The sequence below is a fragment of the Tasmannia lanceolata genome, unplaced genomic scaffold, assembly GCF_043159265.1.
Source record: "Tasmannia lanceolata isolate RefF3 unplaced genomic scaffold, GAP_Taslan_0.1 ptg000020l, whole genome shotgun sequence".
NCBI lineage: Eukaryota > Viridiplantae > Streptophyta > Magnoliopsida > Canellales > Winteraceae > Tasmannia > Tasmannia lanceolata.
The window spans coordinates 29,960,905-30,032,993 of record NW_027518697.1 but is presented as its reverse complement, the minus strand read 5'-3'; the positions used below and the strand labels follow the sequence as shown (position 1 = coordinate 30,032,993).

Genomic DNA, 72,089 nt, shown 5'->3' with positions numbered 1-72,089 from the left:
CAAATTAACACAAATATGAAAGCTAAGGTTTAGATCTTACTTTAACATGCATTTACTAACCCTTGTTCAATTTAAAACATAAATGTAATTTTTCTTAGAGATTACCAATCACCACAATGTGCAAGGAGAAAGAGGAGAGAAAGCATCCACAAGGCACAAGATTTATAGTGGTTCGGTCTATCACAAGACCTACTCTACTCTTGGTTCGGTCTATCACAAGACCTACTCTACTCTTCCAAGTTTACCTCCTTGGGGCGCTCTACTAAAACAATGAGATTCTTCAAAGGGCGAATCTCGAAGCCGTACACCCGACTCCTCCAACTCCAAAGGGAACAAACCCTTGTTGCACGAAGCCTTGACAAGGGCACACTCCTTACAACGTCTTCTCCTTTCTTAACAGACTGAACAGTAGACCCTCACAATGTCTTCACCTTCGTTACTGGGCCGAAGAGGAGACCCTCAAATACAATGAAGAAAATAAATAAAAAACTCTCTTGCCTCTTAGATAGGCGGATTACAAACTTTGATAGCTCACAAACACTTCAAGAAAGATAAAATGTAAAGCCTATGGAGTTCCTCTTGATAGAATGTAAAAATCAAGTTAAAAGAGGTTTAGCTTTTGACAAGAAAGTTTTTGCAAAAGGAAGGTGGGATTTGATCTTTGTAAAAAATGTTCAAAAGCTTCTAGAGATAGGTTTTAATCATGTATATATAGTGTATTTGAAAATATGACCGTGTGAGGTAAAACTGTAAATAACTGGCTTGAAAAAGTCAAGCAGAAAATGCTCCAACGGCTAGTTTGCTCGACCGCGGCGGTCAACCGAGCCATCGCAATCGCCCGCCCCTATCGGGCGCCCTTTTATATTTTTAAAATTCTTACCGTCGCGGTCAACCGACCCTATGGCGGTCGTCCTGCGAGGGCTACCTGTTGGCTCAAAAACCTATATGCGGTCGACCAACCCATGGCGGTCGCTCGCCCAAACCCATGACGGATTGTTCAGTTTGAAACAGACACATATCCGTGGTCCCCCGGCTTGACCCGGTCGACCGACTCGATAATTTTCGGGATGTCTTGGAATTTCAGGTATCATCCCGCGGTCGCCTGGAATAGCCCGGTCGACTGGCCCTGTGTAAAATTCAACTTTTAACTTTAAAATTCAGGAGCTTTGGGCTTAAGTCCTAGGTTTTCAATGCACATTTTTTGGTGTGTTGATGGTTTTCAAAAATATAAAATGTTAAGTATGAAAACCATTTGAAAGTGTATTTAAACATAAAATCAAGAGGACTCTAAACACATTCTAAAAATGAATACCATTGAGTCTTCTTGGAATGTGTCGGCTTCTTTGCACTTCCTTGGACTTCTTCTGCTTGCGTGAACATCTTGACCTTGTCTTGGCTCTTTTGACTTGTCCTCCAATCTTCAATGCATGATGAGGTATATGAGGTGTCACCATAGAAAGTTCAACTCCAAGCTCCTTCTTGACACTAGCTAGGAACTTGTGGAATCTTCATGATGAGCTATGGACCCCGATCCTGGAGGACAGAGTGCCGAGGGACGCGAGATCCCCCTGCAATCCTCAAAGATCTCCACATGTGAAGGAGAGCTATACCAAGGAACTTTCAAAATAGGTGACACCCTCACAGCATAGCATGAGTGGCGATACAAAATGAATGAGATACATCCTGATCCGGAGCAAGGGCTCAAAACCGAGATGTACCTAGAAATAACTCAGAGTCGCCATCCATGGATACGCCATGGAACCGAAACAAATGTTCTGTCTGCAACGGATAACCAGAGATACAAAAGGTCCCTGCCTGATTACGAATGGGGAAGGTCCGAAGAGCACCCCAAATTCATCCGAGTGCAAGCACTTGGTCTCTTATGCCATTTATTATTAACTTCGAAGAGTTTTGGACAAAAATCATGTGAAATGGGAACAAATATCCCCGAGTGGACGTCTAACTAATCATGCATGACTCGGGGATGAAATAATAAGCATACATAATCATAAATGAAAGAAGATGTGTCACCTAAGCATCGCTAGGTTATGAGTGACATACCTAACTGGTGTCTAAGTTCTGGTGGACAAACTCATGCATGCTACAGCTAAAGGTATAAAGTATGTGCATGAAAGTAAAAGAACACAACAAAATACAAATCACGACAACACAACAAATCCTAAACTCTAAACGATTTAGCCCGAGTCCTTAGATGGTCTGATGTTCATCCAAGGAAGCCTATGTATCCCCGCGTCCACGAGAATCAGAGCAACGTAGTTCTTCGCGCCTATTCTAAGCTATGATGCCTAAGACACCTAGACCTCTATCCTAGACTCGTTCTAAAAGACCGGACTAGTTATTAAAGCTTCTTGAGTGATCATTTAGATTCCAGTGAATTGTGGATTTTAGGACACCCTATATGCCCTAACTAAATGCAGGTTAGCCCTAAGCAAATGCAGGTGGTTCCTACAACCTATGTGTAACTAGGCTGTGTTTCCTAAGAAAAATAAAGGGCTGACTAACACATCCTATTCTAGTCATCAGTCGGCGACGTGGATCGCCAACTAACAGGACAGAGGCATTCCTATAACTCTAGGACAAACCCCTAACTCTAAAACAAGCAGACAACAAACAAACAATATATCAAGGACAAACCCCTAACTCTAAAAAACTCTCTATCTAGGACAAACTCCTAACTCTAGAGGAAGATCTTTTTGAAAAATCAAGGTTTTAAAGTCGTTTGAATGATTTTTGAAAGATTTACAAAGTTTGCCTGGACTTGGGATGAAGATCCCAAGCTGCACTACGTACCTCGTGAAAGATGATCAAACTAACGTAGTTCGGAACGAACTTTCCTAATACGCTCTTAAAAAACTTAACACTTTAGATTTTTTTAAGGCTTTTGATGTTTTTTAAATTTCTAATGTTTTTAGAGTTTAAAGCTTTTCAATGCTTTAGGACCTTTAAATGTTTTCATCCTTAAAGTGAACACACAAGCATAACCACAAACTAGGGCAAAGCTCTAAATCTAAAGGGGAAACCCCGAACAAACAAGTAGCGTCTCAAAGAAACGATCCACAACAAATAAACAAATGTCCTCAGAACAGATAAAATGATCTAAGATCCTAAGCAAGCAATGCCTCAATAAGACTATGTGAGTCTAAAAGAGAAGAAGAAGGATAACGACTCTAAAGGACCAACTCCTAAGCCATAGGACAAACTAATAGTCTATGAGATAGATTCCTAAACAAAACAATACTAAAGAAAGGGTGTAAACAAGTCAATAACTCTTCAATAACGCTACCAAAATGTGAGGGCAAATAAGTCAAAGACCGTTAATAACGCTATCAAGAATGGGTAAAAATGAGTCAAAGACTCGCTAGAAGAAGGGGTTGTTCTAATATGAGGCTAAGTAAACCTCCTAAAGGGAAAACTCTCTAAATGAGACAAGACTTGTCTCCAAATAGGGGCTCTACAAATGAAGCAAGGTATGCCTCCTAGAGTAAACTCTCTGCAAAACCAAGGTAACCTTCTTAAGGATAGGCTCTAATCAACTAGGCAAGTCTTCAAAGAAGGACTACCTTAATGAGACAGAGTATGTCTCTTAGTGAGGGCTCTAGATGAAGAATTTGATATGACATGGTGAACTTCTAGCAAAAATGAAAAAAACCACTTCAATGAGACTAAATCTCCAAAAGATATAAAAGGAATGAAATAGAATCAAAAGATATGACACATCTACATAAATTTTCTTAAAATTTACTAACAATATGATAAAATTAAAAGCAATTCAAACACTCAAAACTGATGAAATTAACATGTGTTTTATTCCCTTGCCTATTCACAAGAAAGATGTTAATATGGGTATAATTTCTCTTGAAAATTATATTAAACTTGCATTGTTTCTTACTGTTAAGAGCTCTAATAATTCTAAATAACAGTCAAAGGAGAAGCTTATCATAATAATGGTGATTTGACCTTATTCAATTACTAGAGGAAATGATTCGATACTAAAAGACACAAGATCCTAAAAATGAAGAAAGAGATTATGCCAATATAGATTATTATATCATGTCAAAACCGCCATCAGCAAATGGAAATCACCATAAGCATCCTTTACACTTCATGAGGTGTTTAGAACAACCATCCAAACTGCTATAAGTATCTAACAATTGATGACAAAAAAAAATGATTAGAGCAAAGTAACCAAGTACACCATATAGCATCATTGAAACTAATAATTAAAACATTAAAAGGTACCCTAATTTGCACCTTACTATAAAGATGTAGTAATAATTAGACATGATTTAGCAAAAGGAAAAGAGATGACTGAACCAAAACAGTCAATTTAAAAAAAATGGAATCAATGAAACTACTAACATTATTTATCCACAGATTACATATATCATATTTAAGATTTCCATTAAGATACTTCACTTCCTAGTGATGATGGAACTTTATAGAATGCTATCACAGTTCACAATCCGATTAAAACAATAACTCCAAACAAGCACAAAGAGAACTGAATTGAAGCTATTATGATACATGTACCCATAATCTTTTTGCCCTAAGTTGAAGGAATTGTTCAAATAAAATGCAGACATTTTTAGAACAAAGGAACAACACCATATTAAAGCCCCACAACAATTATATTCTTTTAAAAAAAATCAAAAACCCCAAAAGAGTAAAACTGTACAGAACTTGAGATGGTGCTAGGGATGAGAACCTATATGGCTATACATATCTACTATAAAATAAAGAGTAAGAAAGAATGACCTATGACAAAAGAATAATGAATAATAAACTCAAGGGCCATCAAAGAAATGTTCATAATTAATGTCAGCACACATAGGTCCATAAAAAGGCTGGATTATAATTATGGTAACATATTCTTGCATTAATTTGTACTCATAGAACTGATATAACTGATGTAAACACAATTCAGGGAACAAGTATTGTAACAACCCTTAAAAAAAAAAAAAAAAAAAAAAAAAAAAAAAAAACTAAAACTCGGAATTCCGAGAATAATTCTCGGAACTCCGAGAACTACTGGAGAGATCTCGGAACTCCGAGAAATAACCTCGGAATTCCGAGAAATCGGACAGTAGTTTTGGAATCCGGTTCTCGGAACTCCGAGAATGTCGCGGATTGAGAATCCGAGAGTTTCCAAACTCTCTATGAAGTGCCGATTTCCGTCCTTTTTGGGTGAGTTAACACCAAAACAAACCCTAAAAAGATTCATGACCATATATATACACTATCATAACCTAATGTTCTTCATAAATCAAAACCCTAAAACCTAAGGAGAATAAGAAAAGGAGAATTCAAGGAAAGGGAGAAGAAGGAAGGGCTTTCAACTCCAAGATCCATCAAGCTTCATTCAATTCTCTCAATTCAAGTAATCAATCACATCAATCAAACCAATCCATTCAAAGGCAAAGGCAAGATTTCGGATTATGTTTTGTAATCTACACTATAACTAGAGTTCTTGAAAATTTAGATAAAACCTCTTATGTTTTTGTTTCTTGATTCTTGAATCCAATTCATGGCTTTCATTGAAAACCCACAACCCTATGATGGAGATGATTTAAAGGCCATAGTTTCATATACCCTTGATACTATTTCCCTCGTACCCAAAAAGGGGCGAGAAGGTCAAAAGAACTACGTGAACTCCTCGTACAAAAACAGTGCGAAAGGTATCCTCGTACAAAAACAGTTCGAAGGTTATAATTCTACATGGGTATCATTGTGTATAGAAATTAATGGGGAAGGAAAGGGAAGAGCATAGTCTCTAAACGATTTTAGAACCTTAGATTCTAATGACTAGAGCAATAGTCTCTAATGAACAATCATATTGAACAAAGAGTCCTATTTTGCAAATTCAAAGGTGCTATCAGAAAAACCTCTATATTATTGCTTATTGTTGCACCAAATACCATGTCTTTCTTGATATGCTAAATTTCTTTGATATGCCTCTAATATGAGATGATTATATCTTTACATCTTCAATTGCCTAAGTTAAGTTTTATTACTCTGCATAACCGTTATTCTTGCATCCTGACCTTTAAAACTTTTCAACAGACTTTAATGGCGAAAATCCAGAAAACCAGCAAATCGATCAAAACGAAGGAGCATTTGCTGATGAGATGACCTAGGCAATGGGATGGGGAGAGATGGCATAGTTTAGGCAGTTATTTATTTCTTTTAGTTTTCTTTCCAAAGTCCTTTGGGGCATGGATATTTAATTTGGCAAATTTGTGGAGTTATTATTGAAAGTATTGGAATAAAATTCTCTTCCCTTATTTTTGTCTCTATTTCATTAAATAAATGATTTGTTTTTAACTAAGACTTCCGCTGTATGAAAGAATGAATGTGTTTTGTGCCTCTTTTATTTTTTTGAGAGGCGTAGCAATCCGGATTTTCGGGGCTCGTTTGCTCTGTTTTATAAAGAGCTAGGCTCAGAATTGCCTCAAAATTTAGCCTGAGAATCCGGGTCGTTACAAGTATTCAGGAATTCTCTTACTCAAGTACTGTATAAATATAAGCTTATACGAAGAAGCATATTCACAACTATGAACCTGTCCTTGAAACTTGTTACATCGATACAAGTACTCAAACAAAGAATCTAAAGGAATTACATTAAATTGTGAAATTTTTTTTTCCTTTTAAAAAAAAAATAGAAATAAAAAAATAACTGTCAACCAAGAAAACGAAATGTGCAGAACACAATAAAAGAGACACCCATTTACAAACCAAATGTGAACATGATTGGAAGAAAATACTCTCTCAATAATATTTATGGACTTGGTTCAAAGGCATTAAAAAAATAAAAAAATTCATATATTTAATTTGCTATGAATTATACCATAAGAAAATTATTTTACAATCATAAATGTACTGCTCTACCACAATTAGAAGACCTACCAACTTATAGAACAAATCATAACAGATGGGGTTAACTCAAGTATAGCATCATCAAATTTGGATAATAACCCATATTCAACTTATTTTTCTTTTGTCTAAGAGCTTAAATTACGAAAATGGGCTGTAATAAGGTGCCATTACTAGGAACAGACAATGCTATTAACAAAAGTTCCCCTATACGAAGTCACTACAATTATAGAGGGAAATAGATTAGAGAACTAATCATAACTAAACTGATATCATTTCTTATAAACAACAAAGAATGGAAAGGTTTGTACAACAGAATAGGGGCTGAAAATTTACATTTATTCAAATCATATTCAAATTGTCAACATTACTCATGGCTTATGGTTCAATGGCTCTAGTCCCTCAATCAAACAGGGAGTTCAAATTGAGCATCAGTTTGCACTAGTAGCATTTCCCTTGCCTTAGATAATTCATGATAGACTAATATCATTACAAGAACATGTCAGTGCTAATATGACACATGAAAGCTCAATTTTAATTACTAAAGTAAAATTGCCAATCCCCTGCCACGTATACAATATGGGCATAATTCTGGACAATCATAACATGTTATAATTTTCTAACTCATCTTATCCAATTCACACACTTGATTGAGAATAAGCAAAGATTATGATATGCATAGACCTATAGTCCATATATAAACATCCTTAATATTATACTTTATCCGTTACATTAAAGGTACCTCATATCATATTATGCAAATAATAAAGAGATGAATATATACAGTGCTATATGCTCTTTTCTTTTTTAGACCAACTAATAGTGATTAAGGGACAAACTAAACCGAAATAACTACTAAAAAGGGATGGCATCCATATCAGCAACTGACTGGGTATCCACAAGCATCACTATACTTTACAATAATTCCACACTAACCAATCAAAATTACTATCTGTTCACAACAAATATGCAACAAATCTTTCTAAAAAAAAATGAGAACTAGCAGACCTATTTCAAGTTGTTGCTTGAGTTAATTAATGTCAGAATCTGGAATACGAAGAAAAACAATGATGTAACAGCTATTGTATTTTAAAACATGCATTGTTCACTTCATTCCATTCATTCAAGATGACCATCAAAGGTTACAATCTCTAAAAGTACGAAGGAAATAGCGAATGGAATCCGTATAATTACTAAAGATTAGTAGTCCAAATATACAAAAGTATCAAGTGTATAGTGATTCCAACCTATGCTTTCACAACCCTAAGCTGAACACAATAGCATACCATAACTACAGAGCATTAAGATTTATAAGAATTTCAACTATAGGTGATAGAAATGTGTAGAAAAACACAACTAATTTGTTTCTTTCTTCACAAAACAAACATGATTGGCTCCAATGAATGCAGCTCATTAAGCTTGGAATCCCTAGACACCATACAGTGTGACTAAAATATGAACAGCCAATCACCGGAACGAATTCATTGAAATTTTTAGACCAAAATTTTCATGATATCTATCTTGATAACTAAAGACAAACTAGGGAAATAAACTATTTTTGCAAATCCAATTCATATTAGAGAATAACTCTGCATCAGAGATCAAATCTCTATTTTAACCAAAGCCCTACAAATCTTCCCAAACCCCTTCAAATCGTACGAACAAGAGATCCTCTTCTTCAGTTATAATTTTATAACCCTCACTCACTGATTCTTCCATTGTCTCCTCAAAACTTCATCACTTTTCTAATTTTATTTTCCACAGGCCAATTAGTAAAAAAAAATCGAATAAAAGTGACTAGGTCTTAGTTGAACTAAGCAAATTCACTCAGGAATTATAAAATTTCTCAATCAGAACAGTAGAGAACAATAAATTCATTCAAAATTTAATCAAAACAAGCAATTAAAGCTCAGATCTAATACAAACTGATCCTAATCATGTGTAAAAAGACAATACAATCAATATAATACCTCATTTTCTCAGAAAAATCATTTAAAAATAACAATAATAATAATAATATAAATCCGAAATAAAAATGATCATCTTAAATCGTCGACATTAAGCAAAAGATTTTGAGCATTCTTATAAACACTAATCAATACAAATTATAGAGCAATCAAATCGATAATCAGAGCCAAATCTGTAAATTAACTATTCTACCTACACTTCACAAGATATATATATATATTAAAAAAAAAATAGTAGTATCTAAATTTCTCATGCCTTTACACTTTTTTCCTAAAATAAAGCTTGAATTTGTTCACAAAATTTCGGAGCTCCGATCTACTGACTTGAGTAAATGATATGCCAAAGAAAATACGTTTACAAAGAGAGGAACACTGCTAAGGTTTAATCAAACATAAATTGATCAGATCTGACTTTTAGAAGGAAGTTAGGGTTTCAAATGAGGGAAGAGTAATAGATCTTAGGGTTTTGAGGAGGCAACACACGGTTTCCTTAAAGAAAACAGGTTAAGAGGACAATCTTAGCAATGACACAAGGTACAAAAATAGATGAAATTTGATCGGAATCCGGCAAGGTTTGCCGGAGAAGATGATCGGAAAATAGAAAGTGAAAGTTAGGATTTTAATTTAGGGCTTTCTCTTTCTCTCTCTCTCTCTCTCTCTCTCTCTCTCTCTCTCTCTCTGATTTTTGACGAAAAATGAATCTCGCCCTCTTTTCTTTTCATCGTTGGTTTTATACCCATATGGAGGTTACGGATATCGGCACACCCCAAATTTGATGGGTGCACCAAAAATGATGGGCACGCCAATTGGGATGGGACCGGGACAGGATAAATCACCCCCCTTTCAATCAACATATACATGAAATGCTATGCTTAATCCTCCCCCAAAACCTCACCTGGACAACCCCCTATGTTGTATTTTAACTCGGTTTGTAATGAGAAAGGGGGTGGTTCACAAGAAAATTTTCAATAAAACTTAAGTGCTAAATTCGTACCACCTTTAAGTTACCCAGGAACACCTATCTACTGCAAAATACGCTGACCGGATCACCCTCTGAACCGGATAAAGCACTCCCCTTCTGCTACACTATGCACACACTATCTCACAAACTTCACTCGTTCGCTAAATGAACCTCAACGGGTTTTTACAAAATTTTAAAAAGACCTATTAGGGATCCTAACCTACCCTATGGCATAATTTGGGATACTAATTCTATTATTTGAAAGTTTTTTTTAATCAAACCAAGCTATTAGGGTTCGGTCAAAATGGGATGTCTACATGAGCTTCTTGATTTGAACATCTTCGAATGAGGATGTCTTCATTGTAGGTGCAAGGCTCTTGGTTCCTTTGCTTCTTGGTCCACAAGCCATGTGTTGTGAAGAGTTGTGTAATGGCGATTATGACATGCAATTCCTGTATACAACACAACACCTCAAAGCAACACATCAGTCCATAAATGCTAACCAATTTGGTTTGCTACCATCAAAACAAGAAGGTAAGGTGAATGATTAAACCCATGGGAACCCTCGGGCTTACAAAAATGTTAAGTATAAAAATCATTTGAAAATCTTTTGAAAGTGCATTTAAACATAAAATCAAGAGGACTCCAGATACAATCTAAAAGATGTAAACCTTGAGTCTTCTTGGAATGTATAGGCTTCTTTGCACTTTCTTGGACTTCTTCAGCTTGTGAGTGAACTTCTTGACCTTGCTTGGCTCTTGTGACTTCTCCGCCAATCTTCAATACATGTTGAATGGTACATGAGGTGTCACCAATGGTTGGTTCAACTCCAAGCTCCTTCTTGACACTTGTTGGAAACTAGTGAAATCTTAATGATGAGCTTCTTGATTTGAGCATCTTCAAATGAGGATGTCTTCACTGTAGGTGCAAGCTCTTTGTTCCTTTGCGCCTTGATCCACAAGCCATGTGTTGTGAAGAGTTGTGTAATGACGATTATGACGTAAAATTCCTGTATACAATACAACACCTCAAAGCAACATATTAGTCCATAAATGCTAATCAATATTAGTTTGCTAGCATCAAACCAAGAAGGTAAGGTGAATGATTAACCCATGAGAACCCTTGGGCTTACACACCTTATCTATGTGAGGGCCAATCAAATGAATGGTTTGGATCACCCAAACAATGTGGGCCTCCACTGTATTTTAAGCTAGTTTGTAGATAACTTATCTACACTTGTGTGTAGAAAATGTTTCCTCATATATATATATATATATATATATATATATATATATATATATATATATATATACTTTGTTGTTAGTTGGCATGGGATTGGGCAACTTGCTTGGCTATAAGCTCATTATCAGCTTACAATTTTCAGATGCAGTGGATCAATAGGAAGATTGTCATTGGATCCCTGGAGCGAGAGGATCTCTGGAGTGGGACTAATTTTTAGTTTTAGGCATATTATTTCAGTTTTAAGCAGACATTTTACTTGAGGTAATTGTAATTAACACTACCTATAGAGTTGCAGTTGTTTGTGAACTCTCCGTATCATATTTGGATTTAATGATGTAATTAGATTTTACTTCCGCAAATTTTATTAGTGCCTTTGTATGTTGTGTATGGAAAAGTTAGATGCCTTGCATGCTTGTGGGGGCACCCTATGAGTGTGTGGCGGCGGTCACGCATGCCTGCTGTGGATCTCGGGTCTAGGCGTGACAATTGGGTTTTTCTAGTTTTCTTTTTCTATCACACACTAAGAGAGGGACATAATATACAGTTTGTGCATCACGCCTCTTCAGAAGAGCCAATGTACGATTTAAGTCCATCCAGAAGGTAACTTAAGCTATTAGAATAAGCCTTAGGGCAATATCTGAAATAAACAAGTGGGGGGGGTGAATTAATTTTAACACTAAATTATGCCTTTTGAAAATTAATTATGAACCCTAATTTGAATTTTCTTCTCTTGATTAAATTTTTGGTAGTGCAAATAAGATTAAAACAAAATGAAATGCCAAACCAAAAAAGAATGAAAGTGCAAGAATAAGAAAGAACACACCGATATATAGTGGTTCGGGCAAAGCCCTACTCCACTCTTCTTAAGATCGTCCTTAAGGTTTTCCACTATGTGAGACCTCCACGATGCCCGGTTCCGAGGCGATTACACTTCCAAGGGATATTAAATAAGGATGCCCTTACACCTTTACACCGACTCTCCTTCTTCACCGAGTTCTAAGCGATGCTCCCTACGGTATTAAGGTAGGATGCCCTAGCCACCTTTACAAGAAATAGAAGTTGAATAACTTGGCTTCTCTTGAAAGCTTGATGCACTTTGTAGTCCCTTGATTGCTCTTCAATAATAGTTGCAAATGAAAGCTCTAAATCCCAACTCAATAGATTTGCAAGTGCAAGGCAAGTTTGGGAAAAACAAAATCTTAAGTTTGAAAGGGTTGCAAGTTTACTTGAATGCTTAAGGGGGTTTTTCAAATGTTCAAGAGAGAGGAAATGATCCTCTTGATGTTGTATATATAGCCTCTGGTCAAAATATGACCGTTTGGGGGTGTTGTTATCAAAAACCAAGTTTTAATTTAAATCCCAACGGCTATATTCTCAGCTGTAGCGAGGTTCTCGGAGTTCCGAGAGAACGGCCAGAAGATGAAAATTTCTACTGGACCATTTCTCGGAGTTCCGAGAAAATGGCCAGAAGCTACTGGACCATTTCTCGGAGTTCCGAGGGAACTTCTCGGAGTTCTAAGCTCGGAGCTCCGAGAAAAATCTCGGAGTTCCGAGAAGCCTAAAATTCAGCAGACTTTTTATTTTTATTGCTTGTTTGATTTTTGGCTTTTGGAACTCAATTCCTATGATAATTTTGGAATGTTTATGAGGGTCGCAACATGTTGGTCCACCACATAACCATTCACTAAACCATTTAAATTCTTAAGTGTTTTTGAAAACTCTTTTAAAAACCTTGCCTTGAACTAATAAATCTAAAGAGAATGGATGTACAATGATACCTATGTAACTTTCAACTTCTCTTTAGACTTGGTCTTCAATTGATCTTCCATCTTGTGTATGCTTGCTTAAGAGATGATGTGAGCTTCACTTAGCTCCTTTGACTCTTATTTGGGACATCTTCAAGCATGACCATGTAGTGTGTTGGTTTCTTCAATGATCAATCCTATCTTAAACACAACACTTCAAGGCAAATTGATTAGTATTCAATAACATAATCAATTATGTTTAGAATCATCAAAACAAGATAGGAGAGTACACCCTTGGGCTTACAATCTCCCCCTTTTTTATGATGATAAACAAAATTGATTATGAGGAGTGTGCGGAGTGACATAGTAGGCAAGTGAATGCTGGAACTCCCCCTCAATATATGCACACAGATAAATTATAACAATTAAAAGCATATGGTGCATATAGTCAATTGAATAGATAATCAATTTCAAACTTCTCCCCCTTTTGTCATCGACAGAAAGGGTAAACTGAATTGTACAGCAATTTAGGAGTAAATGAAGATTGAGTTAGGTACTCCCCCTAAATCAATGCTTATGGTATTAAAATATTTAGCCAAGTAATGCACATATACCTGTTCATGATCGAGATGTTGACAAAAGTCAAATTGTTAGGTATTTTTTAATTAAAGTGAAGGTAGCTCTCCATCTTAGAAAACTAAGAAGGCTAAGAGTACCAATTGAGTGATTTTTAAGATTAATATTTGACATCTCATTCATGCAGATACTACCAAACAAGGATGATATATATAAATACTATATAGATAAGCTGTTTGAAGGGCAAAAAGTACTTATTTGGCAATTTCTTTAACTTGATCCGCACTCCAAATGTTTAAGGCACTTCTGATATAACATATTCTATCATCACTAAGGGGTTTTGTAAAGATATCCGCCAATTGTTCTTCAGTGTTGATATATTTTAAGCAAATATCTCCTTTTTGTGAGTGATCTCTAATGAAGTGGTGCCTAATCTCAATATGTTTTGTTCTAGAGTGTTGTATGGGGTTCTTTGTTAAGCTTATAGCACTAGTATTGCCACATTGGATGAGAATATTTTTCATTTTAATTCCATAGTCCATCAATGTGCTTTTCATCCATAGGACTTGTGCACAGCAAGCTCCAGTTGCCACATATTCAGCTTCTGTTGTGGACAGAGCTACTGAATTTTGTTTCTTGCTAAACTATGAAACAAGTGATTTTCCCAAGAATTGACAAGTCCCACTGGTGCTTTTCCTATCCAATCTACGTCCAGCAAAGTCTGCATCTGAATATCCAATGAGAGTGAAGGCAGATGATCTTTCATACCATAGTCCTAGACTTTGGGTTCCTCTTAAGTACTTGAAGATCTTCTTGACTGCCGATAGGTGAGACTCCTTTGGATCCGATTGAAATCGAGCACAGAGATAGACAGTAAACATAATGTCTGGTCTGCTGGCTGTCAAATAGAGTAAGCTACCTATCATACCCCTATACATCTTCTGGTCCACAGATTTGCCAAATTCATCCTTTTCTAGCTTAGCAGTTGTACTCATGGGAATTCTTGATGTCTTACTACTATCCATGCCATACTTCTTTAATAACTCCTTCGTATATTTTTCTTGATTTAAAAATATCCCATTTTGGTATTGTTTAATTTGGAGTCCTAAGAAGTAGGTTAACTCAACCATCATGCTTATTTCAAATTCATTTTTCATTAGAGTTGCAAATTCATCACACATTTTTTGATTAGTTGAGCCACAGATGGTTTCATCCACATAAATCTGGACAAAGAGGATATCTTGATTTTCTCTTTTGATAAATAATATTTTATCCACCTTTCCCATCTCAAATCCTTTTTCCACTAGAAAAGTGCAAAGCCTCTCATACCAAGCTCTAGGAGCTTCCTTTAATCCATATAAAACTTTATCAAGCCTGAAGACATGATTTCGATGTTTGTAGTCTTCAAAACGTGGATGTTGCTCAACATACACTTCCTCTTGGATATAGCCATTTAGGAAGCCACTTTTGACATCCATTTGATATAGTTTAAATCCTTTATGAGATGCATATGCCAAGAGTATCCTAATAGCTTCCATACGGGCAACAAGAGCAAATGTCTCATCATAGTCTATTATTTCCTCTTGATTGTACCCTTGGGCTACAAGCCTAGCTTTATTTCTAGTGATAATTCTATTTTCATCCAATTTGTTTCTATATACCCATCTCGTGCCAATGACTGGATGATCACTAGGTCTAGGTACTAGCCTCCACACCTTGTTCCTTTCGAATTGACTCAACTCTTCTTGCATAGCCATCAACCAATATTCATCATTTTCGGCTTCCTTGATGGACTTAAGCTCTAATTCGGATAGGAACGTCAAGTTATTGCTCACACTACAATAGTATGATCTAGTTCTTACCGGCGATGTCGCATCGCCTAAGATTTGGGATTCAGGATGACCTATCAATATTCTCCTATCCCTAGGCAATGAGTCATCATCTACATTCTCAACTTCCTCACTAGGTAATGTATTACTTGTAGATGCATGAGGAGGAGCATTTGTCTTAGGTAAGAGATGTTCAATAGGTTCATCCTCATCATGTGGCATTTCTTGAGGAGTTGGCTCTCTCTCATCAAATGTCACATGCATGGATTCTTCAACAACTAGAGTTCTTCTATTAAATACTCTATATGCCTTGCTATGTGAAGAATACCCTAAGAATATGCCATCATCCGACTTCTTATCAACTTTGTGTAAATTATCTTTAATGTTCAAGATGTAGCATTTACAACCAAACACTCTAAAATAGCTTATATTTGGTTTTAAGTTTTTCCAAAGCTCAGAAGGTGTTTTCTTAGAAATTGGCCTTATATATACCCTATTTATGATATAGCAAGCGGTGCTAACCACTTCCCCCCAAAAATATCTAGGGAGATCATTTCATGTAACATAGTTCTAGCCATTTCTTGGAGGGTTCGGTTCTTTCTTTCTACAACCCCATTTTGTTGAGGTGTCCTAGGTGCCGAAAAATTGTGTTTGATGCCATGTTCACTACAGTAAGTGTCAAAATGTATATTTTTAAATTATATTCCATGGTCACTTCTAATGTAAGATATGGCAATACCTTTTTCATTTTGTATTTGATTACATAATTTAAGAAAATTTTCATAGGTTTCATCTTTATGTGCTAAAAATATGACCAATGTAAATCGTGAGTAGTCATCCACAACTACAAACACGTACCTCTTTCCACCTAGGCTAGTAGTTTTCATTGGTCCAAAAAGGTCCATATGAAGTAGTTGCAAGGGGTAGGTAGTTGAAATCATATTTTTTTGGGGCAAATGATCTTTTTAATTGTTTGCCTAATTGACAAGTTCTACAAATGTGATCTTTGATGTATTTGAACTTAGGCAATCCTCTAACAATGTCTTTTGAGGAGAGGGTCGAAATGAGATCCATTCCGGCATGACCCAACCTCCTATGCCACAACCAAGAATCTTCACTAATGGCATTAAGACAAGTCACATTTTGGAGTCTAAGATCATCTAGTCCAATAGTGTAAATGTTATTGTCTATAGAACCTATGAATTTCACTTTTCCATCTATCTTATTTTTAACAATGCATTTGTCAGGGTTGAAGATTACTTCAAAACCATTGTCACAAAATTGACTAATGTGATAAGATTATGGGACAAGCCATCAACATAAAGTACATCATGTATGGGAGAGGTAGAGTTACCTATGGTGCCTTCTCCTTTGACCTTTCCTTTTTTATCATCTCCAAAGATAACGTCTCCACCATCCTTGAGTGATAGGGATGCGAATTGAGTGAGGTCTCCTGTCATGTGTCTAGAGCATCCACTATCAAGGTACCATGTGTTCTTCTTGTTATGGCTTTTAAGGCATACCTACATATGAATAGGCAAGTGAGATCCCTTAGGTACCCAAATCTTCCTAATCTTGCGATGTTCATTTATTTTCACTTTAGAGTGCAATTTGATTTTATCCTGTTTAGCATGCATGAAAGCAATTTTATAATGACCTTCTAAACCACAATAAAAGTAAGTTTTTGTACTACTAGAAGAAGCCTTTATAAATTTATTTTTATAGTTTGATATGGTAGTATTCCATTTATGTCCAAGTCCACTTTTATCATGTGACATTCTTTGAATATTGACAAGCCTATCCAATTTTAGTGAACTATGTTCAAATTTTTCAAAGAGTTTCTTTAGTTCATCATGTTCATGAGATAGTTTGCTATTTTCATGCTTTAGCTTGTTGTTTTCAATAGAAAGTTCTTGTCGATTTTCATTTAAGATTTTGATGGTAGCATTTAAATCATGAATTTCAATTTTATATTTTTCATTTTCATCATCTAAAAATTTATGGTCTTTCTTTAACGAACCAAATTCTTTTGTCATGTTAGCAAGAGAATTTTCAAGTGAAGCATTTTTATCAAATTCAATCTCAAGTTCATCATGTGCATTTTGCAAGGAATCTAGCACTTCTTTTAAAACAATGACGTCATTTAAAGTATTTACCTCTTTATTGTCGTTTGTTGAGGCCATGAAGTAAACGTTTTTTGCTAACAAGCAATCTTCTCCATCATTTTATTCGCCTTCACTTTCAATTTCCTCATCCCATGTGGCGGTCATTTCTTTCTTGCCTTCTCTTCTCTTGAAGCGATTATTTGAGGTAGGCTCATTGTTGAGTGGACAATCCGGGCAAATGTGTCCAAGCTTCTTACAACCGTAGCATCGGGGTTGAGAAGATCCGTCACCGAGCTCTTCTTTCTTCTTGAATGGAGGATTGGTTCTTCTATTTTTCATGCCTCCCATGTTCCTTTGCAAGAATTTGATCCTTCTTGTTAGGAGGGCAACTTCATCTTCCATGTCTTCCTTTGCATCTTCATTATCACCTATATTACAAGCAAAAGCAACTCCTTTTCCTTTTTCAATTTTAGTTTCAATTTCGGGTGCTTTTGTTTTGAAAATCATCTCATGGGTTATCAAGGACCTTATTAGTTCATCTAGGTTTAATGTATTCACGTCCTTGGCTTCGGTGCTTGCGGAGGTTTTGGATTCCCATGATAAAGGTAGGGATCTAAGGATTTTGGTCACTAAATCTCTATTTGAAAATTGCTTTCCAAGTCCCCTTAATCCATTTACAAGGTTAGTGAATCTAGTGTACATGTCGGCAATAGTTTCATCGGGTGTCATTTGAAAGAGTTCATATTGCCTCAAAAGATGATTCATTTTAGATTCTTTAACTTGGTTGGTTCCCTCATAGGTGACTTCTAAGGTGTCCCAAATTTCCTTAGCCGATTTTAAATTTGACACTCTATTGAATTCTCTAGGTGATAAAGCACAAATTACGGAATTCATGGCTCTGGCATTGTAGTTTGAGGCTTGTTGTTCGGCTTCGGTCCAATCGTTTAGATTTCTAGTGGGTAATATATATTCATTATTAATGGCTCTCCACATTTGGTAATCTTGGGTTAAAAAGATTTTCATTTTGGTTTTCCAAAATCCATAATTTGTTCCATCAAAGTAGGGTGGCCTAGTGTTTGAGTAACCTTCATGGTGTTGATGGTAGTTTGCCATTTTTAGAATCTTTACTCTAGACCGGTTAGGGTTTTTTGTTTTTTTTTTAAAAAAAAAATAAATTAAAGACGAGGCTCTGATACCAATTGAAATAAACAAGAGGGGGGTGAATTGATTTTAACACTAAATTATGCCTTTTGAAAATTAATTATGAACCCTAATTTGAATTTTCTTCTCTTGATTAAATTTTTGGTTAGTGCAAATAAGATTAAAACAAAATAAAATGCCAAACCAAAAAAGAATGAAAGTGCAAGAACAAGAAAGAACACACCGATATATAGTGGTTCGGGCAAAGCCCTACTCCACTCTTCTTAAGATCGTCCTTAAGGTTTTCCACTGTGTGAGACCTCCACGATGCCATGCTCCGAGGCGATTACACTTCCAAGGGATATTAAATAAGGATGCCCTTACACCTTTACACCGACTCTCCTTCTTCGCCGAGTTCTAAGCGATGCTCCCTAGGGTATTAAGGTAGGATACCCTAGCCACCTTTACAAGAAATAGAAGTTGAATAGCTTGGCTCCTCTTGAAAGCCTGATGTACTTTGTAGTCCCTTGATTGCTCTTCAATAATGGTTGCAAGTGAACGCTCTAAATTCTAACTCAATAGATTGCAAGGCAAGTTTGGGAAAAACAAAATCTTAAGCTTCAAAGGGTTGCAAGTTTACTTGAATGCTTAAGGGGGTTTTTCAAATGTTCAAGAGAGAGGAAATGATCCTCTTGATGTTGTATATATAGCCTCTTGTCAAAATATGACCGTTTGGGGGTGTTGTTATAAAAAATCAAGTTTTAATTTAAATCCCAACGGCTATATTCTCAGCTGTCGCGAGGTTCTCGGAGTTCCGAGAGAACGGCCAGAAGATGAAAATTTCTACTGGACCATTTCTCGGAGTTCCGAGAAAATGGCCAGAAGCTACTGGACCATTTCTCGGAGTTCCGGTAGCTAAAAATCAGCAGACTTTTTATTTTTATTGCTTGTTTGATTTTTGGGTTTTGGAACTCAACTCCTATGATAATTTTGGAATGTTTATGAGGGTCCCAACATGTTGGTCCACCACATAACCATTCACTAAATCATTTAAGTTCTTAAGTATTTTTGAAAACTCTTTTAAAAACCTTGCCTTGAATTAATAAATCTAAAGAGAAATAATGTACAATGATACCTATGTAACTTTCAACTTCTCTTTAGACTTGGTCTTCAATTGATCTTCCATCTTGTGTATGCTTGCTTGAGAGATGATGTGAGCTTCACTTAGCTCCTTTGACTCTTGTTTGGGACATCTTCAAACATGACCATGTAGTGTGTTGGTTTCTTCAATGATCAATCCTATCTTAAACACAACACTTCAACGCAAATTGATTAGTATTCAATAACATAATCAATTATGTTTAGAATCATCAAAACAAGATAGGAGAGCAGACCCTTGGGCTTACAATATCATAGTAATATTTAACACAAGCATACTTATTAACAATCACTATAGTGAATGCCAGTACAATAATTTTCTAAAATAGAAACATTGAAATATCCAAATAGTTGGCTTATGAGCTTTTACAAACACGTAGATAAGTTCGAGCAGTATCATAGTGACATTAAAACTTGAATCAGAGTTGTTCATGGAGCCTTGGCTTGTAAAACTTAATTGAGCGTTCATTGATTGGCTGTAATGGTCTGGCATTGTTCTGTGCGTCCTGCAAGGAAGAAATTTTTAAGCTAAGGTAAGCAACTAGGGTGCCTGTTGAAAGATCAGATACAAGTGTATGTGTTCATGGGGTGTTAATGGTAAAAACTTACATCGTCAACAGCCTTTCTCAATAATTTTACTTGCTCTAGTGAAACACATCTCACCTGAATGCACAAGTATTAGATTGAAAGTTATAGTAATAAGAAATGCTTGGGGTCGATAGTCATTGATATGTAACTACTATAAGAAAGTGTTCAAGAGCAACCTCTTTGACCACGGTCCAAACAACATCTTCAGTGCAGGGAGGAGTGGTGAGAGAGCCCATGTATCTGTAGTACTCCCAAATATCCATTTTTAAATGCATTGGGTCCACTACCCCCACTTCTATCTCTATCTCATGGCTATGGGCAATCGACAAAAGAGGTTCCACTAGCTGAGAGAACAACATACGAGCGAGATACATGAGAGGTAGATAAAAGAGACATGTCAAGTTATAAATTTAAGAAATTGCTTACTTTAGAGAGAAAAGGGTCAGCTTGGGGACCGATTTTGTACATGATTCCTACAACAGTAACGTTTTTGTCCGAGGTCTGGTGAACCAGGTGCACTTCTAGGTCGAACCTGCGTTTAGCATATATAGAAAGGTCGACAATTTAATCCAGAACCATTTTTTAACAAGAGCTCGGATCACTTTTTAGAAATTTTGGTTGAGCTTTTACAATAAAATATGGTCAGTTTCGGGTTGATCCAATTCATTTTTTTAGGAAAAGCTCACTCCGAGCCGACCGAAATATCCCTGCTATTGTTTAATAAATGTTTTTTAGTTTAGAGAGATGTAACACCTTGTTTATAATAAAGCATATGGTTGTTAATAAATGAGGGAAGAGGAGATGAAGCACCTCTTGCCATTGATGGTATGCTCTGAAGGTGAATGCCAGTGGCATTGTAGCAGCACATATTCAGTTTTATTGATACGCATTGTTCCGCTGCCATGGACCCAGCTCAGCTGCATCCATACATCACAAAAAAGAGTAATGATCATGCTATAATCACATCTAATTATCTAAGTGTTGCAAAAGGCAAATAAAATACACTAAGGCATGATTTGCAGCCAAGCAAAAATATTCTATGGAATATTACTGGCCACAGTTGTGAGAGATGGGCATGGGGAGATATGAGAGGGTGGGAGTAAGGGGAGCATGAAAAGCCCCTACTTGGCCCCATCCATCATGTGGAGCCCATATGGGGTACACATGATACACCCGAATATTTCAAAAATAATTGGGCCCGTATATGGCCATATACATCAATTATCTTGGCCCACACATGGTGGACCAAGTGAAATCCTCAAATTGGGGATATACAATCGAAAATAAAATAAAAAGTATATCAGGTCAATTCCTTGCTATAGCTTCCTTTTGTTCACTATTATTTAGGGATTTCTCATAATCTCTCGTCTCAAATCTCTCACCCTCTCTTCTTCTAAGCTCCTTTGTCACTGTTAGGCCCACCGTTACAACGGCCCCGTTAGGCCACCATGATTTTTTTTTCTCAAGGAATATTAGTTTTCCAAGTGGTGAGAAAGTGGTAGAAAGGGTGACAATGGGAGAGAGTTTAAGAGCACAGGATGGAGGACATGGTGCTAATTTGCTGCAGGAAAAATCGGAAAAATGAAACTCGAATTTGAATAGATTTTTTCTTTTCCCTATTTTAAGCCACTTTTCATCATCTCCTCACACATGTCCTCTCAATTTTCTCCCGTTCTCACCCTCTTAGGCCCCTCACAAGTGGATAAATTAATATTCCATGAAAAAAAATTCATGGCTGCCAAACATGGCCTTCATTATATAATTTTTCATGGTTTCGAAACATCCCCTCTGTAAATATCACATTGTTCTAAACACCTTTTTTTGGCAACTGATTCAAGTGCTACCCCTTAGGGCCTTGATCATTTGAGAAGGCAACCGATTGAAAGCCCCAACCCGATTATTGGACTCAAAATTAACGGTTTAGATTGTCCCAACCGATTATTAACCCCAACCGATTATCGAATTCAAAATTACGAGTCTAATAATCAGCTGGCACAATCTACACGGAATAGGGCCTTAATTTAAAGTCCCCTAATCGATTTTGGGCTTTAGCCCAGTATTTTTCAAAAAGTACTATACGGCTTTAGACCATAGAATGACCCAAACCGTTCATTTGATGATCCACAACGTAATAGGTTGCGGTGAAAATAATATGTCCATTAGATGATCCTAGCCCTCCGATCAATAGAGTAACTGTATATTATGGATACCTCTATAGATTGAAGGGTTGGGATCATCCAATGGAAATGAGATCTGGGGAACAAAATATTAACGTTGTGTCCCATCAAATGGACGGTTTGGATCATCCAATGGTTAAAGCCGTATAGTTTCTTTTTGAAAAATACTAGACTACAAGGGCATACCCTCACAATCTCAAACGCATAGCGCCTTAGAGAAATAAATAAAACTAGATTGGAGATTGCAGATCTCCCTTCTTACACACCGCCCAGTCCTCATGAAGATCTCCCCAGTCATTAGAAATGCTTCAACAAATCCTTTAGTAACAAAAGTGCTCGAAATGGTTGACAGGGTCAAAGCATTTTGCCTTTTGGATGCACCCTTCTTGGATTTCCTTCTTGTTAGTTCTTACCATTATATCGTGGCCCCTGTTCTTGAGTATTGCATGTGAGGGCTTGTAATTCGTCTTTAATCCCCCTGAATTGTACACCACTTCCACCCTTTCATCCAACAAATCGATTGGAGATTGCATGTTTCCATTCTTACACAACGTCCAGTTCTCATGAAGATCACCCCAATCTTCAGGGCCCTTACCACTCCCTCCTACATAATTAAACCCCCGCTCATCCTCTGCACCATTAATGGAGAAAATCATCATATTAACAAAAATGAAGTGTAACACGAGGAAATATATGATGTGTGGCTGTATTAACTCGTATTTTTCAAAAAGTACGGTAAGGCCCACACCATAGGATGATCCAAACGGTCAATTTGTACGGCCACAACAGAAATAGGAGATACACCAAAAATCATTTCCATAGGATAGTCCTAATGGCCCAATCTATAGATGGACTACACATTATGGAAACTTCTATAGAACGGAGGGTTAGGATCATTCTATGCAAACGATTTTTGGGGCACCCATTATTTTCGTTGTGGCCCAACGAGTGGATGGTTTGGATCATCCTATGGTGTGGGCTGTAAGGTACATTTTGAGAAAATAAGGCTTGGAAGGGCCACTTATCATATAAAATCTAGTGTAAAACAATCTAAAAAAGCAAGAAAATGAGATTAGCAGGTTTCGGTCAAGTTTTAGAAGCATTACCAACTTCTTGCGATGTTGTGGGGTTTGAATTCGAGATAAGGATTGCAAAAAATGCAACAAAGAAGATTTTGATTCCTGAAATCTTCATGTTTCAGTGCCAAAAAACCTACAAAGGCAACACAACACGAGGTGGGTTTCAGTTTCTTGAAGAAATGTGCTAGGCCCTTGATCGTTTATATAGTAGCAATAATAGAGAAAAGAACGGAATGTGGGCTGCTATTTGGGGAAATTTCGGATTACAGACACATTTTAAAACAAGAACGAAACATGGGCTAATCTTCAAAATCGGGTGGTCAAAAGACCCTGATACCCTTCTGACATCGACAGAGTCCTCCTTTTTCATCACTGCCTATTATATTGGCACGCTTCACGAGATTCTTTTGGTTCGTTTGAATGGGTATTTGAACCGAAAGAACCTTGGGTCCGTTTCTATCTTGGCCGTCGGAAATAACTAGAGATGAATAGATGCTTGACACGTGTTGGAAAACATAAACTTCTTGGAACGCTAACGTTATTAAATACTTTAGTGAGCAGTGTTATCTTTTCTCACTTCTTTTTTGGCTTAGAACAGTAACGTTATTGAATACATCTCTATTTGCTTAGAATCGTTTTCCTTCTCTGTTGGTCTCCATTATTTACGCCGGCATACCCATTATTTCTCTTTTGGCTTAGAAACTTTTCCCTTCTCTTTTGGTCATCATTATTTACGCCGGCGTACCCCATTATTTTCGCCGGTATACCCATTATTTTTTCTTTTGGCTTTGAATCTTTTCCCTTCTCTGTTGGTCTCTATTATTTACACCAGCGTACCCATGAATTCCGCTGGCGTACACCCTATTTCCGCCGGCGTACTCCATTGTTTACGCCGGCGTACCCATTATTTCTCTTTTGGCTTAGAATATTTTTCCTTATCTTTTGGTCCTCATTATTTATGCCGGGCTACCCATTATTTACGCTTTCCGCCGGCGTACCCCATTATTTCCACCGGCGTACCCATTATTTCTCTTTTGGCTTAGAATCTTTTCCTTTCTCTGTTGGTTTCCATTATTTATGCCGGCGTACCCATTATTTCTCTTTTGCCTTAGAATATTTTCCCTTCTCTTTTGGTCCTCATTATTTAAGCCGGCTTACCCCATTATTTACGCTTTCCGCCGGCATATCCCACTATTTCCACCGGCGTACCCATTATTTCTCTTTTGGCTTAGAATCTTTTCCCTTCTCCGTTGGTCTCCATTATTTAGGCCGGCATACCCTATTATTTACGCCGGCGTACCCATTATTTCTCTTTTGGCTTAGAATTTTTTTCCTTCTCTTTTGTTCCTCATTATTTATGCCGGCTTACCCCATTATTTACGCTTTCCGCCGGCGTACCCCTTTATTTCTGCCGGCATACACTCTATTTCCGCTTACACCCTATTTCAGTCGAGATACCCCTTAATATTCCGGCGGCGTACTCCTAAATCCGGCGACGTTCTCAGCCAAAAGAGACGTGAGAAATAATAATATATTCAATAACGTCATCATTCTAAGCCAAAAGAGGCGTATTCAATAACGTTACCATTATAAACCAAAATAGAAGTGAGGACCAAAAGAGAAGTGAAAAGATAGAAACGAACTCAAAGCCAAAAGAGGCGTATTCAATAACATTACCGTTCTAAGCCAAAAGAGAAGTGATAAAAGATAATGATTGACTTTGGGTTGTCAGCATTGCAAAAAGTTTTTCAACATGTGTCAAGCATCCATCCGTCTCTAGTTATTTCCAACTGCCAAGATAGAAACAATGTTCTTTCGGTTGAAATACGCATTCAAACGAACCAAAAGAAGCCTTGGGAAGCGCACCAATTTAATAGGCGGTAATGAAAAAGGAAGTTGAAGGACGTTTCTGTCGATGTCAGAAGGGTATCAGGGACTTTTTCCAACCCGATTTTAAAGATTAGCCATTTTTTTGTTCTTGTTTTAAAAGGTGTCCGCAATCCGTAATTACTCCAAACATCAGCCCACATTCCGTACTTTTCTCGCAATAATAAGAATGGAGAAAAGTATGGAATGAGGGCCGATGTTTAGTGAAAATACAGATCACGGGCACCTTTTAAAACAAGAACTAAAAAAGGGCTAAGCTTCAAAATCGGGTAGGAAAAAGACCCCAATACCCTTCTGACAACAAGAGGACCCCTCCGTGGTACACCTCAATCATTCTCTTCGAAGGTAGCTTTTTCAGTAAAAAAGTAGACTTCTTCGGGGAAAAATAGTGCTGCATTTAATGCTCATCTCGTCCTCATTAATGCATAGCGCCGCGACGTGCTGCACAATCCAAGAAGGGGAAACGCTGGTGTACATGTATAGACTCCGACGTCCATAATTAAACACTGGCGTTATATTTAAGTCCCTGGAGTATTTAGGAAAAAAGGTGGCGTTTCCAACGCAAACGCCAGCGTACCTATACAAGAGGTCGGCGTTCACATAGATACGCCGACGTATTTATTGGTACGCCGGCGGTTGTATGACCAAAAGCATGTCCAGAAAAGGTATATAGCGCCAAATTTGAAATCTTTGATGCTGACGTGAAGCATGGCAAACAAAAGCACATCTCCTTAGACTTACAAGTCTTCCACAAGAAGATATTTGCAATGTGGTGATGGATACAACTATGTAAGAGGGGTACTTGAAGAAGCTTTCCTTGAAGTTTGTCTGCGATCAAATTTGATCTCCATCCCAGAGATCTCTTTGAAACTCTGTTGAATTTCTGTTTGAAGCTCTCTATTATGTATGAACAGTAATGTTAAGGCTTTAAGTCACACAGTTCTTTACACATCACTGGCATATTTGTTGTTGTGAGTTATTGCTGTGTTTTCTCTTGCTTTGGTTCTACTGAATCTTGACAATCAGGGTTAAGAAGATGGATGGGGGTACAGTTACTTTTATAGTATACTATGATGGATGTTTAAGGGAGGATGGATAGTTTGATTATATTGGGGGTACTGTGAAGGTGGTAGTCTTAGACCGCAGAGTTTGATACTCTAGATTTTTATCTGCAATCTGTAATATCATTCGAATGAGGGAAAATGATGTTTCACTACGTATCAGTTGTCGATACATTGTGGATCCGTATAAGTACATTCTATACTTTATCCGTGACGATCATGACCTCTCTGCGATTATGAGAATGTTGGACATGCAAGGGTTGAATGCTGTATATATATATATATATATAATAATGTGCAAGAGGATACTTACCGGCCAGATCACCCGGTGGAAGATGATACTTATACCGTAAGTAGCAATAATGTGCAAAAGGAGACTTATCGGCTAGGTTATCCTGTGGAAGAGGATACTTATATTGTGTGCTGCACCAATGTCTATCATGTGCGCTGCAGCTGCCCCAATGTGAAAGAGGATACTTCTCCTCCACTCTATAATGTAAGCTGCAGCTATTTGAAACGAAGCCCTAATCTTCCGGAGGATGGTAATCTGATGCCCGATGCATCCCTCCCCGATTCAAGCAGTCCCATTCTCCCAATTTCGTATGCATATGATGATGCTACAAGGTGAAAGTGGAGGAGGAGGTTCCTCGTATAGTTCCCGATGCTAATTATAATCCAACGGGGGATGCAATTGACCTCGGTGATGATGACATGAACTACTCGTATGATATGGGTTTTGAGGTGGGCGTAGATGAGGTGACCAAAGGAGACGACAATGGGACTGGGAATGAGGCCGGGAAAAATGCTCAGTTATGTTACTCACCTCTACCCAATGATGACGGTTCCCACCCGAACGCATATGATGACAATGACATGGTCAACTACGAGCTTGGTAATGCATTTGGAAGTGAGGAACAAGAATTGAAGGTTGGAGCCATAATTGAAAGTCTCACGACATTCAAAAAAGCAGTCGCCCAGTATGCACTCTTAATTGAGGCGCCACCTGAAAGCCACCTGAAAGCCAGCACTCTTAATTGAACCTCATTGCTGCAGAAGGGTCGAATTGATAGCGCTGCAGGAAACGCCACCTGAAATGCCAGTGCTATCGGATGAACCATATGACAACAGAAGGGTCGAATCAATAGCGCTGCAAGTAACGTCACCTAATAAGCCGCGCTATAGGATGTACCCTAACATAGCGACAAGGCCGACTTGATATTGATTCAGGAAACACCAACTAAAACGTCAGCGTTATCGAAATTTACCCAGTAATTAGGAAAGGTTGAGTAGATAGGTAAGTGTTTTTATCCACATGACCATTTAACCTAAAACGCCACCGGTTAGGTAAGTGTTTTTTTCACATGACCATTTAACCTAGAAAAGGAAGTTACTCCGGTGTGGTCCCCGCCGTCTCTTTTCAAATACCACGTTACTTACAGTTACAGTGTAAGAAATGCAAGAAAAAAATCATTCATACCTCTCTCTTCATCCTTCCAGGCTTCACTGGTGCTTCCACAGGAGGAACCTGCGCCGTTGGTGTAGTTGTTGCAGCCTTCTTGGATTTCTCCGGTCCCATTTTGCCTTTAGATTGGGGGGGGGGGGATTTGATGGACGGAGGGAGTTTGATGAACGAATGCAAGGGTGGGTTGAACAAACTGTTGAAAGGCAAGGGTTTGAATGAAAAGGATGGTGAATACAGAGAGATGGAAACGGTTGAAATGACAGGGATGTGCAGACGGCGGGACGGTTTTGGTTTAAATTATTTACTAACGCCGGCGGTATTAATAAAGGACGCCACCGTTCCTTGTACATGTCCACATGTGGTTGATCCGACCATCTATCCATATCGGCGACGACCAAGATTTAAACGAACCCAAGGTACTTTGGTTCAAACACAAATTTCGAAAACAAACCAAACCAGCTGTTAACAAAGGCGCCACCGTTCGGAAAAGTTTATTTACAACGTGTCAAGCATCATTCCGTCTGCACTAATTTCGAATGGTCAGGATCCAAACGAACCCAAGCTTTTGTCGGTTCAAATATACATTCAGAAGAACCCAACGAAACCTCGTGCAGTGCGCCAAACGTAAACGGGAATGATATGCATTAAATACAGGAGGTTTTCCCTCCGAAGAAACTAGTAAAATAATGAAAAAGAGAATGATGAGGACCAACATACGAGGAGTCCTGATGGTGTCAAAAGGGTTTTGGGGTCTTTTTCCCACCCGATTTTGAAGTTTAGCCCTTTTTTTTGTTCTTGTTTTAAAAGGTGCCCGTAATCTGTAATTTCACTAAACATTAGCCTCCACTCCGTACTTTTCTCTACTCACCTCCCTTTTTTAATTGTGACAGCCCCTGTACTTGTGTAATTACACCACTCTATCACACTAGAAGGGGCTCTCCCAAGTAAAAAATTGGCCAATACAATAAAAAAGGCCGATGATATCTTCACCCCCTGCAGTACGCATGCGCCCCTATTTAACGTGATTCTAAATCACATTATAAGGGGCCGCATGCGTACTGCGGCGTTGAAATGTTTTTCTCCCAAAAGAGTAATATATCATTTTTCTAAGTAGAATGTTAAAAACGTGTTTGGTTTTAGTGAGTTTGTTTTACATGTCACGGGGAGTAGGTAGAGAAAGCAGATCATTGAAGAATCTGCCAACTACGAAGGTGTGGAATTTTGTCTTTAGCCACTAACCCATTTGAAAATAAGAAGGAAGATCTATCAGGGCATCTTTCAATCGTACTAAAATGAAAAAAACATGCAAGAAAATGTCACGTGGTATGCCGGGACATTATCCTCTAAAGATATTTTTGGCTCTCATCAATAAATTTTTATGTGAGAAAAATGAGGTAGTCTAAACTGAAGGGTTCCCTTTTATGTACAAGATGAAAGGGGCCCCACATTGGTTGAAACTCACCCAAGTGCATTTATAATAGCATAAAAAATGTAAAACTCCAAGCCACTAAATGCACTTTGGCAACTTTTAGCAAATGGGGGCGCCCTTTCATCTTTTTTATGGAAGGGCGCCCTTCATTTTAGACTTTTTGGATAAAAAAAAAGCTTTAAAATATGGGAAATGATATCTGCGCAAAGGTGTTTCAATAAACAGGTGCCCACTTGTTTGTCTTGTAGTATTTAAAGAGATTTCAGAGGATATGATGGTTCTCAAAAAGCTCTTTAAAAACCCTTTAAATACTACACGACAAACAAGACAAACAAGTGAAGCGCCTGTTTATTGAAACACCTTGGCGAAGATATATTTCCCTAAAATATATGTCATTTTCCAATGTTTTAGTTCGTTTTGATTAGGGCGGCATATGGTTGAAAAACCGAGGCCCTGTCTGTTTTGGATTTTTGGAATTGATTTTGATTCCAAAACTGATTATTGTACATAATTTAAAGCAATATTGAGTGTAGACCCAAAATCAATTCTTAAATTTCAAAACCAATTGGGCCAGAGGGAACCACGGGTTTTTTGACATAAACCAATCAAACTGTTTGAAAAGGCCAAATGCGTGCAAAACATGGTTTCATTATTAAGAAATCACAACACGAACAATTTTACATGAGATTTCTCCTTTATTCTTTCATGATAAATAGTACAGACTTAGCAGAGTTGACGAAGAAGCTTAAGCAAGATGTTAGTGAGAGTTGCGAAGCTGGCTTGATTGAAGGGATCAGGTTCAGAGGTTTGGCATCAATCACCCATATATATTTGCAGATGAAATAATTGATGGGGTATGAAAAGCCACATCCAACCAGCTGTCGACACATGGCCCCCAAAGGGCCCACCCTGAGTTGACACTAGCCCCAAGGGCAACCTGGTAATTCGCCAAGGGCAGGTGAAAACAAGCCCACACATGGGCCGAAACCTGTTCCGGGGTAGGTAATCCAACCACCCCAGAGCTCTCACCATAAATAGCCTTCACCCATGCTAAGGTAAGGAGAGAAAAATTCTAAGAGACAGCTCTAAGCTTTGGTGTTACTCTTCTGCTCATACTGACTTGAGTGTCGAAGGGCCTGTCCGAAGCAACGACTCTGGGTTGGTCTTAGACCTCGTGTACTTCTGCGCAGAGCACAATCTTAATTTAGCTTAGCAGTTTGGACTCGTCAGATCAGCTTCTTCATCACTGTCTCATCTGTTGCCAACTTTGGGCTTAACAGATTGGCGCCATCCGTGGGACCCTGAACTAAAAGCTGTTCAAATCCCTTTTATAATATGGCAGGACAGAGGACTGCTTGGGTAACCCCTGCACGGGTGACCAGACCTGAAACGTACTGTAGGACTCGAAGCGAGCGAATCGCTTCACCCGTGGTAACTCCCTCTATAATAGCGGAGCAAAGCCCGGTCCATTCGGAACACCTGAACCCTACCCCTACTCCAAAGCAAATCCAAACTCTTTTTCAACAGATGACTACTCTTCTTGATCAGTACAAAAAACTGATCCAAATGCCCCAGCAGCAGGGCCCAGAGGCCTCCTGACTGCCACGAGAAAGGTTGAGCCCCCCAGGGAAGAACCTATGCCTCCCAGTCGTGACCATTCCCACCACTCAAGGAGAGCGCATCACTCTCAAACAAGGCACGCACAAACGGAGCCTCACCGCCGTCACCGGTCCCGATCCTTCTCCGTGTAGAGGCACCGAGGCAAGGAAGGCCGTGCACGACAAGATAAGTCCCGCCGTGACCGACAAAGCTCGGAAAGTCACTCCGGTTCGGCCGCCGGCCCTTGTGAGAAAATGGACCGATCGGTAGGACGAGCAGACGAGAGATCCAACCCGATGCTACAGAGGATCGCGGAAATAGACCACGGATAGAAGAGCCGACGAAAGATAAGGGCCGGCCTACCTCAAAGGCGTTCTCAAGCAGACTGCCATTTACCGATAGTGTACTGGGCGCACCAACGCCCAAAGGGTTCAAGATGCCATCGATCCCACAATATGACGGAACAACTGATCCCGTGGACCATTTGGAGACGTTCAGAACCATAATGCTCCTCCACGGGTTCCTCTGACGGGTTCCTCTGTAGAGCTTTCCCGACCACCCTGACGGGTGCCGCACGAGATTGGTACTCGCGGATCAAGCCGAACTCCATCAGTAACTTTGAAGACTTCGGAGGTGATTTGGTCTGACATTTCATGAGCAGTTGAAGGCCAAGAAAAACAACAGCGTCCCTGATCGCCTTGCGACAGGAGGATAATGAACCTCTAAAGGCATTCGTGAGCTGTTTTAACAGGGAAGCCCTTCATGTGCCGAACTTGGATCCTTCCTCCGCCGCGAATGCACTCCTCGCGGGCACCAAATCCAACGATTTCAGGCGATCAGTAGCCCGCCAAATCCGCACTCATTGGCAGATCTGATAGCGAGGGCTGAAGAATACATATCCGTGGAGGAGACACTTGTTGCCTTAGACTCGAACCGGAGGAAAACCTCTGAAGAAAAGAACCCTACCTAGCAAAGTAGGGACGACAAAGCCCCGAGAAGAGAGACAACTCCCCAGAGGAGAGAGAAAATTACACCCCCCTTAACACCTCTAGAAGGAGCATCCTGGCTGCCATTAAGGGAGAAAACTTCTTAAAATGGCTGGCCAAATTACTCTCGAAGGGAAATAAAAGAGAGAAGTAGAAATACTACCGTTTCCACGGAGACCATGGGCACGATACCGACGAGTGCAGACACCTTAAAGAGGAAATCGAGTTGCTGATTAACCGAGGGTACCTCAGGAAGTATGTTAAAGATGATGACCGCAGGAGGGAGCGCAAAGAGAGAAGCCCTCGTGGTTGGAGCCCTCGACCATCCACGCCGCCTCCGGCGCGGCATGAGTCTTGTGCCCCAGCAAGCCCGCGTCCGAAAATCCAGCGACCCCCACCCAATGGGGTCATAAACACCATTATGGGAGGGCCGGCAGCTGGGGGGACTTCGTCATCCGCTCGAAAAGCTTACGCGCGCCGAGTTAATGCCGTTCACACATGCAATAAGAAGACAAAGATAGAAAATGAGATCTCGTTCTCGGACACAGATCTCGATAACTTGATACTCCCCCATGACGACGCCTTAGTCATAACCATGCTCGTTGCGAACTGGGAGTTGAAGAAAATCCTGGTCGACAACGGAAGTTCAGCCGACATCCTCTACTATCATGCCTTTAAACAGATGATGATAGGGGATGACCGTTTGAGGCCGGGGAACTCAGATTTGTTCAGGTTCTCAGGAGAAGTTGTTAAAGTTGAAGGACAAATCGAACTCCCGGTCCTTATTGGGGAAACGCCCCATTAAGCTTTCGCAATAGTTAACTTCTTGGTAGTGAGGGCCACGTCGGTCTATAACGCTATCTTGGGACGACCTGGCCAGAACCTTGTCCGCGTCGTTTCCTCCGCGTATCATCAGAAAATGAAGTTTATTATGCCGAGCAGAGTCGGAGAGGTCAGAGGGGATCAACCACAATCTAGGGAGTGTTATGCCATGGCACTCAAAGGCAAAAATGCGTCGGAGTCATTGCCGATTGAGCTACTTAATCTGAGAGATGAAGCCCAAGTAAATGAACCAGTCGAGGACCTCATCTCCATCCCTCTATACCAAGACAATAGCGAGAAGGTTGTCCAAATCAGCTGCTCTTTAGACAGTAGCACCTGGAATGACCTCACTCAGTTTCTCAGAGACAACGCAAACGTCTTCGCATGGGCTCCTGCAGACATGCCTAGTATACACCCTGAGGTCAGTACGCATAAGCTCGGCGTCAACCCCACCTGCAAGCCAGTAAAGCAAAAGAGAAGACATTTTTCCCTGGAGAGACAGCAAGCGATCAAGGAAGAAGTGGAGAGGCTCTTGAGGGCTGACTTCATTCGAGAAATCCAATACCCAGACTAGCTTGCAAATGTCGTTATGGTAAAGAAAGCCAATGGGAAGTGGAGGACCTGCGTAGAATTCACCGATTTGACAAAGCCTATCCCAAGGACAGCTATCCGCTCCCAAAGATCGATCAGTTGATAGATGCCACCGCTGGTCACGAACTACTAACCTTTATGAACGCCTTTTCTGGATACAATCAGATCAGAATGTATGAATCAGATATACCAAGAACATCCTTTGTCACAGATCAGGGAACCTACTGTTACCGTGTCATGCCCTTCGGTCTGAAAAATGCCGGAGCAACATACCAGAGGCTTGTAAACAAGCTCTTCAAAAAACAGATAGGGCGCAATATGGAAGTATATGTAGATGATATGCTGGTTAAGAGCCAGAGCGCAAAGGATCATGTTTCCGACCTGAAAGAGACGTTCCAAGTCTTAAGAGAACATAACATGAAACTCAACCCAACAAAATGTGCTTTCGGTGTTGGCGCGGGAAAATTCCTGGGGTTCATGGTGAGCCAAAGAGGAATAGAAGCAAACCCGGAGAAGATCAAGGGGGTAGTGGACCTCACTCCAACGAAGACCATTAGGGAAGTGCAGCGGCTAACCGGAATGATTGCCGCATTGGGACACTTAGTCTTAAAGTCCGCACAAAGATGTATGCCTTTCTTCAATGTAGTTAAGGGACTCAAAACAGTACCCTGGACACCGGAATGTCAAGTTGCGTTCGAAGAGCTAAAGCAGTACTTATCCTCCCCGCCGTTGTTGACCAAACCAGAGCCGGAAGATGAGCTACTCCTGTTCCTATCGGTAAGCCCCATGGCACTGGCGGCAGTACTGATTTGAGAGGAGCACAACCAGCAGAAACCAATCTACTATGTCAGCAAGGTCCTACATGATGCTGAGACTAGATACCAGCGAGTCGAAAAGTTGGCATATGCTCTCGCTATGGCGGCCAGAAAGCTGAGGCCGTATTTTCAAGCCCGCACGGTAAAAGTCTTGACGGATCAACCACTTAGGCAGGTTCTCCATAGACCGGACACCTCAGGGCGACTTGTGAAGTGGATATCCAATACCTGCCCAGACCGGAGATAAAAGCCCAAGTGTTGGCAGATTTTGTTGCAGAATGCACCATTCCCCAGCAAAGCATCTCGTCCAAAACTATCGAAACTCTAGTTGTAGAGGAGATAACTATACCTGGGGGACAAGTCGAAGCTGAGGCGGCTACCTCTGTGAGAACGGAAGGCGCCACTGTACCAACAGAAAAGGATATGTCTTCCGAGGCGCTCTGGGAAGTATATGTGGACGGATTGTAAGCCCAATGGTTCCCACCTTGGCAATTCCCATCTTATTTTGATGATTCCAATACACAAGTGATTTAAGATCACTAATGTGTTTGCTTGTCTAAGTTGTAGATCATAATTGCTTAAAGACAAGATTGCTTGGATTGAGGCCAAGAAGCTCTCATTAGACCACTTATGATGGCCAAAGACATCGGAGATCCAAGACGCATGAAGACTTAAAGAATCTATTGAAGATCGAAGTCTATTAGAATGTATAAGATCCAATCTTAGTATTAGATTTTAAGAGGCATAAATAAAGTAAATAAACACACTCCATAAATGCTTAAGTGATTGTCCTTGTGGTGTTCCAACACTTTGGAACCCTCATTTACAATCCCAACTTGGTGTAAAGTTGGAGCCCAAACAAATAAGAAACAAAATTGAAAATCTGCTGCTGATAGGCTTCTCGGAACTCCGAGAAATCTTCGGAGCTCCGAGATTTGGTCCAATAGAATTTTTCTATCTTTTGTTTGTATTCCCGGAACTCCGAGACCTCGGAACTCCGAGAACACTATAACGGGAAGAATTTTGACCGTTGGGAACTTTGCCAGATTTACGACAATGCCCCTCAAACGGTCATATTGGGTTTTCTTATATATATGGGTATTCTAATCTTCCCAATCATCAATCCTAACACTCAAAAACTCTATTGGAATATCCTAAGAGTGAATCAAAGCTTGTTTATGCCTCTCATCCTCTTGAATTAGGATTTGGATCATTAGGCTCAATTTGTATATCTTCTTCAAAAGTTGTAAACCCTTGTGAAGGATTCTTTCTTTCTTATTCAAGAAACTTGTATTGGGCGAGTGTTCGGAGAACCAGAGCCCACTCTCCGTGGTGAAGATCGCCACCAAGGTTAAAGGCGGTTGGAATTGTAATCAACATTGATCTTCGCCGAAGTTAAGAAGATCAAATAGTGAAGACATTAACGGGTTTGGTTGGTGGAGTGGAGTAGGCCTCGCGTTGGAGGACCGAACCACTTTAAATCTCGGGTGCACTCTCTCTTAATCTCTTGCTTTACATTTGCATTGCACCTTTAGATTTAACTTGTGTGCTTGAATTTCATCTTGATCTCTTAATCTTCAAAATTGGGTTTGAGTTTTTAAAAAAGGTTAAAACTTGTTAGCAACCTAATTTTTTACCTCCTCATTAGTTGCCAATTCGGGACCACCCGTGGAATTTCACTTGGTATCAGAGCATTGGCTCTTAAAAGATTTTCTTTTCTTAAAATCTTTGGTAAATTTTTCTTTAAAATTTCAAACAAGGGAAAGATCATAAGATCTTTGGCAACTTTCTATTTGTGAAATGGCAAATATAAATGGAACCGGACTTCCGGAAGGCCATTCCACAACTAGACCTCCTTTCTTTAATGGGTCCAACTATGGACATTGGAAGACAAGGATGCGCATCTATCTTCTTTCGATAGATGTGGAACTTTGGCATATTGTTGAAAATGGAGACATTTTGCCTTCCAAGCCATTTGAGGAATGGAATGTTGAAGATAAAAGGCATGCAAATTTAAATTACAAAGCTATGAACTCTTTGTTTTGCGCCTTATCTACGGAGGAGTTCAATAGAGTAGCTCTCTTTTATTCCGCCAAGCTTATTTAGGATACACTTGCCGTTACCCATTAGGGAGCATCACAAGTTAAGGATTCCAAAATAAACTTGTTAAAGAGCAAATATGAAATGTTTAGAATGGGTCAAAATGAAAGTATTTCCGAAATATATACCCGATTTTCTAAAATATCTAATGAATTAGCAAATCTTAGTAAATCTTATCCTAGTGATGAGCTTGTGAGTAAGTTGCTTAGGGCACTTCCTCCTTATTAGGACCCAAAAGTTACCGCCATCCAAGAATCAAAAGATCTCAAGACGCTAACTATGGAGGAGCTTGTAGGATCTCTCATCACCCATGAGATGCTCCTCACTAGCCGACAAGAGGAGAAGAAGCCGAAAGAGAAAGAAAGAGAAAGTCGTTCTCTAGCTCTAAAGGCCTCCAAGACGGACTCATCATCAAGTGATGCGGATAACGATGAGGAAGAAGCGTTAAGAAAATTTAAAAGCTTATGGAGAAAGAAGCATAAAAAGGATAAAAAGAAGAAGACAGAAGAAAGTGAAGTTGAAGGAGGAATAAGGTGTTACAATTGCAAGAAGACGGGACACAAAAGACCGGAATGCCCTCTTCTCAAGTCATCTTCCTCAAAGTACAAGTGAAAGAAGGATTGGAAGAAGAACAAGGCTCTTGCCGCCGGTTGGGATGCTACTAGCACCTCTGGTAAAAGTTCAAGCGAAGGGGAAGATAAAAAAGATGATCTTTGCCTCATGGCATTCACCCATGAAGAAGAGGTAAATTCTAACCCCTCTTGTAGTTCATCAAGTAGTGATAGTGAAAAAATATCTTATGATGAATTATGCTTAACCTTGCATTCTCAAATTTTAAAAAGTAAAGTTCAAAAGAAATCTATTTCCAAATTAGAAAATGAAATTGATGTTTTGAGAAATGAATCTTCCTCTTCCATATCTCAAGCCAAAGTAAAAATTGAAAATTTTAAACTTGAGATTGAAACCCTTAAGGGTATTTTGGATGAGAAATCTTGCCAATTTCAAAATGTGGCAAGCTCCTCCAAATCTTATGAAGATGAATTTAATAATTCTTTAAATCAATTAACACATCTTCATAATGAAAATGAAAGGTTAAGATTATGTCTCCATGGATTCCTAAATGGTGACAAAATTATTGACATAATCTTAAAGAAAGCTAGTCTTAGACCTAATCATCCAATTTATGATATGACTAGTCTATCTAACCCCCATGTTAGATGCCATTATTGTAGAATAGATGGTCATTACAAATTCCAATGTGCATCTAAAATTAGGGATTGTGGTGGAATCAAGAAATCTTAGGTTCCCAAAGCCCCCATATGATTATCTTCATATATGCTTAGATTAGAGGCTTGTTTGTTTAAATATTTGTATATCTTTGAATTTTAAAATCCCCTCTTGTATCGAATTTGTTTTCCAAATAGGAGGAGTTATATGTTTGTCTTTTTCCTTGAAAAAGAGGGAGCTTAAAATTGAAAATTTTATCCCTTTGATTTCCTATTACGCCATCTTTTTGATAGATGCCAAAGGGGGAGAGAAATCTAGTGTAAGGAAATATATGCATGCTTTTATTGGAAAATCTCTTGTGCTTGTCATCATAAAAAATGGGGAGATTGTAAGCCCAATGGTTCCCACCTTGGCAATTCCCATCTTATTTTGAAGATTCCAATACACAAGTGATTTAAGATCACTAATGTGTTTGCTTGTCTAAGTTCTAGATCATAATTGCTTAAAGACAAGATTGCTTGGATTGAGGCCAAGAAGCTCTCATTAGACCACTTATGATGGTCAAAGACATCGGAGATCCAAGACGCATGAAGACTTGAAGAATCTATTGAAGATCGAAGTCTATTAGAATGTATAAGATCCAACCTTAGTATTAGATTTTAAGAGGCATAAATAAAGTAAATAAACACACTCCCTAAATGCTTAAGTGATTGTCCTTGTGGTGTTCCAACACTTTGGAACCCTCATTTACAATCACAACTTGGTGTAAAGTTGGAAGACCAAACAAATAAGAAACAGAATTGAAAATCTGTTGCTGATAGGCTTCTCGAAACTCCGAGAGAATTCTCGGAGCTCCGAGCTCGGAACTCCGAGAAATCCTCGGAGCCTTGAGATTTGGTCCAGTAGAATTTTTCCATCTTTTGTTTGTATTCCCGGAACTCCGAGACCTCGGAACTCCGAGAACACTATAACGGGAAGAATTTTGACCGTTAGGAACTTTGCCAGATTTACGACAATGCCCCTCAAACGGTCATATTGGGTTTTCCTATATATATGGGTATTCTAATCTTCCCAATCATCAATACTAACACTCAAAAACTCTATTGGAATATCCTAAGAGTGAATCAAAGCTTGTTTATGCCTCTCATCCTCTTGAATTAGGATTTGGATCATTAGGCTCAATTTGTATATCTTCTTCAAAAGTTGTAAACCCTTGTGAGGGATTTTTTGTTCTTTCTTTCTTATTCAAGAAACTTGTATTGGGTGAGTGTTCGGAGAAGCAGAGCCCACTCTCCGTGGTGAAGATCGCCACCAAGGTTAAAGGCGGTTGGAATTGTAATTGGCATTCATCTTCGCCGAAGTTAAGAAGATCAAATAGTGAAGCCATCAACGGGTTTGGTTGGTGGAGTGAAGTAGGCCTCGCGTTGGAGGACCAAACCACTTTAAATCTCGGGTGCATTCTCTCTTAATCTCTTGCTTTACATTTGCATTGCACCTTTAGATTTAACTTGTGTGCTTGAATTTCATCTTGTTCTCTTAATCTTCAAAATTGGGTTTGAGTTTTTAAAAAGGTTAAAACTTGTTAGCAACCTAATTTTTTCTTAATCTCTTAATCTCTTGCTTTACATTTGCATTGCACCTTTAGATTTAACTTGTGTGCTTGAATTTCATCTTGTTCTCTTAATCTTCAAAATTGGGTTTGAGTTTTTAAAAAGGTTAAAACTTGTTAGCAACCTAATTTTTTACCTCCTCATTAGTTGCCAATTCGGGACCACCCTTGGAATTTCACGGATCTTCAAGCAGAAGCGGTTGTGGAGACGGCTTGATCCTCACCGGGTCGGAGAACTTCGTTCTGGACTACGCACTAACGTTCGGATTCCGTGCATCCAACAATGAGGAAGAATATGAGGCTCTCATCGCTGGAATGAACCTAAAATGCCTCCGGCCAAGCGACGCTGCGTACACTCTGCAGGAGACCCACGCAGGAATTTGTGGAGAGTACTTGGGGGGATAAGGCCCTACCAATCAAAGTGCCTTTAAGAGGCCTGTACTGGCCCACCTTGAGGAGAGATGCTTTGGACCTGGTTAAAAAGTGCGAGAGATGTCAGAAATTCTCTCCCATCATACATCAACCGGCGGTACGTATAGCCCCAATCATCAGCCCACTCCCTTTTGCAGTATGGGGGATGGACATTTTGGGCCCTTTTCCACCGGCCTCCGGAAGGCGTGAATTCGTCGTAGTTGCTATAGACTACTTCACCAAACGGGTGGAAGCTAAACGTCTGGCCCATATCATAGAGCAAAACATACAAACCTTCTTTTGGAAGTCCGTTGTTTGCAGATTCGGGCTACCCCGTTCTTTGATAACAAACAACGGCAGGCAGTTCGACTGCCGGAACTTTCAAAAATTCTGCTCAGACTTGAAAATCGAACAGAGATTCACTTCTATGGCGTACCCTCAGACAAACGGGCAGACTGAAGTTACGAACAGAATCCTAGTCTAGGGTATCAAGAAGAGATTGGATGAGAAAGCAGGCCGGTGGGCTTATGAACTTTATCACGTTCTATGGGTGTATCGTACCACCCCACGTACCACGACGGGGGAGTCGCCCTTCAACCTGCCCTTCGGAACTGAGGTAGTGATACCCGTTGATGTTGGTGTCCCATCTTCCCGAGTAGCCAACTTCAACAAGCAGCTCAACGGGGACGGTCCAAACCTCGACTTACTAGAAAAAGTCCTGGAAGAATCCCGAATCAGAGTTGCGGTCTACAAGCAGAAAGTATCCAACTACCACGACGTGAAGATACGTCTAAGAGAATTCCGAACGGGTGACTTCGTCCTGAGGAAAGCTGCTATCTCTCAGCCGAAGAAGGTCGGCAAACTCTCCCCGAGTTGGGAGGGGCCGTACCGGGTGAAAGAAATCATACGACCAAGAAGCTACAAATTGGAGACGCTAGGCGAGCACCAGCTCCCCCACGCATGGAATTCAAAAAACTTGAGATACTATCAATAGCCCGTCGCCTTCGAAGGTCCAAGAAGAGAACCCCATCATTGTAATTCCCCTGAAAACTACTAAATGAAAAAGGCTACATCTTTGGCAAGCTCTCCTTGTGTTTCAGTGCAGGTTAGACAACTGCTTGGTTCACTCCGGTTCATCCAAAAAAGACCGGAAGCGCACTTCTGGTCCAGAACGAGCTGGGGCAGAAAACCAAACTTCGTAAAAAATCCAAGTTCCATAAAACTTGGGTATCTGCTGCTTGGTTCACTCCGGTTCATCCCAAAAAGACCGGAAGCGCACTTCTGGTCCAGAATGAGCTGGGGTAGAAAACCAAAATTCGTAAAAAATCCAAGTTTCATAAAACTTGGGTATCTGCTGCTTAGTTCACCCCGGTTCATCTACAAAAAGACCGAAAGCGCACTTCTGGTCGAGAACGAACTAGGGAAGAAAACCATACTTCGTAAAAAATTCAAGTTCAATCATATTAAACCATTGTAAAATCTTTTGAAATTTTTTCACTAACCTTCTAATGGCCTAAACCACTGGTTTGTAGGAAAAAAATTCTAAATTTCATAAATTTAATATAAAAAAGAGTTACGACACGTAAAACGAAGAAGCGATTAGAAAATAAATAAAAAAATAATTTTTTAAAAATTTTTTACTTGAAAAATTCAATTTATTAGTGACCATTAATTCTGGAGAGGTTCATCAATTTTTAAAACCTTTTGATATTTATTAAAAATGGTCAAAATGTAAAATAATTAAAAATTCGACTAAACGGATTCAAAAAATTTTCAAACTTTTTGGGTGAACTGAAAATTCAAAAATCGATTTTGGGTCAAACTGTCATCAAGTTTGGACTTGATTTCACCCATTTTCCGTTTTATACTTCAAAAAATAACCCTTTGCTAGGTTACCTTTCAACAAATTAAACGGAAACCGAAACGGTCAAATCATGGTCCAAGATCACGATTTCCAGTAGTTTTGGAATTTTTAAAACCCTAGAAAAATATTAGTTTTCGAAAAGGATCCTATTTTCAAACAGTTGCTTTGTAAATCTCGTTTAAAACTATACCGAAAAGAAAAGAAAGAAAATCGATCTTTGAATGGAGGAAAACTAATATTTGGGCAAAATATTTTATTATAACTAATATTTGGGCAAAATATTTTATTATAAAAACTTATATTCTATGTTATATCATACTGGAATTTTAAAAGAAAATTCATAGATTTGATATTCCAAAAAAATAAAACCCTAGCATGTTTTTCTAATTCGCAAAGAAGGGACTTCTTACCGTCGATCGCGATCCGTGTCTCTAGGGTTGGTAATCCAAGATATACGCTTTGTCCAACCCTTTTACACGCTAAAAAGGATCCAAGGAACACTAATAATCCTTGATTGTGTGATGCCTTGGAGAAGAAGAAGGAATTTAAGAATCCCTTTTGTGAAGAACACTTGAGAGAGAGATGAACACCAAAGCAACAAAAGAGATGAATGAATTCCAAGGAGGAAGAGAGAAAGAGATGAATTTTCTAGAGAGAGGCCAAAGGTTGTGCTTGCTTTGTTTTTATAGAAAAAGTTAGGGTTAGATTGGATTTAAAAGTTTCCAATGTGAGAACTCCTACCGTTAGTTAGTTTCCAATTCTCACTTATGGATTGCTTTTCCCTTATCTTCTAAATTGGATTTAATTCTAATATTGATTTCTTGTAAGCCAAGCAATGCTAAATTACACAATGGAGATCCTTCAAGATCAATCTAGAAGCCTTCTCACATAGGAAACTAGCTTTTATGAATGATTTTCGTCCAAAAGGGCTGACTAACGTTTGACCTCATTTTTGACCTATTTAGAGGCTGGTTCAGGAAAAGTCATAAACTAGAAAGTTGTAGATCTTTTCAAAATGTTCGAAACAAGTATAATAATGAATTTGTTGGATTAGAAGTTAAACGGTTATGGCCATTTTACTAACCTGACCTTACAAGCCCTTTCTAATTATAACTCTTCCTTTCTTTATTATTTTTTCAAAACAAATATGATGTTACCAACCACCCTATCCCATGTTGGACGTTTTTGCATATGACCGCCTCATGTGGGGCACCCACTTATGTGGCCGACCCACATGGACCTCGACCTTGTGGACTTTAGCCCAATGGGCCTTCTCACATGGGTTTTAGGTGTTTTTCATAAAAATTTAATAAAACTCTTTTAAATTCAATATTTTATGGATGGACCTAACCCATGTGACCTTTATAGTGCACACCTAAGATATGGTTGAACCATCCCCTTTAAAGAAATAATTTTTTTAGACCAAAACACCCCTATTTGACCATTACCCACCAAAATGCGACCAAAATACCCTCAAATTGGTTCATTTTTAAAGGGCAAAGTTAACAATGGAAAGTTTTCATAGGTAAACCTCAAAAATAGAAATTTTTTAAATTTGCTTCTTTTGGTGGGTAATATCAAACAGGATCATTTGGCATTCCCTCAAAATGCCCTCAACACTCAAAATTTCCAAATCGAGTGAAACCTCTAAGAGGTCTAAATTTAGCAGGCTTTTCAAAATTCATAGAATCACTCAAGATTTTTCAAACACAACCCGGGGGTCAAATGAAACACATTGAAAATTACCAAATTACCCCTGTGGTGCAAAAATTAATGAAATTAGGCAAAACTATGAGAAATTCCAAAAATAGCAAGTTTTCTTACTTGATTGGAAACTTTAATTCTAATTTTCCGGAAACTAATGGAATTCCCTAGAGACTTTCAAGATCGGGAATCAACTTCAAAACTCTTATAATTAGACGAAACTTATCATAAAAATGCAAAAATGCAGAAGACCGACTTAAGACTCGATGACACTACCGAATCTTTTGCTTTTTAAGGTGTAGCAAAATGGGGGTGTCTACAGATGCCTCTCTTTGGTAGAGACAACGTAGTGATCGAATACGAAAGCAAAAGTGACAAAACCATTTTGCGTATCTTTAATCAACAAAAATATTCACTACACACAAAGCAACCTAAATGCAAATGCTTCCTAATGCAAGACCCTAGATGAAGTCCTAGAATTTTGAGAAATTGGATTATTCGGATGAAATTCTTTACCATAGAGGCACTAAGCTTTTTCACTAGCGCAGAAGAAAGAATCTTTTCGGTTTAGAGGCTCTTGCGCTTTTTCTCTAAACAAAAAGGGAGAAGAATATTTCGATTAAGAGGCACCCTTTTTCTTTTTCTTTTTTTTTAAAGAAAGGAGAGGTAATTTTCAATCTAGAGGCACCTTCGCTTTTTCTCTCAAAAGAAAGGAAAATGAATTTTCGATCTAGAGGCACTTTCGCTTTTTTTTCTGAAAAGAAAATAGAAGATAGATTTTCGATCCAGAGGCACTTTCACTTTTTCTCTGAAAAGAAAGAAAAATGAATTTTCGATCCAGAGGCACTTTCGCTTTTTCTCTGAAAAGAAAATGGAAGATAGATTTTCGATCCAGAGGCACTTTCGCTTTTTCTCTTAAAAGAAAATGATGATGAATTTTGATCCAGAGGCACTTTTATTTTTTCTCTGAAAAGTAAAGGATGTTGAATTTCGATCCAGAGGCACTTTCTCTTTTTCTCCGAGAAGAAAAGGAAGATGGATTTTCAATCCAGAGGCACTTTCGCTTTTTTTCTGAAAAGAAAAGGAAGATAGATTTTCGATCCAGATGCACTTTCGCTTTTTCTCTGAAAAGAAAATGAGGTTGAATTTCGATCCAGAGGCGCTTTCGCTTTTTCTCTAAAAAGAAAAGGAAAATAAATTTCAATCCAGAGGCACTTTCACTTTTTCTCTGAAAAGAAAAGGAAGATGGATTTTTGATCCAGAGACACTTTTGCTTTTTCTCTGAAAGGAAAATGATGATGCATTTCGATCTAGAGGCACTTTCGCTTTTTCTCTAAAAGGAAAATGAGGATGAATTTCAATCGAGAGGCACTTTCGCTTTTTCTCTGAAAAGAAAAGGAGGACGAATTTCGATCTAGAGGCACTTTCACTTTTTCTCTGAAAAGAAAAGGAAGTTGGATTTTCGTTCCAGAGGCACTTTCGCTTTTTCTCTAAAAAGAAAAGGAAGATAGATTTTCGATACAGAAGCACTTTCGCTTTTTCTCTGAAAAGAAAAGGAGGTTGAATTTCGATCTAGAGGCACTTTCGCTTTTTCCTCTGAAAAGAAAGGAAAATGAATTTTTGATCCAAAGGCACTTTCGCTTTTTCTCTGAAAAGAAAAAGATGATGAATTTCGATCGAGAGGCACTTTCGCTTTTTCTCTGAAAAGAAAATGATGTTGAATTTCGATCGAGAGGCACTTTCGCTTTTTCTCTGAAAAGAAAAGGAAGATAGATTTTCGATCTAGAGGCACTTTCACTTTTTCTCTTAAAAGAAAAAGGAGGTTGAATTTCGATCCAGATGCACTTTCACTTTTTCTCTGAAAAGAAAATGGAAGATAGATTTTTTATCGAGAGGCACTTTCGCTTTTTCTCTGAAAAGAAAAGGAGGATGAATTTCGATCTAGAGGCACTTTTGCTTTTTCTCTGAAAAGAAAAGGATGATGGATTTTTGATCTAGAGGCACTTTCACTTTTTCTCTGAAAAAAAAGGAAAATGAATTTTCGATCTAGAGGCACTTTCGCTTTTTCTCTGAAAAGAAAATGGAAGATAGATTTTTGATCCAGAGGTACTTTCGCTTTTTCTCTGAAAAGAAAAGGTGGATGAATTTTGAAATTTAATCTGAACTTGATTTGATGACCTGAAATGAACTTGAATTTGGAAATTTCAAGTGGACTTGAGTTGATGATTTGAAATGAACTTGAATTTGGAGATTTGAGCATGAAGTTGAATTTGATAAATTTTGAAATTGATGAACTTTAGATGTGTGAAATCGGATTCGAGGACAATAGATATTGTGCAAGACCAAAATTCAAACGAATGACGAGACAACGCATAACAGGAGTAAAATGCAATGGCTATTGACATTTATCCCTAGAGAATAAAGAATGAAACATGACTTTATGAGAATTGCTGAGAATGCTTTGAGGGCCTCTGCTTCCGCTGGGCAAGAATTTTTCGAGTTCTATTAGCAGGATAAGGGATTCCGAGTCTTTTGTTGATCAGGCGACACCCGGATTTGAACTGGGGAGACCCGAACCATTCTTAATACCACCAAGCCCTCTCGAATGAGTTCTACGATAGAAGCTTTCAACGTACACCCGGGGAAAAATCTTTCACTCACTGAGAAGTGAAAACCTGTGACTATAAGCCGAGACCTATTGCTTGCAGATACAAATCCGTCAGCGTCAAGTCCTAATGCCTTAGGTGTTCGGACAAAATGGGGACTCCACAGATGGCCGGAAGCATCATACCGTCCAAACCGCGTAGCAAGACAGTTTGGAAATTCAAAATGTGCAGTAAGTCTCCGTATCTTATTGGTGAAATTGAATACTTGAAATTCAACAGACCCTTTGTTTTTCTCTTTTTCTTCTTGCGGAATAACCGGCGTTAATAGCTATAGCACTAATGGCGTTAATAGCACTATAGCTACTTGACCTTATACTAGCTCTAGCTATAGGCGTTAATAGGGCTAAAGTCCCTGAGGCATAGATTAGATCCTTTTCCGAAAGAGTTGGATGCCGACTTCAGTAAAGAGAGTAGCTCCTCGTAGTTGAGAACAGCTTTAAAAAAATAGTTTATTGCATAAAGACAGTTGGTCTTTACTGCTGGGAATTCTTGAATTGACAAACTGAAATAATCCCTGAACTTGTAATCTAGAACAACGGCTTTCTTGGATACTGAAATTAGAAGGCGGGATTTTTCTTCTAGTATGTATTTGGACAAAAATTTCTTGATGAAGATGGTATTCAATTGACTGAAAGGTAATTCAAAATTTTAATGATCCATTTTGCTGAGAAATCGGCCCAATCATCATCACCTATGAGATTCTCCCAAGCCTATGGTGCCTTTCTAGGATAGGGTCTTCTTATGGAAACCGCATTTCATGATATTTATGCTTCTGAATGCTTTCGGAAGTGGCTGGCTTTTCTTTCACTTGATTCCTAAAGTCCTTCTTTCAGGATTCGTATGGCTCAGTTACAGCTGCGGATGAGCTGATGCCTTACCTTTTTCACCAAGACAGTTGTGACCTTTGGACTCAAAGAAAACGATCGACTCTATTCAAAGGAAAAATCTTGTAAAAGACATTATTCGAATAATCGAGGATTTCTGAAAGACTAGAAATTGATGGACTGACTAGACCAACTCAAAGTGATGCTTTTGACTTGGTTAATATTTTATTTGGTAGGTCTGGCCTTTCAAAGAGTAATTTTATAATTGATAAACACTGGACTTCTCCTTTTAAAACAGTAATACTCCAAGGATTTGATTACTACTCCTTAGATTGCTTGGTCTCATGCCCCTAGTTTCGAGGATGCAAAGTGTGCCTGCTTGAACTTCTTGAATCCTCGATCTTGATGTTGGGTATGACCTTCTTAGATATTTTCTCTTCCCTTGACCAAGTCGCCTTTTTCAGGTTTTCTACTTGGCGGACCGTTTGACCTTAACTTTTGCCTAAGCTGCCCTTTCAGGTTTTCAACGTAGCAGGCCATCCCCTTAACTTTTGCTTAAGCCGCCTTTTCAGGTTTTCAACTTAGCAGGGGAATGATCTAAAATTTTGCCTAGACCGCCCCTTTCAGGTTTTCAGTTTAGCAGATCTTCAAACTCTGTTCTTTTCTTTGTTTTTTTTTCTTTTTTGCATTGGAACTTAAATCCTTGATTCTGAACAGCGGAAGGACTTTATAGGTAGGATGGGCTTTTTCAAAGAAAAGGCTTATGGCTTTGTAAAAATTTCGACCGAACCTGTAAATAGGTTGCCTACGTATCCGAGTGTAGGAATCAGGTCGTGCATAGTTCAGGGCTGATGCCCCTAGTTTGAAGGTAAACTGATTTTTCTTTTCTTTTTTCTTCTTTTTTTTCTTGATTGACTCTATTTTCTTTTCTCTTTTTTTCGATTGACTTCTTTCTTTTGATTGACTGACTCTCTCTTTTCTTCTTTTTGGAACTATCAATTTTTTTCTTTTGAAATGACCAAACTTGGTTTGACCGAGCTGCCTACGTACCCTAGCGTAGGGATCAGGTCTCGCGTAGTTCAGAGCGAATGCCCCTAGTTTGATGGGTTTTCAAAGAAATTTTATTCAGGCTCAAAGGGGTTTGCAAACGGGTATTCTTTTTGACACTGGGTCATGAATTTAGAATTTGTTTGGCCAAAGAAGGTCTTCCGATGTTCAGGTTTGGAATTGATCTAGGTTGATAAATTTGCTTTATTATTCTTTTTTTTTTCAGATTTTAACGGCATTTCCAGGTAAGAGATAATATATCTTCTTCTTTCGAGATTCTGATATGTGCTTTCAACTTTGATGGAGCGAAACTTGTTCTTTGACATCCTCCATCTATGGATCTGTAACTCTTGATATTTGATGATTGCTTCTCAATATTTGTTGTTGAACTCTTATCTTGAATTTGTTGGTTTCATATTATGAATTTGGGAACCAAGGTCATTGACTGGAGATATGAAAGTTGTTTCCAATCCATGCCCCTTGTATAGTATATATTTCTCACTTCCTTCATTCTCTTTAGCTTTATATCTATGTCTTGCCCTTGGTATCGGTTATAGCGCTTCTAGATAATCCTCTTATCCTCGAAATGAGTTTATTTTGCGCTCTTTTGGAGGGTAATGCATTTACTAGATTAAAATTTCTGTGCCAATGTTTATCATTTCAATTTCCTCTTTGAGAGGTTGGGCCCGACGCTCTTTCTCTTGTTTGAACGTATGCTGCCAATCAAGGGGAGTTTCGTTGGTATCTTTTCCTCATTTGAGGAGGGAATCTCATTTTTATTTATTAAAATCAGAAGCAATCACTGAAACATTATTGGGAAGCAAATTTCATTTAATAGAAAGACACTACAAATGATGACCTATCCTGAACATGCTCAAGATTCATAATTTTTGGACTTGAAAATAAATGCAGAAAAAGGCTCACCAGGACTAGGCGTTGACTCTATAACCTTGTAAGACTAGACTCAATTTCTGAACTAACATATTGACCGACTTAACACAAAATAGTAAATGACTGAAACTTTAACTTTAAACGCTGCAAAGTCTGCTTTTGGAGGCTCGACAAAGGCGGCTCATGACTGGTACTTTCAACCCCCTTCTGCAACTGGTCCTGTGCTTCTTTCAACCCTGGGTTGTCTTAAGTATTGAGATTTGCCGGCGGCGGTATTGCATGAGTCGACATAGGATTATTGATGACGTTCGGCCTCTGTTGAAATGCCAATTTTTTCTCATCAATCAACTTCTGGATCACATACTTCAAGGCTATGCATCGATCAGTGACGTGGCCCGAGCCTTAATGGTAATCGCAGTGCTCATGTGCTCTCCAACTTCGGGGTAAAGGATTAGGAGATGGTCTAATGGGAGGCAAAATGATGCGCCCTGAGGCTAAACAACCTTGTAGGATTTTAGAAGGTGGAACAGGTAGAGGATCAAAATCCTTCTTTGGTTGCTGCTGGGGTGCGATCATGGGTTGATCATAATCCATGACTATAGGGTTCTGAGGTCTCGGCAGTTGATGATTGGCACGAGAGACACTGCCAACCTCTTTGACCTGTGCGGGTGCAGGCTTCTTAAAATCTCAGATATTAGGATTGCTTCAATTATACACCCCTTGTGACATTGCTTCTTCAATTTGTGTGCCAGCATTAATGAGGTGCTCGAAGTCAGGATAATACTTGAGCGACATGTGATAATAGAGCTGAGGGGATATGTTTTTTAGTATCATCTGAACTTGCTCTTTCTCAGTAGGACGGTCAATCATCTGTGCTGCCAACCCCCTTCATCTTTTCATAAATGTCAAGAAAGACTCCCTTGAATCTTGTTTGGTCTTTTCCAAGGTTTTCTTAGTTATCTCTGCCCTATCGTCATACTTGAATTGCTTAACAAACTGTTCAACAACGTCTTTCCATGTCCTATAGCGGGTCTTGTCCAATCCCAAAAATCACCTCCTGGCTACCTTAGTTAAAGAAACCGGAAAAAGCTGGGCCATTTGTTCATGAGATAAGTTTTGAGGTTGGCACATGATAGTGAACATCTGGAGATGAGAAGTAGGGCACCCCGTGCCATCATACTTGTCAAAGTCTGGCATCTGAAAATTCTTCGGAAGCCGGATTTCCTGGAAGAGTGTGAGATCATTTAAGTTAAAGGCCCCTTGCTCTTGAATCTGCATATTATCAACCTTCTTAGTTAGCTATTCCAACTTCTCCATAACCGACTTATCAACTGGCAATGGGAGCGGGTTGTAGTTCTCTTCACCATATTGTTCTTCATCAGTAATATCAAATGGGCCTTGAGGAATGGGAATCACCATAGGCTTAGGATGAAGCTCTGACATGACAGTGTTCATGGGTTCTTTGCCCTTTGAAGCTGAAGGAAATGTTGGACCAAACTTCTCGGCGAATTGGGCTTTAAGAAACTGATTATCTTCTTTGATTCCTTTCATTTGTTCAAGGAGTGCGACCATCATAACTTCAAGGTTATTGGTCTGAGTGCTCTCAACGTGTTCTGCCATGGGTGTAAATGGAGATGATGGAGAAGCTTCCGAAGGAGATGGGGGAGGTGACTTCCTGACCAGACGAGAGTCTATTCGAACCCACGTTGCTTGAGCGGGATCAATGGTGAATGCTCCTGACATGGAAACAATAAGTACAAGGTATAAGATTGAGATTTAGCATGTGTTTCTTCTCAATGATTAGAGATGACTGTGGCCTTTGCAAGCAATGGGATGACAGAATGGATCCTGAAATGAGCAAGGTATGACAATTGCGACACAATAGTAAAGGGGAATGCCACTAGTCTAAGGACTATGGAAATGAACACTCGGTTATTAAGAGAGAAGAATTGAATAATACCCCTAGTGCAAAGTAACATAATCCTAGATTAGGAATGCAATGAGCTCAAACTCGGGTGTCATGGAACAGACTTTCTTGACTAGAATGAGTCCAATGATTGTTCAATTGTAGCCTTAAGTATGAGAGACAAATGGGCAGACAATTAAGAGGTAATGACAACCTTGACAATGATCCGAACAAAGACTGACGAGGTAATGGACCATTGAAATGGACTTTCTAAACCTCAAGATGATGAAGATTAAGCAAAGAAAATTTAAAAGATGAAACTAATGAAAGCCACGGGGTGAGAGGAATATGGAGACAGAATCACCGTTCTTGATAAATGGATCATAGACGAAGAAAGATACGGTCGAGATTAGATTGTACATGAGGGATAATCTAAAAAGATAACATATGAGATCTTGGGAAAAGATGAGATTTATATCCTAATCTCAAAGGGGAAGTTTTTAATCTTTTTACATTTTATGCAATGCTACCTGAAGGCATCAATTCTAAGCCTAATCTAGCGGAGTGGAGAGAAGATCTCGACTCATGACTTGTTTGTGTACCTAAAACCGATCGCAGCCATTGGAAGATGGACTACGGCCTAATCTAGACACAAATGGGTAGGATATCCTAAACTAGGCTCACACACGTGATACACGTGTGTTCGTATACTATATGCATGTGTGGTGTAATATAGGGGTAAGGCCAAGAGTTCCCCTAGCGCGAATCCGTGCTCAATATACTGTACCAGTGTTCGGCGTATCAGTACGTGAATAAGAGATCTGTTTACGCACCATAAAGGTACAAGGTTAAGAGTGAAATGCTTCTCTAGCACAGAGGCACCAGGTGATGAAATCCCAGTCAACCATGCTAGATAACACTCCGGGTTCCTAAAATAGGACGTGTGTGCATGTGAGATGCAAGGGTTTAGATGCAAGTGATGTAAGTGTGTGAAATAAGTTTGCGTAATCTAAGATGCTTTCAGGTTTTGTTAGATTAAATTTGAGTATGATGTGATGAGAAAATAAAACATACAAACTAGTTTATTAAGCATGTAAGATATAAGATAGAGTTTTCATGAGCCAATTAAAATTAATTCAAATAAGTTATCCTTTTGAATTTTAATGAAGTTAGGTGGTCCCCAGCAGAGTCGCCAAACTGTGGGAGCCAATCCCGCAAGCGGGGAATGGCCAGCGAGCCGCCTCCCTCTCTCTTGGTCTCTCGTACCCACGCGAATGGCGTGTGCTTTTTATTGTTGATCTTAATTACCCAACCAAGCAGGCAGCAACCAGGCCATATGGTGCAAACAAACGTGCAACCTAGTACCCATAAGGGCAGGGGTAAGCCACCGAGCCTAGCAAGGTATGATTTAATTTATCCTTTCCGTGAACTTGGGATCACTAAGGCAATCCGAACTCCACGCAAAAGAGAGTGACAATGTCGCCACCTAGATGAGGGATCTAGGACCTATAATTGACCAGAAAACTAGACTTGTTACGTAGTTACGAGAATGGAAGGTACGGGGAGTTACCACCACATGCACCATTCTTGCCCGATAATCGGTCTTCAATTCCAAAAGTTAACTCTTTTGGATTTCTTTTAAATGGCTCACTTAACTCTATATTAATATGTGAACTACGTGACATGCATCCTAAACTCTAATTTTAATGTAATTCCTAAATGTGTATCTTGATTTTCTTAATATGTTTGAATTCAATCTAAGTGAAAGTTCTCCTAAAATCCTAATTTCATGGAAAGTCCTAAGTGATTTAATTAGTTTTAATTTAAGGATTAATATACAAAACCCCACCGCTTATATGTGGAGCCGACTCGGGCTTAGTGTGCCACTCAAGTATCCAAGTTGCCTACGTATCCTAGCCTCATTGGAATTAGAGTCGATCGTAGTTCGGTGCACCTAAACTAAGCTACTTATGCCTAACTCATCGAGGACACCGATCTAGACTGGATTGACTGTTTCAACAGTTTTAAGAGAATTATTTAGTTCAAGTTGAAGATTTTATTATTGAAATACGCAAGAGGGGGGTGAATTGATTTTAACAACAATTTATACCTTTTTAAATATAAGTATTGAACCTAATTTGATTTTTCTTTTCTTGATTAGATTTTGGTTAGTTCAACTAAGATCAAATCAAAAGGAAATACCAAACCAAAATAAGAATGAAAGTGCAAGACAAGGAAGGAACACACCGATGTATAGTGGTTCGGGCAAAGCCCTACTCCACTCTTCTTAAGATCGTCCTTAAGGATTTCCACTATGTGAGACCTCCACGATGCCCGATTCCGAGGTGATTACACTTCCAAGAGATATTAAATGAGGATGCCATTGACACCTTTACACCGACTCTCCTTCTTCGCCGAGTTCTAAGCGATACTCCCTAGGGTATTAAGATGGATGCCCTAGCCACCTTTACAAGAATAGAAGATGAATTGCTTGGCTTCTCTTGAAAGCTTGATGCACGATGTAGTCCCCTTGAGTACTTCTCCACAATAGGTTCAAGTGAAAGCCCTAAATCCAAACTCAAAAGATTTGCAAGTTGTAAGGCAAGTTTGGTGAAGAAGAAAACAAATTCTCAAACTAAAGGGGTTTGCAAGTTCTTTGAGGCTTAATGATGTTTTTCAAAGTATTCAAGAGAGGAAGATAACCACTTGAATGAGTATTTATAGCCCTTAAAAAAGATATGACCATTTGGGGGTGTTAATAACAAAAACCAATTTTTAATTCAAAAAACCAACGGCTCTTTTCTGTGCTGTCGCGACGTTTCGGAGCTCCGAGAATTTCTCGGAGTTCCGAGACAAATTCTTTGAGTTCCGAGAGAATGGCCAGAAGAAGGAAAATTCTACTGGACCATTTCTCGGAGTTCCGAGAGAATGGCCAGAAGTTGTAAACTACTACTCGACCATTTCTCGGAGTTCCGAGAAGCCTAAAATAAGCAGATTTTTATGTTTTTATTGCTTATTTGATTTTGGGCTTTTGAAACTCAATTCCTATGATAATTTGGAATGTTTATGAGGGTCCCAACATGTTGGTCCACCACATAACCATTCACTTAACCATTTTAGTTCTTAAGTGGTCTTAGAAACTATTTTGAAAACCTTGCCTTGACTTAGAAATCTAAAGAGAAAATATGTACAATGAAATCTAGGTAACCCTTAACTTCTCTTTAGCCTTGGTCTTCAATTGGTCTTCCATTTTGTGTATGCTTGCTTGAGAGATAATGTGAGCTCCACTTAGCTCATCTTCAAGCATGACCATGTGGTGTGTTGGTTCCTTGAATGATTAACCTATCTTAACACAACACTTCAAGGCAAATTGATTAGTATTCAAGAACATAATCAATTATGTTTAGAATCATCAAAATAAGATAGGAGAGTAGACCCTTGGGCTTACAATCTCCCCCTTTTTTATGATGACAAACAAAATTGATTATGACGTGTGTGTGGAGTGACATAATAGGCAAGTGAATGCAGGAACTCCACCTCAATATATGCACAATGATAAACAATAACAATTAAAAGTATATAGTGCATATAGGCAAGTGAATAGATAATCAATTTCAAACTTCTCCCCCTTTTGTCATCGACAGAAAGGGCGAACTAAAATGTATAGCAATTAGGAGTGAATGAAGATTTAGTTAGGTACTCCCCCTAAATCAATGCTTATGGTATAAAATATGTAGCCAAGTAATGCACATATACATGTTCATGATCGAGATGTTGACATATTGTCAAATTATTAGGTATTTTAATTAAGGTGAAGGTACCTCTCCATCTTAGAGAACTAAGAAGGCTAAGAGTACCAATTGAGTGATTTTTAAGATTAATGTTTGACATCTCATTCATGTAGATACTACCAAACAAGGATGATATATATATACTTTATAGATAAGCTGGTGAAAGGCACAAAGTATTTATCTGGCAATTTCTTTGACTTGATCCGCACTCTAAATGTTCAAGGCACTTCGGATATAACATATTCTATCATCACTAAGGGGTTTTGTAAAGATATCAGCCAATTATTCCTCAGTGTTGATATATTTTAAGCAAATATCCCCTTTTTGTGAGTGATCTCTAATGAAGTGGTGCCTAATCTCAATATGTTTGGTTCTAGAGTGTTTTATGGGGTTCTTTGTCAAGTTTATAGCACTAGTATTGTCACATTGGATGAGAATATGTTCCATTTTAATTTCATAGTCCATCAATGTGCTTTTCATCCATAGAACTTGTGCGCAGCAGGCTCCAGCTGCCACATATTCTGCTTCTATTGTGGATAGAGCTACTGAATTTTATTTCTTGCTAAACCATGAAACAAGTGATTTGCCGAAGAATTGACAAGTCCCACTAGTGCTTTTCCTATCCACTCTACATCCAGGAAAGTTTGCATCTGAATATTCAATGAGAGTGAAGGCAGTAGATCTTTTATACCATAGTCCCAAACTTTGGGTTCCTCTTAAGTACTTGAAGATCCTCTTGACTGCCGATAAGTGAGACTCCTTTGGATCCGATTGAAATCGAGCACAGAGACAGACAGTAAACATAATGTCGGGTCTGCTGGCTGTCAAATAGAGTAGTCTACCTATCATACCCCTATACATCTTTTGGTCCACAGATTTGCCAAATTCATCCTTTTCTAACTTAGCAGTTGTACTCATGGGAATTCTTGATGTCTTACTGCTATCCATACCATACTTCTTTAATAACTCCTTTGTATATTTTTCTTGATTTATAAATATCCCATTTTAGTATTGTTTGATTTGGAGTCCTAAGAAATAGGTTAACTTGCCCATCATGCTCATTTCAAATTCATTTTTCATTAGAGTTGCAAATTCATCACATATTTTTTGATTAGTCGAGCAACAGATGGTGTCATCCACATAAATTTGGACAAGGAGGATATCTTGATTTTCTCTTTTGATAAATAGTGTTTTATCCACCTTTCCCATCTCAAAACCTTTTTCTAGTAGGAAGGTGCAAAGCCTCTCATACCAAGCTCTAGGAGCTTGCTTCAACCCATATAAAGCTTTATCAAGCTTGAAGACATGATTTGGATGTTTGTAGTCTTCAAAACCTGGAGGTTGCTCAACATACACTTCCTCTTGGATATAGCCATTTAGGAAGGCACTTTTGACATCCATTTGATATAGTTTAAATTCTTTATGAGATGCATATGCCAAGAGTATCCTAATAGCTTCCATACGGGCAACAGGAGCAAATGTCTCATCATAGTCTATTCCTTCCTCCTGATTATACCCTTGGGCTACAAGTCTAGCTTTATTTCTAGTGATAATTCCATTTTCATCCATTTTGTTTCAATACACCCATCTTGTGCCAATGACTGGATGATCACTAGGCCTAGGCACTAGCCTCCACACCTTGTTCCTTTCGAATTGACTCAACTCTTCTTGCATAGCCATCAACCAATATTCATCCTTTTCGGCTTCCTTGATGGACTTACGATCTAATTCGGATAGGATCGCTAAGTTGTTACTCTCACTTCGATAGTATGATCTAGTTCTTACTGTCGATGTGGCATCACCTAAGATTTGGGATTCAGGATGATCTACCAATATTCTCCTATCCCTAGGTAATGAGGCATCATCTACACTCTCAACTTCCTCACTAGGTAATGTATTACTTGTAGATGCATGGGGAGGAGCATTTGTCTTAGGTAAAAGGTATTCAATAGGTTCATCCTCATCATGTGGCATTTCTTGAGGTGTTGGCTATCTCTCATCAAATGTAACATGCATGGATTCTTCTACAACTAGGGTTCTTCTATTAAATACTCTATATGCCTTGCTATGTGTAAATACCCTAAGAATATGCCATCATCCGACTTCTTATCAAATTTGTGTAAGTTATCTTTAATGTTCAAGATGTAGCATTTACAACCAAACACTCTAAAGTAGCTTATCTTTGGTTTCAAGTTTTTCCAAAGCTCATAAGGTGTTTTCTTAGCAATTGGCCTCATATATACCCTATTTATGATATAGCAAGCGGTGCTAACCGCCTCCGTCCAAAAGTATCTAGGGAGATCATTTTCATGTAACATGGTTCTAGCCATTTCTTGGAGGGTTCGGTTCTTTCTTTCTACAACCCCATTTTGTTGAGGTGTCCTAAGTGTCGAAAATTGTGTTTGATGCCATGTTCATTACAGTAAGTGTCAAAGTGTACATTTTCAAATTCCGTTCCATGGTCACTCCTAATGTAATATATGGCAATACCTTTCTCATTTTGGACTTGATTACACAACTTAAGAAAATTTTCATAGGTTTCATCTTTATGTGCTAAAAATATGACCGATGAAAATCGTGAGTAGTCATCTACAACGACAAACATGTACCTCTTTCCACTAAGGCTACTTGTCTTCATTGGTCCAAAAAGATCCATATGAAGTAGTTGCAAGCGGTAAGTGGTAGAGATTATATTTTTAGGGGCAAATGAGCTCTTCAATTGTTTGCCTAATTGACAAGTTCTACAAATGTGATCTTTGGTGTATTTGAACTTAGGCAATCCTCTAACAATGTCTTTTGAGGAGAGGGTTGAAATGAGATCCATTCCAGCATGACCCAACCTCCTATGCCATAACCAAGAATCTTCACTAATGGCATTAAGACAAGTTACATTTTGGAGTCTAAGATCATCTAGCCCAATAGTGTAAATGTTATTGTCTCTAGAACCTATGAATTGAACTTTTCCATCTATCTTATTCTTAACAATGCATTTGTCGGGGTTGAAGACTACTTCAAAACCATTGTCACACAGTTGACTAATGCTAATAAGATTATGAGATAAGCCATCAACATAAAGTACATCATGTATGGGAGATGTAGAGTTACCTATGGTGCCTTCTCCTTTAACTTTTCCTTTCTTATCATCTTCAAAGGTAACATCTGCACCATCCTTGAGTGATAGGGATGCAAATTGAGTGAGGTCTCCGGTCATGTGTCTAGAGCATCCACTATCAAGGTACCATGTGTTCTTCTTGCTATGGCTTTTAAGGCATGCCTAGATATGAATAGGCAAGTGAGATCCCTTAGGTACCCAAATCTTTCAAATCTTGCTAAGTTCATTTATTTTCACTTTAGAGTTCAATTTGATTTTATCTTGTTTAGCATACATGCAAGCAACCTTATAATGTCTTTCTAGACCACAATAAAAACAAGTTTTAGTACCACTAGAAGAAGCCTTTACAAATTTATTTTTATAGTTTGATATTGTAGTATTCCATTTATGTCCAAGTCCACTTCTATCATGTGACAATCTTTGAATATTAACAAGCCTATCCAAATTTAGTGAACCATGTTCAAATTTGTCAAAAAGTTTCTTTAACTCATCATATTCATGAGATAGTATACTATTTTCATGCTTTAGCTTATTGTTTTCAATAGATAGTTCTTGTCGATTTTCATTTAAAATCTTGATGGTAGCATTTAAATCATGAATTTCAACTTTATATTTTTTATTTTCATCATCTAAAAATTCATGATCTTTCTTTAACCAACCAAATTCCTTTGTTATGCTAGAAAGAGAATTTTCAAGAGATGCATTTTTATCAAGTTCTATTTCAAGTTCATCATGTGCACTTTGCAAGGAATCAAGAACTTCTTTTAAAATAAGGACATCATTTAAAGTACTTACCTCTTGATTGTCATTTGTAGAGGCCATGAAGCAAACATTTTTTGCTATCAAGCAATCTTCTCCATCATTTGGTTCACCTTCACTTTCATTGTCCTCATCCCATGTGTCGGTCATTCCTTTCTTGCCTTCTCTTCTCTTGAAACGATTGTTTGAAGTAGGCTCATTGTTGAGTGGACAATCCGGGCGAATGTGTCCAAGTTTCTTGCATCCGTAGCATCGGGGTTGAGATGATCCGTCACCGAACACTTCTTTCTTCTTCAATGGAGGATTGGTCCTTCTATTTCTCATGCCTCCCATATTTCTTTGCAAGAACTTGATCCTTCTTGTTATGAGGGCTACCTCATCTTCCATGTCTTCCTTTGCCTCTTCATCATCACCTAAATTGCAAGCAAAAGCAACACCTTTTCTTTTTTAATTTTGGGTGCTTTTGTTTTGAAAATCATCTAATGGGTTATCAAGGACCCTATTAGTTCATCTAGATTTAATGTGTTCATGTTGAAAATCTAAGGGTGGTCCCGAAATGGCAACTATGAGGAGTGAAAATTATTAGGTTACTAGCAAGTTTTAGCCTTTTTAAAAACTTAAACCTAATTTGAAAATTAAGAGATCAACAATGAAATTCAAGCACACAAGTTAAATCTAAAGGTGCAATGCAAATAAAGAGCAAGAGTTTAAGAGAGAGTGCACCCGAGATTTAAAGTGGTTCGGTCCTCAAAACGCGAGGCCTACTCCACTCCACCAACCAAATCCGTTGATGGCTTCACTATGTGATCTTCTTAACTTCGGCGAAGATCAATGCCGATTACAATTCCGACCGCCTTTAACCTTGGTGGCAATCTTCACCACGGAGAGTGGGCTACGCTTCTCCGAACACTCGCCCAATTACACGTTTCTTGAATAAGAAAGAAACAAACAAAAATCCCTCACAAGGATTTACAACTTTGTAGAAGATGTACAAATAGAGCCTAATGATCCAAATCCTAATCTTAGATGATGGGAGGCATAAACAAGTATTGATCACTCTTAGGATGTTCAAGTATGTTTTTAGAGTGTTAGGATTCCTTTCCTTGAAGTTTAGAATGCCCATATATATAGAAAAACCAAAATATGACTGTTCAGTGGCATTGTGGTAATTCCAGGGAAAATTCCCAACGGCTATAATTCTGGCCGTTATAGAGTTCTCGGAGTTCCGAGAATATTTCTCGGAGTTCCGAGAAATTCTCGGAGTTCCGAGAAAAATTCTCGGAGTTCCGAGAAAAAATCTCGGAGTTCCGAGAAAAAATCTCGGAGTTCCGGGAATACAAACAAAACATTAAAAATTTCTACTGGACCAAATCTCGGAGCTCCGAGGATTTCTCGGAGTTCCAAGCTCGGAGCTCCGAGAAGCCTAACAGCAGCAGATTTTCAATTCTGTGTTTCTTATTCTTTGGGCTTCCAACTCTACACCAAGTTGGGATTACAATGAGGGTTCCAAAGTGTTGGAACACCACAAGGACAATCTCTTTCAACAATTAGGGTGTATGAGATTAACTAATTTATGCCTCTTAAAATCTAAAATAAGATTGGATCTTATACATTCTAACATGACTTCGATCTTCAATGTGATTCTTCAAGTCTTCATTCGTCTTGGATCTTCGATGTCTTTGGCCTTTATAATGTGGTTCAATGAGATCTTTTTTGGCCTTACTCCAAGCAATGTTGTCTTAGCACCAATGTGATCTACAACTTAGACAATCAAACACATTAGTGATCATAAATCACTTGTGTATTGGAATCATCAAAATAAGATGGGAATGCCAAGGTGGAAACCATTGGGCTTACAATCTCCCCCTTTTTTATGATGACAAGCACAAGAGATTTTCCAATAAAAAGCACATATATTTTTCCTTACACTAGAATTCTCTCCCCCTTTGGCATCAATAAAAAAGATTGGGGTAAAAGAGAAACAAAGGGATGAAATATTCAATTTAAAGCTCCTCATTTTTCAAGGAAAAAGACAAACATAGAACTCCCCCTATTTGGTAAACAAATTCAATACAAGAGGGTCTATTTAACCATAAAAAGATATTCAATTTTAAGCATATTAAGCCCCTAGTCTAAGCACATATGATGAAAATCATATGGGGGCTTTGGGAACCCAAGATTTCTTGGTTCCACCACATTCCCTAATTTTAGATACACATTGGAATTGGTAATGACCATTTATTCCACAATAATGGCATCTAACATGAGAGTTAGATAAGCTAGTCCTATCATAAAAAGCATGATTAGGTTTATGACTTGCTTTCTTTAAGATTATGTCAATTATTTTATCTCCATTTAGGAATCCATGGAGACATAATCTTAATCTTTCATTTTCATTATGAAGATGTGTTATTTGATTTAAAGAATCATTAAATTCATCTTCATAAGATTTGGAAGAGCTTGCCATATTTTGAAATTGTGTTAATTGGCAAGTTTTCTCATCCAAAATACCCTTAAGGGTTTCAATCTCAAGTTTAAAATTTTCAAGTTGAGTTTGAGATTTGGAAGAAGATTCATTCCTCAAAAAATTAAGTTCACTTTCTAATTTTGAAATAGATTTCTTTTGAACTTTATTTTTAGAAATTTGAGAATGTAAAGTTGAGCACAATTCATCATAGGATATTTTTTCACTATCACTACTTGATGAATTATAAGAGGGGTTTGAATTTACCTCATCTTCATGGGTGAGTGCCATGAAGCAAAGATCATCTTTTTTATCTTTCCCTTCGCTTGAACTCTTGCCCGACGTGCTTAATGCATCCCAACCGGCGGCAAGAGCCTTATGCTTCTTCCAATCCTTCTTCTTTCCCTTGTACTTCGAGGATGATGAGTTGAGAAGGGGGCGTTCCGGTCTTTTGTGTCCGGTCTTCTTGCAATTATAACACCTTATAGCTCCCTCAACATCACTTTCTTCTTTCTTCTTCTTTTTGTCCTTTTTATGCTTTTTTCTCCATAAGCTTTTAAATTTTCTTAAAGCTTCTTCTTCATCACTATCCGCCTCACTTGAGGATGATGAGTCCGCTTTTATCTTGGAGACTTTTAGAGCTAGAGATCGGCTTTCTTTTTCCTTCTCTTTTGGCTTCTTCTCCTCTTGTCGGCTAGTGAGGAGCATCTCATGGGTGATGAGAGATCCTAGAAGCTCTTCCACAGTTAGCGCCTTGAGATCCTTTGATTCTTGAATGGCGGTGACCTTTGGATCCCAATGTGGAGGAAGTGACCTTAGCAACTTACTCACAAGCTCATCAGTAGGATAAGATTTACCAAGATTAGCTAGTTCATTAGAAATTTTAAAAAATCGGGTATACATTTCGGAAATGCTTTCATTTTGACCCATTCTAAACATTTCATATTTGCTTTTTAACAAGTTTATTTTGGAATCCTTAACTTGAGCTGTTCCCTCATGAGTAACAGCAAGTGTATCCCAAATAACCTTGGCGGAATAAAAAAGAGCTACTCTATTAAACTCCTCCGTAGATAGGGCGCAAAACAAAGAGTTTATGGCTTTGTAATTTAAATTTGCATGCCTTTTCTCTACGACATTCCATTCTTCAAATGGTTTGGAAGGCAATATGTATCCATTTTCAACAATGTGCCAAAGCTCCTCATCTATCGAAAGAAGATAGATGCGCATCCTTGTCTTCCAATGTCCATAGTTGGACCCATTAAAGAAGGGAGGTCTAGTTGTCGAATGGCCCTCCGGAAGTCCGGTTCCATTTGTATTAGCCATTTCACAATTAGAAAAGTTGCCAAAGATCTTATGATCTTTCCCTTGTTGAAATTTAAGAAAAAATTTACCAAAGATTTTTAAGATAAGAAAATCTTTTAAGAGCCAAGGCTCTGATACCAAGTGAAAATCCAAGAGTGGTTCCGAAATGGCAATTATTAGGTTACTAGCAAGTTTTAGCCTTTTTAAAAACTTAAACCTAATTTGAAAATTAAGAGATCAACAATGAAATTCAAGCACACAAGTTAAATCTAAAGGTGCAATGCAAATAAAGAGCAAGAGTTTAAGAGATAGTGCACCCGAGATTTAAAGTGGTTCGATCCTCAAAACGCGAGGCCTACTCCACTCCACCAACCAAACCCGTTGATGGCTTCACTATGTGATCTTCTTAACTTCGGCGAAGATCAATGCGGATTACAATTCCGACCGCCTTTAACCTTGGTGGCAATCTTCACCACGGAGAGTGGGCTACGCTTCTCCGAACACTCGCCCAATTACACGTTTCTTGAATAAGAAAGAAAGAAACAAAAATCCCTCACAAGGGTTTACAACTTTGTAGAAGATGTACAAATAGAGCCTAATGATCCAAATCCTAATCTTAGATGATGGGAGGCATAAACAAGTATTGATCACTCTTAGGATGTTCAAGTATGTTTTTAGAGTGTTAGGATTCCTTTTCTTGAAGTTTAGAATGCCCATATATATAGGAAAACCAAAATATGACCGTTCAGTGGCATTGTGGTAATTCCAGCAAAAATTCCTAATGGCTATAATTCTGGCCGTTATAGGGTTCTCAGAGTTCTGAGAAATTCTCGGAGTTTCGGAAAAAATCTCGGAGTTCCGGGAATACAAACAGAACATGAAAAATTTCTACTGGACCAAATTTCGGAGCTCCGAGGATTTCTCAGAGTTCCTCTCAGAGTTTCGAGAAGCCTAACAGCAGCAGATTTTCAATTCTGTGTTTCTTATTCTTTGGGCTCCAACTCTACACCAAGTTGGGATTGCAATGAGGGTTCCAAAGTGTTGGAACACCACAAGGACAATCTCTTTAAACAATTAGGGTGTGTGAGATTAACTAATTTATGCCTCTTAAAATCTAAAATAAGATTGGACTTATACATTCTAACATGACTTCGATCTTCAATGTGATTCTTCAAGTCTTCATTCGTCTTGGATCTTCGATGTCTTTGGCCTTCATAATGTGGTTCAATGAGATCTTTTTTGGCCTTAATCCAAGCAATGTTGTCTTAGCACCAATGTGATCAACAACTTAGACAATCAAACACATTAGTGATCATAAATCACTTGTGTATTGGAATCATCAAAATAAGATGGGAATGCCCAGGTGGAAACCATTGGGCTTACACATGTCCTTGGGTTCGTTGATTGCGGAGGTTTTGGATTCCCATGAAAGGTAGGGATATAAGGATTTTGGTCACTAAATCTCTATTTGAAAATTGTTTTCCAAGTCCCCTTAGTCCATTTACTAGGTTAGTGAATCTAGTGTACATGTCGGCAATAGTTTCATCGGTTGTCATTTGAAAAAGTTCATATTGGCTAAATAGATGATTCATTTTAGATTCCTTAACTTGGTTGGTTCCCTCATGGGTAACTTCTAAGGTGTCCCAAATTTCCTTAGCCAAATTCAAGTTTGAAACTCTATTGAATTCTGTAAGCCCAATGGTTTTTACCTTGGCATTCCCATCTTGTTTTGATGATTCCAATACACAAGTGATCATTTATCACTAATGTGTTTGTTTGTCTAAGTTGTAGATCTTGATAAAGTAAAATCAAGGATGCTTGGATTGAAGGCCAAGAAGCCCACATTGGACCACTAATTGGAAGGCCAAAGTCATCAAGCAAGAAGTCATGAAGACTTGAAGACATGAAGAAATTAATATTGAAGACCATTTTCTAATGTAATTGATCCAAACCTAGATTAGGTTTTTAGAGGCATAATTAAGGTAATCTCACACACCCTAAATAAACAAGTGATTGTATTTGTGGAGTTCCAACACCTTGGAACCCTCATAGCAATCCCATCTTGGTTGAGAACTGGAAGCCCAAAAACAGAATTGAAAATCTGCTCTGCATAGGCTTCTCGGAACTCCGAGAGTTTTTCTCGGAACTCCGAGAATTCTCGGAACTCCGAGAATTATTCTCGGAACTCCGAGAAATGGTCCAGTAGACTTTTTCCAATTTCTGTGTGGCTTCTCGGAACTCCGAGATTTTTTCTCGGAACTCCGAGAAGTCTCGGAACTCCGAGAATTATTCTCGGAACTCCGAGAACACTCCAACGGTCTGAAAAAGAGCCGTTTGGAATTTTGCTGGAATTACCGTAATGCCACTGAACGGTCATATTTTGTTTTTCCTATAAATATGGGTGTTCTAAACATACAAACCATCAATCCTAACACTCTAAAACCTCATTTGAATACCCAAGAGTGAATCAAGCTTCAATTGTGCCTCTCATCACCAACTCTAGGATTTGGATCATAGGCTCTCAATTGTACATCTTTTGTAACCCTTGTGAAGGGATTTTTTAGTTCTTTCTTTCATCTTTCAAGATTTGTATTCGGGCGAGTATTCGGAGAAGCGGAGCCCTTTTTTTCTCCGTGGTGAGGATTGCCACCAAGGTTAAAGCAATTGTAATTGGCACCGATCTTCGCCAAGGTTAGGAAGATCAAATAGTGAAGCCATCAACGGGTTTGGTTGGTGGAGTGGAGTAGGCCTCGGGTTTGAGGACCGAACCACTTTAAATCTCGGGTGCACTCTTTCTATCTCTTTGCTCTTTCATTTGCATTGCACCATTAGATTTAACTTGTATGCTTAAAATATTGTTTTTGATCTCTTAATCAGTTTAAGTTTTTCAAATTGGTAAATTCTAGTTTTCTTAAACAACCGCATTCTCCCTCCTCATAGTTGCCATTTCTATTATAACTTGGGACCCCCTATATCGGATTTTTACTTGGTATCAGAGCCTTGGCTCTTAAAAGATTTTAAAATTTTTGTGAAAGTTATTTCAAAATCTAACTAGGGAAAGATTTTATTTGGCAACTTCTAATTGTGAAATGGCACACCAAATTGGAACCGGACTTCCGGAAGGCCATTCCACAACTAGACCTCCTTTCTTCAATGGGTCAAACTATGGACATTGGAAAACAAGGATGCGCATCTATCTTCTTTCGATAGATGTGGAACTTTGGTACATTGTTGAAAATGGATACAATGTACCTTCCAATCCTTTTGAAGAATGGAATGTGGTAGAGAAAAGGCAAGCTAATTTGAACTACAAAGCAATAAATTCCTTGTTTTGTGCCTTAGCTACCGAGGAGTTTAATAGAGTTGCTCTTTTTGATTCCGCCAAGACTATTTGGGATACCCTTGCAACTACCCATGAGGGAACATCACAAGTCAAGGATTCCAAAATAAACTTGTTAAAGAGCAAGTATGAAATGTTTAGAATAAGTCCAAACGAGAGTATTTCAGAAATGTATACTCGTTTTTCTATTATTTTAAACGAACTAGCTAATCTTGGTAAATCTTATCCTAACGATGAGCTTGTGAGTAAATTACTTAGGTCTCTTCCTCCCCATTGGGATCCAAAGGTGACCGCGATTCAAGAGTCAAAAAATCTCAAGACGCTAACCATAGAGGAGCTCGTAGGATCTCTCATCACCCATGAGATGCTCCTTACTAGCCGACAAGAGGAAAAGAAGCCAAAGGAGAAGGAGAGGGAATTTAGATCCCTAGCACTCAAGGCTTCCAAGGAAGACTCATCAAGTGAAGCGGATAGTGACGAAGAAGAAGCTTTACGAAGATTCAAGAGCTTGTGGAGAAAGAAGCATAAGAAAAATAAGAAAAAGAAAGAAGAAAGTGATGTTGATGGAGCCTTAAGATGCTTCAATTGCAAGAAGATAGGACACAAAAGACCGGATTGTCCACTTCTAAAATCAACTTCCTCTAAGTACAAGGGTAAGAAGGATTGGAAGAAGCATAAGGCTCTTGCCGCCGGTTGGGATGCGTCAAGCACATCGGGCAAAAGCTCAAGTGAAGGGGAAGAAAATAAAAAAGATGATCTTTGCTTCATGACATTCGCCCATGAAGTTGAGGTAAACTCTAACCCCTCATATTCTTCATCTAGTAGTAAAAGTGATAGCATACCTTATGATGAATTATGTGAAACCTTGCATACCCAAATTTCCAAAAACAAAGTTCTTAAAAAATCCATTTTAAAGTTAGAAAAAGAACTTGATTTTTTGAAATGTGATTTATCTTCTTCCATATCTCAAGAAAAGTTACACTTGAAAATCATAAACTTGAGATTAATACCCTTAAGGGTAGTTTGGATGAGAAAACTTGCCAACTTTTAAAATTTCAAAATATGGCAAGCTCCTCAAATTCCTATGAAGATGAAAGAAATGAGCTTTTAGTTCAAACATCCCATCTTCATAATGAAAATGAAAGACTTAGATTATGTTTACATGGATTTCTAAATGGAAATAAAATTATTGACATAATCCTAAGTAAAACTAGTCTTAGACCTCAACATGCTTATCATGATAGGACTAGTGTATCTAACCCTCTTGTTAGATGCCATTTTTGTGGAATGAATGGTCATTACCAATTCCAATGTGCATCCAAGAGTAGGGCTAGATGTGGGACCAAGAAATCTTGGGTTCCCAAAACCCCCATATGATTTTACTCATATTGTGTAGATTAGGGGTTTTTGAACTTAAAATTGAATATATTTCATTTGTATGGTTTGTAATAACCCCTCTTGTATTGTAAAATTATTTTAACTAGGGGGAGTTAAAATTGAATTTTTCTTTGAAAAAAGGGGAGCTTTAAAATTTGTAAATTTTAAACCCTTTGTTTTTCTTACCCCTTCTTTTTGTTGATGACAAAGGGGGAGAAGAATCTAGAGTAAGGTCTCTAGTGTAAGAAAAATGTGATAAGAGTATATGCTTTGATTTGTAAATCTCTTGTGCTTGTCATCATCAAAAAGGGGGAGATTGTAAGCCCAATGGTTTTTACCTTGGCATTCCCATCTTGTTTTGATGATTCCAATACACAAGTGATCATTTATCACTAATGTGTTTGTTTGTCTAAGTTGTAGATCTTGATAAAGTAAAATCAAGGATGCTTGGATTGAAGGCCAAGAAGCCCACATTGGACCACTAATTGGAAGGCCAAAGTCATCAAGCAAGAAGTCATGAAGACTTGAAGACATGAAGAAATTAATATTGAAGACCATTTTCTAATGTAATTGATCCAAACCTAGATCAGGTTTTTAGAGCCATAATTAAGGTAATCTCACACACCCTAAATAAACAAGTGATTGTATTTGTGGAGTTCCAACACCTTGGAACCCTCATAGCAATCCCATCTTGGTTGAGAACTGGAAGCCCAAAAACAGAATTGAAAATCTGCTCTGCATAGGCTTCTCGGAACTCCGAGAGTTTTTCTCGGAACTCCGAGAATTCTCGGAACTCCGAGAATTATTCTCGGAACTCCGAGAAATGGTCCAGTAGACTTTTTCCAATTTCTGTGTGGCTTCTCGGAACTCCGAGATTTTTTCTCGGAACTCCGAGAAGTCTCGGAACTCCGAGAATTATTCTCGGAACTCCGAGAACACTCCAACGGTCTGAAAAAGAGCCGTTTGGAATTTTGCTGGAATTACCGTAATGCCACTGAACGGTCATATTTTGTTTTTCCTATAAATATGGGTGTTCTAAACATACAAACCATCAATCCTAACACTCTAAAACCTCATTTGAATACCCAAGAGTGAATCAAGCTTCAATTGTGCCTCTCATCACCAACTCTAGGATTTGGATCATAGGCTCTCAATTGTACATCTTTTGTAACCCTTGTGAAGGGATTTTTTAGTTCTTTCTTTCATCTTTCAAGATTTGTATTCGGGCGAGTATTCGGAGAAGCGGAGCCCTTTTTTTCTCCGTGGTGAGGATTGCCACCAAGGTTAAAGCAATTGTAATTGGCACCGATCTTCGCCAAGGTTAGGAAGATCAAATAGTGAAGCCATCAACGGGTTTGGTTGGTGGAGTGGAGTAGGCCTCGGGTTTGAGGACCGAACCACTTTAAATCTCGGGTGCACTCTTTCTATCTCTTTGCTCTTTCATTTGCATTGCACCATTAGATTTAACTTGTATGCTTAAAATATTGTTTTTGATCCCTTAATCAGTTTAAGTTTTTCAAATTGGTAAATTCTAGTTTTCTTAAACAACCGCATTCTCCCTCCTCATAGTTGCCATTTCTATTATAACTTGGGACCCCCTATATCGGATTTTCAAATTCTCTAGGTGACAAAGCACAAATTAAAGAATTCATGGGTTTGGCATTGTAGTTTGAGGCTTGTTGTTCGGCTTCGGTCCATTCATTTAGATTTCTAATGGGCAAGGTATATCCATTATGAATGGCTCTCCACATTTGGTAATCTTGGGTTAAAATGATTTTCATTTTGGTTTTTCAAAATCCATAATTTGTTCCATCAAAATAAGGTGGCCTAGTGTTTGAGTATCCTTCATGGTGTTGAGGGTAGTTTGCCATTTTTAGAATCTTTTCTTCAGACTCGTTAGGGTTTTAAATAAAGTAGAGACGAGGCTCTGATACCAATTGAAATACGTAAGAGGGGGGGTGAATTGATTTTAAGAACAATTTATATCTTTTTAAATATAAGTATTGAACCTAATTTGATTTTTCTTTTCTTGATTAGATTTTGGTTAGTTCAACTAAGATCAAATCAAAAGGAAATACCAAACCAAAATAAGAATGAAAGTGCAAGACAAGGAAGGAACACACCGATGTATAGTGGTTCGAGCAAAGCCCTACTCCACTCTTCTTAAGATCGTCCTTAAGGATTTCCACTATGTGAGACCTCCACGATGCCCGGCTCCGAGGCGATTACACTTCCAAGGGGTATTAAATGAGGATGCCCTTGACACCTTTACACCGACTCTCCTTCTTCGCTGAGTTCTAAGCGATACTCCCTAGGGTATTAAGATAGGATGCCCTAGCCACCTTTACAAGAATAGAAGATGAATTGCTTGGCTTCTCTACATAGGGGCTGGAATCCACCATGGTTCCGGTTGGGATAATTAATTAAACCAAATTTTTGCTTTAACTCATTATATAATTGATAAACAAGGTCTATGGAAGATAAGATCGAAAGATGTCATTTTTCATGAGTTTTTATCGATTATTTAACAAGTTTTAAAGAATATATAAGGGTATATAATCTACTTCATCAACAATCAATCATACGAACGGGAAAAGCCGATGGCATGAATGATTGGGATAGAGCAATTATATAACCTATATGTACGTACATTATATTTGCATCATAAAAGATTTTTAATCAAAATTCTTTCCCCTTCCCATGGTTTCACCTAAACCTCAAGCAAGGGAGTTTAGTTGCTCATGGAGAAAGGAAAAGAATCCCAGAAATTAAGGCAGAACACAAACATATCCATCTAAATGAAAAGAAAAAGAAAAAAAAAACTCTTCTTTAATTGCTCTTATAATAAGATTACATCAACTTAAAATAAAAATAAAGAAGACTTAGTCTTTTTCTCCTTTGAGCAACGACCAACTTGTCCTTCTCCGTCTCTTGATGTCACCTTGGAGTGGAGCCTTAGATGGTTGATCCTTGGTAGAGAGAGAGAAAGAAGAACTTGAAAAAGAAAACAAGAGAGAACAGGAGAGAGAGAGAGAGAGAGAGAGCTTGAGAGTGATGAGTGTGTAGAGAGAATTAGTGAGAAAAAGTAATGTAAGAGAACAAGAGAGGGAGAGAGCATAGAGAGAAACTGAGAGACAGAGAATGTCTTCTTCACTCCAATATGTAGCTTTCTTTCCCTTCTATTTTCATCTCCAAGAAAAGACACAATCTTGGCATCTTTTTTGTATTTTTAGCAACCCCACCTGTCTTTGACAATTTCTAAAATTCCATCATTTGTTGGTAATGACAAACTTCCTCTTTTCTTTCTTCATAATTTCAGCAACCATGCACTCCTTTTTGGTAAATTTTTGTTGACTTTTTCTCCTCCTCTTCTTGCTCTTACGTGAGAGTTGGTGCTATTTTGGAATTCCATCTCTTGGAACTAAAATTTCCATAAGGAAAATCCCTTGGAATATGATGGAAAGTTTTTCACTTTTTAGTCTTCTTAGCTCCATTCTCCTTGGAAACCCATAAATAACTTTGAAACACCCAAAACACAGAAAATACCTTAGTAGTACCGCTCTAAACATCAAATACGCATGCTTTTGCTTCCTACCATTTACACTTAAATGTGCTCATCAGCAATTTTTCAAAGGTATTTATATTGATGTACTTCATCATATGAAGTATTTTAGATCAGTAAAAATCATGAAGAATGCGTCTGCTCTCCATTTAATAGACAGAATCGAAGTTCGCCATCATCTATAGCCTTCTTGTAGCATCGCCATGTCCAAGTTCTCTTTGATTCTTCGATTGACCACCTCAAGAGTGATTTTTCTTTATTTGTTACTTCTGATGTAATATGAAAATAAACTAACCTAGTGTCCTACACTAGCCTTAATAATATGTACATAAAAAGAAATTCTCCATCGGAAACAGTTGTCCGCACAACTCCCTAGAGGGAGTACATAAACCAATAAAATCATTAATTATTACATTGCGGACTTTTAATTGCTACATTCCAGCAATATCAAACCATAAAAGTAACAAACATCTACAAATATTATCCATACGCATCTCATGCATGGATAGAGGTCGAATAATCATTTTTGCCTAATTTTCACCAATAGAGATGAAATCATGTTGAAATTAAATTAAATAATTTTTAATTCATCCATAAAACTACTGACATTTAAAGAAACTTAATATAATCAATTCTTATGATGTCAGAAGTCACAACAAAAAATTTCGGGTAAAAAGAAAGCATTTGAGCGAGAAAAGTTCAAAATAGTGGGTATCGGGAACCCTTTCAGAATAGCATAATTTCCGAATATTTTAAGTGGGAGAAAAATTATTCGGACTACCATATTAGTTACTAATTATGCTTAAAATACACCCAAATAATGTTAGAAAATTTTAATCTTAGGCTATAAATTTTTTTCACAACTTTGGGGCCATTCTGAAATAAAACTAGTAATTCCCAAAATAAAAATCAGCAAAAGAAAACACTTTTGGCCTAACTTGGAAAAATCATATCTCTCAATCCGCTTATCGGAGTTTGATGATTCTTGATGCGTTGGACTCGTATTCGAGTCTACTTTTTAACCATAAAGGTTGATCAGATAAAAAATCACATTGAGTAGATCAAAATTACTGATCTCTACACAACAACCCATATGTTGATTAATTATAACTACGGACTAATAACCTCAGATAGGTGGGATAGAATGTTAGGACTCACAGTGGATATAGCACATGATATATCTTTGGTTAATTTAATCTCCTAATCCGAGCCCTAGTTGCTTTGATACCACTTGAAGGAAGGTTATCCCCTTCCGGCAAGATCGCTATGTGTAGCGGAACAAAATTCGCATAGAACTTTAAAATTTTCTTTTTGATCTTGCTGTTAGCCTAAGGGTTCCCATGGGTTCAACTATTCACCATTACCTTCTTGTTTTGATGCTAGTAAACCCAAATTGATTAGTCTTTATGGACTAATGTGTTGCTTTGAAATGTTGTGCCTTAGACAGGAACTTTACATGTTATATCGCCATTACAGAACACAACACATGGCATGCGGATCAACATGCACAATGAACCAAAGAGCTTGTACACACATGGGAGACATCATCCCCGGAAGATGTTCAGATCAAGAGCTCAAGTCAAAGATCCCACAAGCATGCCTAGCCAGTGCTGGAAAAAGCTTGGAGATGAACCAGCATTGGTGACCATCTCATGGACCATTGAAGATGTTCAAAGAATGGAGGAAGTCATAAAGCCCAAGAAAGTTGAAGAGTTCTCTCTGAAGTTGAAGATGTCCATGAAAGTGCTAAGGAGCCAAGACAATCCACTCAAGCTTATATATTTTTATATTGTATTGGAGTCCTCTTTTTTAAATATATTTGCACTTTTCAAAAGGTTTTCAAATGATTTTCATAAACAAATTTAACATCTTTGAAAACCATCTACATTCCCCAAAACATGTTTGAAAACCTTGAAAAAAAGCCCAAAGACCATGGCCCAAAGCCCTAGAGTTTCAATGTGTAAAACAAGGTTTCAAAGCAGGGCCGGTCGACCAAGGTCTCCCGGGCGACCAAGGTAGGTGT

At 38.4% G+C, this 72,089-nt stretch overlaps 3 protein-coding genes across 3 annotated transcripts; 2 read left to right on the top strand and 1 right to left on the bottom strand.

Annotated features, from left to right (window-relative positions):
* Positions 1 to 19,839: 19,839 nt before the first annotated feature.
* On the bottom strand, positions 19,840 to 23,643 carry LOC143854831 (alpha carbonic anhydrase 7-like). The gene is made up of 7 exons (XM_077364945.1): positions 23,486 to 23,643; positions 22,793 to 23,010; positions 21,013 to 21,119; positions 20,629 to 20,734; positions 20,379 to 20,546; positions 20,224 to 20,277; positions 19,840 to 20,120 (listed from the first exon to the last, which is right to left on the bottom strand). Exons 1-7 carry the CDS (start codon positions 23,571 to 23,573, stop codon positions 20,034 to 20,036), a joined length of 828 nt encoding a protein of 275 aa, XP_077221060.1. The 5' UTR covers positions 23,574 to 23,643; the 3' UTR covers positions 19,840 to 20,033.
* Positions 23,644 to 32,303: 8,660 nt separating this feature from the next.
* Positions 32,304 to 39,451, top strand: LOC143853950 (uncharacterized). The gene is made up of 7 exons (XM_077363645.1): positions 32,304 to 32,483; positions 32,565 to 32,660; positions 32,763 to 33,232; positions 33,274 to 34,072; positions 34,127 to 34,285; positions 34,405 to 34,574; positions 39,241 to 39,451. Exons 1-7 carry the CDS (start codon positions 32,304 to 32,306, stop codon positions 39,449 to 39,451), a joined length of 2,085 nt encoding a protein of 694 aa, XP_077219760.1.
* Positions 39,452 to 39,623: 172 nt separating this feature from the next.
* On the top strand, positions 39,624 to 46,644 carry LOC143853949 (uncharacterized). Its single transcript, XM_077363644.1, has 4 exons — positions 39,624 to 39,770; positions 39,942 to 40,395; positions 45,734 to 45,861; positions 46,525 to 46,644. The coding sequence occupies exons 1-4, from the start codon at positions 39,624 to 39,626 to the stop codon at positions 46,642 to 46,644; spliced, it is 849 nt and encodes a 282-aa protein (XP_077219759.1).
* The last annotated feature ends 25,445 nt before the right edge of the window (positions 46,645 to 72,089 follow it).

Excerpts from the sequence above, each read along its gene's own strand:
- LOC143854831 (XM_077364945.1), bottom strand. The coding sequence starts at position 23,573 with ATGAAGATTTCAGGAATCAAAATCTTCTTTGTTGCATTTTTTGCAATC. Across the intron at positions 23,011-23,485 it reads CACAACATCGCAAGAAGTTG|AGGATGAGCGGGGGTTTAAT; the intron begins GTAATGCTTCTA and ends TTAATGGTGCAG. Across the intron at positions 20,735-21,012 it reads CATACCATCAATGGCAAGAG|GTTCGACCTAGAAGTGCACC; the intron begins GTGCTTCATCTC and ends TGCTAAACGCAG.
- LOC143853950 (XM_077363645.1), top strand. The coding sequence starts at position 32,304 with ATGGGAGGGCCGGCAGCTGGGGGGACTTCGTCATCCGCTCGAAAAGCT. Across the intron at positions 32,484-32,564 it reads CCTTAGTCATAACCATGCTC|ATGATGATAGGGGATGACCG; the intron begins GTTGCGAACTGG and ends GCCTTTAAACAG. Across the intron at positions 33,233-33,273 it reads ATCAAGGAAGAAGTGGAGAG|ACTAGCTTGCAAATGTCGTT; the intron begins GCTCTTGAGGGC and ends TCCAATACCCAG.
- LOC143853949 (XM_077363644.1), top strand. The coding sequence starts at position 39,624 with ATGGACATTTTGGGCCCTTTTCCACCGGCCTCCGGAAGGCGTGAATTC. Across the intron at positions 39,771-39,941 it reads CCTTCTTTTGGAAGTCCGTT|GGTATCAAGAAGAGATTGGA; the intron begins GTTTGCAGATTC and ends ATCCTAGTCTAG. Across the intron at positions 45,862-46,524 it reads TTGGAAATTCAAAATGTGCA|GATTCGTATGGCTCAGTTAC; the intron begins GTAAGTCTCCGT and ends TCCTTCTTTCAG.